Source organism: Carassius auratus, unplaced genomic scaffold (assembly GCF_003368295.1).
Source record: "Carassius auratus strain Wakin unplaced genomic scaffold, ASM336829v1 scaf_tig00216410, whole genome shotgun sequence".
Classification (NCBI taxonomy): domain Eukaryota; kingdom Metazoa; phylum Chordata; class Actinopteri; order Cypriniformes; family Cyprinidae; genus Carassius; species Carassius auratus.
The window spans coordinates 34,290-85,989 of record NW_020528557.1 but is presented as its reverse complement, the minus strand read 5'-3'; the positions used below and the strand labels follow the sequence as shown (position 1 = coordinate 85,989).

The following is a 51,700-nucleotide window of genomic DNA, read 5'->3' as shown; positions in this document are numbered from 1 at the left end:
GCAGGGCACTCATGTTTGAATAGAACAAACGTCTGAAGCCATAAAATAACATACAAAATGTGCCAAGCGGGGGGTGTGAGGACTGGAATTGAGAACCGTTGCTCTACACTGCTCAAAACTCGCGTTTGAATCATCAGTGGCAAATCTTTTACATATGTAAACGTACTTACAGACTGTGTCAGAGCAGCCGGCATTGTAGTCTTCTCTCCCAGGATCAGGAAACAGTCGTCCATAAAATGTGCTGCACACATCTGAATATTTGGGTTGAACTGTTCTGGAACAGTGTTGTAAATGCAATTTAACCACCGATTTCTAGTTGTGCCTTCTGGAAGGCCAAACAAAGTATTTTCGCTTTCACAACAAAACAGTGTCTCCACGACCTGACACCGGTGGCATCAGCGAGAATCAAAGGTTAGGCCTTCCTTCTTTGCGTGAACATTTGAGGGGCATTTGACTTAGACGTGGAGGCGTGTTTAAACGAGCCGTTTTTATCAAAAATATCTCTTTGGATTTGAGACTTTAGTCTTTGCAACTTCGGGGATCTTATCTATTCATGAACAGCTTGTAACGCTCCAAAGAGAAATTAAAACTTGAAATCGCATCATATGACCACAAGCTTTTAATCATTTTATAACATCTGTCAAAATAATTTGTAGAATTTAAGTAAGTGCTTGATCATAAGGAATTGAAAGTTTAATGACATTTGTAAACATTTTAACTTACAGGAAATAATTATTCATTTGAACATTATCTAATGTTAGTGTATTAGCAAATATTAACAAGAACATTATCTCACGTTTCTAACTCAACATATATTAACTAATGATCTATTAAGCATTATATAAAGTTTGTTAATGATTTATTAATGAAAGTTGTTATAAAGAGTTACTGTGACCCATGTTACCCATTGATAACTTTACCTTTGTCTTCATATTCCTTTATCATATTTGACTGTGTAAAAGTCAATTTTAAACTCTTTTCGATGTAAACATGCACCTCTTGGCACTTCTTATTCATGTTTTTGGCGTCTTGCACATGAGCGCCTTGTTTAACACAGTGTCAAGTGGAGTTAAGTGTTTTGTGTGAACAGCCTTAAGCCGTTGTTGATGTTAGAAATCGTTCATGCATTCTACAAAGTCCAAAAATTGTTTGGTTCAAGGGATAACAATAATGCCATCTTTACACTTTCTATACCTACAGGAATATGGAATTATATTATAAAATGAAAAAATACATTTAACAGGTTCTTCAGGCTTTTTATTTAATTTTCATTGTTTTTCTTCTTTTGTGATGCAATATTTTTGATAGTTTCTGAAAAAGTTACGTTCAATTTTATAAAGTTACGTTCATTTTTATTTAAGCATATATAATTCCATACACACAGATAAACACAGAAATTGGTATGATAAAGGAAAGGTTTCCATTTCTGATGCTGCAGATGGTGGCAGTATTTACACATTTAAAGAGAAGTTTACAGAGAGAATCTTTCCTTGTTTTGCCACTGGGATAAAGGAGAGGAGCACACTAAAAATCTATGCACTTTAATGTGTCCGTAATGAATGAAGGATGACCAAAAAGAGTACATCAATTAATAATAATAATAATAATAATAATAATACAAAGATGAAGCAAATTAGCATCTAGACTTTTGATTTACAATTATTTTTAAAGTTGATAATCATTATTTTTTATTGTGTCAGTATAAGCTATTATGTTTGAGTTTTGGAAGCTTACCTGATTTTTCCAGTATTTGAAACTGTTGAAACAGATTTGTTATACTAACTCACTTTTTTATACTATACTCATATTTGTTATTCTCACTCAGAACATAAAGTGATTTAAGTTTTGATGCTGTTTAAGCATCAATGCACAAAAATAAATAAATAGTTTTCAGTTTAGTTGAAATTTAGCTGAGCACTTCTTGATGAGAAAAACAATGTAAACCTAGAGCATGTTTCATATTCCTTTAAGGATATTTCCACTTTATAACTATCTACTTGAGCTAAATGGCTATTCCTGATTCAGAACATTGCAGAGCTATTTTTAGGGCTTAGCATTACAAGCCCAGAGTTTCAACTACCGGAGTCATCTGGAAGTCACACAGGACAGCCAAAGAAAACTACTACTACTGTACTTACAGTATTACAAATATTGCAATTCTATTAGTTCAAATGTTTCAATCAGACCATGCTCGTAAACTGACAAATTAAATTATCTTTAAATAGCGTTTTAAAATCCATTCTGTCACAACATTAAAATGTGCACTGTACAAGGAAAGCTGATCAAATCAGACCACAAACACACACAGGAAAAAGAAAAACATTTTATTTTTAATGTAGTATTCAGTGACACATTCTGCAAGAAAACACTTTTTTTAGCTCCAAGTAGCTTGAGGGGAAATTGAAAAGCATTTCACAAAGACCAAAAGCTGTTGCACATATATATTTTTTTGTCATAAGGCTGTTAGAAACATTGTCGTGTTAAGTAGCCTACTCCTAATGCGTGTCTTCATGCAAATCCTCCAATAACTGCATCCATGGAGCTCAGTCTCTTATTTCCTCTTGTGGACCAATATACCAAGCTACATGAGCACATGCTGTATGGAGACTAAATATATTAAATCCAAAATTAAATGGACCCAAGCCAAAGCTATGATCTATCTGCCCGTGCTCTTCTGAGCTTTAAGAGATAACTGGGAGATTACATATGACATCAATAATCAATGCATCAATCACTGAGACACAGAGGACCAATGATAATAAATAATAATTCTGAAAGACATAAATCATGTACAGGGATTTCAGACTAGCATTAGGGTTAGTAGGCTCAACCAAAGTCATTGAGAAACTCACTTTTCAGTCACAGTGGCAGACAGGAGAATTAAATATTGCTGGTCTTTGTGATTTGCTTTTCATTTAACCATGCCAGTGTAGATCTATAATAAATAGCAGCTGTTCTCGGCCTTTTTCAAGAAACTTTTAGCCAAATAATGATTGTGCTCATAGAAATATTTCTATACTTATTGTTCAAGTGAATTACCATCAGATTTAAATTAAACAGAATCAGATTGATCTAGTGTCTCCTTAAATGTCAGTTCTCTGCGTCTTTGGCTTTAGTTTTTCTTTGAGATGCCATATCTTTGAGTTTAGAGTCTAGTTTTCTCTGCAGATATGCTTTTTTATTTGGATCCACAGATTTGTCCTTCTTGCCACTTCCTGCGTAAAGCACCCCTTCTTTACTTATCCTCATTCTAGCTTGGGCTTTTGCTTTGTCTCCACATCCGTGCACCTAAAAAAAGGCAATACTTTATTTATATACACATCTCGCATCGAAATATATTTAGTATAAAGGTTTTAAAGATCATATCATACATTTTTTTTTTATCATTTCAGAGTATATTTTGATGACTATTTTCAACACTTTAAGACTGATGTCAACACCCTTTTCACACTTGATATTATTAGGACCATTGTTAAAAAGAATTTGAGCCACTGGTTTCTAACACTGGGTGTTGTGTGTTTATTAATAATAGCATCTAACCAGCTTACTCCATATTACATCATGACTGTAAAGGTCATGGTTCTGATTACCAAATACCCTGGATTCAATAAATGGTCAATTTAGACTGGGAACAAAGTAAAAGTCTGTTTACAAATTTCACGATTCAAAAGATAAAGCAAAATTTGGTTCTTCATGATATGACCCCTTTAAAATAAAATAAAAAAGCAATTACCTCAGGTATATGGTGACTCAGACAGTATTGTCTGTTACAGTAGAGGCAGAGCTGCCCGAGTGTCAGGACACTGGCTTTGCACTTCACGAAAGCGCAGACGCTGTCGGCTTTAACCACAGCATTGATGAGAGCATCAAAATCATCATCTGGCATGGCAGCTGCAGCTATATCAGTGACTCCTGCTTTTATCTTAGTGTTTCCTATGAAACAAACACATATTGACTATGACGTGTAACAATTCAGAAATTAGAAATAGATTACAAACCTTTGGAAGTTCCTTTGGGTTTCTTAACAGACTGGCTTTTACTCGTATTAGCATCCGGTTCCCGTCTCGAACTCTGTTGTTTTTGCTGCTCTTTCTCCTCTCGTTTCTCCTGCTCCCGGCGCATTCGCTCCAAATGTAGGCTCTTAAGATCAACAGCTGGCTGTGAGGGTCCTTCCTGCAACTCTTCTTGTAGCTTGGCTGCTGTACATGCAGTCACGTCTGGTTGTTCGGGCTCCACTGACTTTTCTAGTCCTGATGGAGGTCGGGACACAGTAATGTGACGGTTTTTCCCTTCTCCCTGGCTTTCGTGCCTCAGTCCCATTTCTTCAGAGAGCTCGTGGACTAGCAGACGCTCATGAGAGTTTAGCGTGGAAGGAAACTGTAGCTCTGTCTTGCTTGAGTCTTTCAGAAAGTTCAGAAGTTGCTCCTTTATCTCTTTTCTCCGATCAGCATCTTTGGCTTTCGGATGCTGGGAATTGGTGTGTTTATGTTGCTCAGGTTGAACACTGGACTGATTCACTCCTCTACTTTTGTTGTTCGCACTTTTCTTCGGTTCTTGTTCTGTTTTCTTGCCTTGGTTCTTGGGCTTCTGTTTCGCAGATGCAGCATCTTTGCTGTTGGTTTGTTTGTCCTTTTCATCACGGGTGTAATTCTGTGCCACACAGTCTTCCAGGTACTCAAAGGCAGTATGAACCTCTCCATGTTCAGACATATAGTCCACTAGGGTTTTGAGGAAGTCATGTTTTCGAACAGTCTGAGAATCACACACTACCACAAGCTGGCGTCTGGCACGAGTCACAGCCACATTGATCCTTCTGTCTTCAGCGAGAAATCCAACCTCACCTTGGGAGTATATGTTCGCATGTAGGTTTGAATTAACATGAGGATGAATGAATAAAGACAAAAATCATTTATATTTAAAGTCAGTCAAATTGAATCGTCTTAAAGCACAAACTCTGGCGTACCTTTCCTGTTGGATCTGACCAATGACAACACCACTGCCTCCTTTTCTCTGCCCTGGAAGCCATCAACGGACTTGATCTCCAGCTCTGCATATTTATGGGACAGTTTCTGTCTCAAAAGATCCACCTTAAACAGACAAAATCAAAAAAAATTTCAATGCACGAGTGCTATTCATATTGAAACAGCAGTGAAGGCATTGCTTTACAGGCATACAGTACATAAAACGTGCTCTTATACACATCGGTTCTTTGAAAAGTACCTCACCTGGAGATTATAGGGTGCTATAATCGCAATGTCTTTGACATGAACTCCAGCCTCGGTAAGTGCCTTTATATGAAGAGCCACAATGTCTACCTCTCCTGTGGAGAATTAAAACAATAAAAACAACATTCAGAAGGCATTTCATAGCTTGTGCACTAACATTGTGTTTGGAGCTGACATCAACCTTGATTTCCTTTGGACTGCTCATCTGTATCCTCCATCTCATTCAGGCCACAGCCTGCAGTGTCAATGAGCAGAAGGGGAATTCTGGTTTCCTCAACATCAGCAACACCAGCCAGGTCTCTGTTTAAGATGCAATCGTTATCTTTATATTCCTTATATATAGAAGTTTGCTAGCAAAATTAAAATATACACTACCATTAAAAATATGCTGATTTGCTGCTCAAGAAACATTTCTTATTACTATCAATGCTGAATATTTTTGTGAAAAAACAGGTCTCTCTGATGAATGGAAAGTAAAAAAAAAAAAACTTTTCTGTAACATTATGAAATTACTTTTTAAAGATTCTTGCTGAATAACTTGCAACTCATCCCAAACTGTGGACTGGTACTGTACATGGCTAATATTGCAAATTAAAACGTTTAACATATTTTACATGACACACCTAAGCAAGTGTTTCTCCACTGAAGGGTGTGCAATCAGTTTGCCCTCATACATCTGCTCTGAAGCCCACTGCATGATGGCACTGTTCATACGGTACTGAGTGGTCAACATTCGAACCACTGAGTCTCCATACTTCTTTATCAGCCTCTCCATTAAGCTGACAGACAGGCCTTTAGATGCAGCACTGTGAAAGATATAAATAACAATTATTACATGGATAACATTTTATAATTATGTGAGAACATTTGAACTAAACATTCATGTAAGAAAAACATTCATAATCTGAAATATTGGTGAAAATGTTTAGTATATATCATGAAAAGAAAATGTAAAGAGTTCATCAAGAATAGATCCCATAAACCAGATAATTCACAACTGTACTGACACACTCCCCTTTCCTTCATACCTCTGTGATTTGATGGTTGGTGGCAGCTGTTTGTAATCCCCAGCCAGTATGCACTTGCGTGCTTTGAGCAGAGCGATCCAACAGCTGCTCTCTAGAGCCTGGGCACACTCATCTATCACCACCAGGTCAAAATGATCAGCAGGAAGATGCTTGAGAGGTCCGTCATCAGAGGCTCCTATATTACACAAATCAATCATATCGGAGTTTTAATCAGGCATAAACAAACAAACAGAACTGTAATAAAATCGATGACTGTTAAGAAAGTTTTACTTACCAGTGTTAGTTGCTAGAATAACATCGGCCCTTTTCAGGATCTGAGTGATAGCAATTCCCTCCCTGGTCCTCAGCTCTCGGCGCAGTTCCTTGATTTCCTGTCTCAGATTGCTCCGTTGGCCTTTGTCTCGAGCCTTCTTCATTTCATTCTGTCAATGCACTTTATTTATTTATTTATTACTCATATGATATGCAAATTTATAAAGGTCTCTAAATTATAAAATATTCTTATATTCTATCAAATTATCTAAATTATTATTTTTTTTGTTCAAAACTCCTCATAAACCACTGTACTTTTAGTATACCATATTTTTCGGACTATAAGTCGCACCTGAGTATAAGTCGCATCAGTCCAAAAATATGCCATGATGAGGGAAAAAAACATATAAATCGCACTGGACTATAAGTCGCATTTATTTAGAACCAGGAGAAAACATGACCGTCTACAGCCGCGAGAGGGCGCTCTATGTCGTCAGTGTAGACTAGAGGAGAACTGAGCAACATAGAGCGCCCTCTCGCGGCTGTAGACGGTCATGTTTTCTCCTGGTTCATGTCTCTTAGTTCATTTCTCTTGGTTCACGTCAAATTAATTTAGATAAATAAGTCGCAGGACCAGCCAAACTATCAAAAAAAGTGTGACTTATAGTCCGGAAAATACGGTAATTGTAAAATGGTCCACTTCAGGAGTGGGACATATATTTTTCCATAAAATGACAGATTTTTACATTTATTTTATATTGTTTTTAATATTTTAAGATGCAACTAAGCAACTGTGCTTTACGTGATTATCCATTTATCACTTTTAGAAAAATCATGTTAAATGTGAGTAACAAATCACACATCTCTCGATCAATATTGTATTGCTCCCTACAATTAAAACTACAGAGCTTTGATCATAAAAGTAAGTGTTTACATATCATCTTACTAAGATGAATTACAAGCAGCTATAGAGAGACAAATTATATTTATGTTCATTTTACGTATGTAGTCCGTTTTATTTTTTATAAAGATAGCAATATGATACAAACTATCAATATTTTATCTTACTTTTTGGTCATTTAAATGTCAGCAACTGCACCAAATTGCATATTTTTGCCCAATTTGGGCTTCTGATGATAAAATATGAACTCCATATTCTCTTATATCATGCTATTTGAATCATAAAATCATATGCATCAAACAAATTTTGTCTGAAGGTTCAATAAACTGTTCCATAAAAACATTTTTTTTTTTTTGATATAAGTAAATTTTTACAGCGGCACATAAAAAAATGTGAAAAAAAAGTGACCTATAAAAAATTTGCTTGTGATATTGAAAATTTTTACAAATTGTTCAATGTAAATTGTGTAATTTTTAAATGTGGCTAAAACACTTTTTGTACCTAAATGTACCACTTGAACGGCCGGCTCAAAACAATTCCGATAAATAAAAAGAAATCTTACAAAAGCTTTGTCCATGTCCTTGCGGATATCAGAAATGATGTTGGTGTTGTCACTGTGTGCAAGGACCGCATCCAGCGAGTGCTTCTGAATCGACTCAAGCAGGCGGGCTGGGTGTCCCAGTCTTAAAACCTTGACTTTGCTCTTTGCCAGGCGCTCCACCAAGTTATCAACAGCCACATTGGAAGGAGCACAGCAAAGGACCTGTCAACATGGATGTTGGATGTTCACCACAATACTGCATCTATACCACCTCAAATAATTTAGACCTTAATTAACCAGATTAAAAGAGTTTATCTTGTTCACCTTTTGTTCCTGTTTTATTGCCTGCAGGATTACTTCCACCACTGTAGTGGTTTTGCCAGTTCCTGGTGGTCCATGTATGATTGCAACATCTTTTTGAGATATTGCAAAGCACACAGCCTCTTTCTGAGAATTATCTAACCCAGTGTTGCTAAACTCCAGTGCATCTGAAATAAAAGAAATAAAAACAGGCTAAGACCCCATTGTACTAGGTAAGGTGTTTTTCCCGTCTGTATTTTAGATCCCTTTCACATGTCACTCCATTTATGTGCTTACGCTGATGTGATAATATCCCTGGTTCTGAGTAACCAAAGAGGACACTGATCAGGTGAGACGCAGGACCACTGCTGTATCCATTTAAAGACTTTAAGGCACTGCAAGTATGAAATACAGCACAAATACAATTTAATGTGCAAATACATATTGCAAATGCAAAATCAATAAACCAGGGCATATAAAGCATTTTCGATAAAACTAATTTTAACTATTGAAACATCCTAAAATTTTGAGAAAAAACTAATATTTAATGATACAAGCTGTATGAACTGATAAACGTACATACCTTGACAGTCTCCTGTAGGTCACATCATTTGCCAGCTTCATTAGATTGTAAAGTCCATCTCTGTCCAAGTTCATACCATCTTGCGTGTCATCAAAAGCCACCGTCAGTGAAGCTTGAGCAACACGTGTCACCACACCTGAACCCAGCTGAGATGGCTGATCCTGACCTTCTGACTGATACAAACCTATAATATCACCTAGAAGCAGAGGACGATAGTAAATAATATTGGAGTTGAAAAGTGCAGTGGCTCATTGGCAGTGTTGGGAAAGTTCACTTTCTACATGAACTAGTTCAAAGTTTAATTCATAAATTTTCAAATGAACTAGTTTAGTTCATAGTTCAAACTACAAAATGTTGAACCAAGTTCACTAAGTTCCAAAAATGAACTAGTTCATAGTTCTTTTTTTCCATATGTTGCTGCGAGCTATTATTTTTCAAAATTATTGCAACAGCCCATATAGAATCACAGACAGCAATTATTTTATCAGTTTTAACAATGAAGCTATGCGTCAGATTTCATCTTCATAGCCAAATTTGAATCCTTATCCAACCAGGGTTTACATTAGCATTGAGGGGACAGCATTTCCCCATTGTTGCTTTAATGCTTTGTCTCCCATTCTCACCGACCTTGTCATAAACATCATAAAATTGTTTTAAATGATCATACGCCTTCTTGTTACATGCTGCTGTCGCCTCCATGTTTTTTGTTTTTTTTGATGACGCGGCGTCATGCATGCAGCTGACGGCGGTGCGACACTGGTGGCTGGTGTTGCCAGATTGGGTGTTTTTCCGCTACATATTAAGACCCGTTTACGGTGTGTTTAAGCCGGGTTTTCGCCTGGAAGGCTCTATAGAAATCTGGCACCCTATTGAACGAAGTTAACCTGAGAGAGCGTGACATTCACAGACACCAGAATGAACGAGTTGACAGTAACGTTCATCAGGCATTAATACAGCACGTTCAGTTCACGTTCGCCCAAAATATGAATGAGTTCATGAACTATCGTTCAGTGAACGCGTTCAGGCACAACACTGCTCATTGGTCAGGTGCTTCGTTAAGAGTACTATATGAAATCAAGTACTTCAATAGATAAGAATGTCTCACCAGGTCCGAAGGTGTTGCTGGGCAGAATGGAGGGTCCTATACTCTTCCTGGGTTCAAAAACTACCAGAAGTCTGCCATACATGCCAGTATGCTGGCTTGCGATCTGAAGTTTCAGCAGGTACACTCCTTTGTGCTGTAAATTCTTGAGAGATAAATTCTCCTGCCATGCTCTGACAATAAAAGAATTATTAAATCAGTAAGGTTTTCATAGCTGAACAGATTTGAATTATGGAAACAAATAGCTATCTAAATTCAAACTTAGAACAAGAACAAGTGTCTCATATATATATATATATATATATATATATATATGTGTGCGTGTGTGTGTGTGTGTGTGTGTGTGTGTGTGTGTGTGCCTACAGTCATAGCCAAAAGTTTTTGCAGTGAAATAAATGTTGTGTTTTGCAAAGTTTGCTGCTTTAGCTGTTGTGGTGTCCATTCACATTGCTTCTAGATTATTTTGTAGAGTGATCAGATGCATTTGAAATAATTGCTAAAAACTTAATTGCCATTTTTCACAAATTTCACTGTTTTTTTATCCTGAAACCAAATGGCCAGCTAACATGATTTGACTAATCATATCAGCAGCACATGTGAAAGTGTGAATGAGTACTAGTCAGGTAAAAACACTATCATACTAATTAGATTGTGAGAGCAGACTGATTGCTATAAAAGGAGGGAAGCAGCACTTCCAATCATTGTGTTCTTGTTAGCAATGGTTACCACCAAAGAAACACATGTAGACATCATCGCTTCGCATCAAAATGGTCTCACATGCAAGGAAATTGCTACAAAGAATATTGCACCTGAAAGAACCATTTACCAGACCATCAAGAACGTCAAGAAGAGAGGATCGACTGCAGTGAAGAAGTCTTCAGGATTTCCCAGAGTGTCCAGCAAGAGCCGGGACCATCTCCTCCTGAGGGGCCAGCTACAGAATCATGTCTCCAGCTGTGCAGAGCTTGCTCCTGAATGACAGCAGGTTGATGTGAGCGCATCTGCATGCACAGTGAACCCAAGACTTTTGATAACGGCCTGGTGTCAAGAAATGCAGCAAAGAAGCCACTTCTCTCCAAGAAAAACATCAAGGACAGACTGAAATTCTGCAGGAAGTACAAGGATTGGACAGCAGAAGACTGGTGCAAAGTTATTTTCTCTGATGAAGCTCCCTTCCGCCTGTTTGTGACATCTGAAAATCGATTGTTCGGAGAAGAAAACGTGAACGCTACCATGAGTCCCGTGATGTGCCAACAGTGAAGCTGCCCAAAAACACTGCCATGAATAAAGAAGGGTATCAAAACATCCTGCAAGAGTAACTTCTTTTAATGACCCATGAGCAATTTGGTGATGATCTGTGCATTTTCCAGCAGAAAGGAGCACCATGTCACAAAGCAAGAGTGCTAAAGAATTGGCTTGAAGATCATTACATTTAAATTTTGGATTAGGGCTGCAGGATAAATCGCATGCGATTTATCATGGAGCCCTATTTTGGATCCATGGCCAGACAACTCCCCGTGTCCCAATCCCATAGAGAACCTGGGGTCAGTCCTCAAAAGGCGAGAGGACAAGCAGAAGCCCACTAATTGTGATCAACTCTGAGAACTAATAATGCAAGAATAGATTGCCAACAGTCAGGATTTGGCCCAGAAGCTAATATACAGCAGAGGTTATGAAGAAAAAGGGTCAACGATGTAAATATTGACCAGTTATTAAAAACATATGGCCAAAAAAAGCCTTTAAAACTTATGATATTCCTATGATTGTTTTTCAATATACCATGGAAACGTGGAAAAATAATCTACAAATACCGAAGCAGCATACTCTGCGAAACACAAAATGTATGTCACAACCAAAATTTCCAGACATAACTGTACTTAACCATAATTTGGGGACAAATTTGTACCCAAAAGTGAGCAAAACCTGACAAAATATCCAAAAACCTCTTTTGGGAACGTCCTCATTTGCAAAACTATCAAAACAATAATGTAAACTTAAGCTTTTTGAAATTGTAAAAATGCAGAACATTTTCTGTGAGGGGTAGGATTAGGGCATGGTTTAGGTTAAAAAGTGTATAACTAGCTGTATATTAAAAACAACAGAAATCTATGTAATGTTCCCATTTCGATCGCTAAATCAACGCGCGTGTTTTATTTGTGTGTGTGTCATTTACCGTGTTTCTTCTAATTCAGCTTCTCTCTCTTCTTGCAGAAGCTCAAGCGTCTTGGAAACGAAGTTTTCAACCTCCATAGCTGTCAAATCAACTCGATGAATAACTAAAAGCGAGTATAATGTAATAAATAATAACCGTGCTTACTGACAAAAGTGTGTAAGTTACATCAGGCTGTCAGGTCTGTTTATATATTACAGCGCATGCACTGGAATCGGTCCGTCTCTAAATTCAATCCCACTCTGTACAGAAGATCCAGGCACAACAATATCGTTACGGACATAAATAGTGTTAAATTATAAAAAGAAAGAACCACTACAAAATGATTTATTTATATAAAACAACTTTTATTCCAATTGTAAAGTAGAAAATATTCACCTTTAAACGACAAAATTGACGCGGAACTTATATTCCTCTTGAGGAGGAACAATTGTTGCTGCACCGGTCATGCTTGAGAGAATGATGGACTGTGCTGTGCAAACAGTGTACCTACATTGAGATATTTAGAAAGACAGTTTATACAGGTGCATCTCAATAAATTAGAATGTCGTGGAAAAGTTTTTTTATTACAGTAATTAAACTTAAATATGTATTAAATAAATTCAGTGCACACAGACTGAAATAGTTTAAGTATTTGGTTCTTTTAATTGTGATGATTCACATTTAACAAAAACCCACCAATTCACTATTAGAACACTTCATAAGACCAATAATATTGTAATGCTTTATTGGGTGGTTGTTATGCAGTCTTAATAAACAAACTCCAGCTAGTCCAAAATGCAGCAGCTATGACCATATTCTATCTAGCGTATTACTTTAAAAAGCCCTGAATGATTTAGCACAATAATAAATAAATAAATTATAAAAATAAAAAAAATACTTGGTAGGGGCTCCTTTTGCTTTAATTGCTGCCTTAATTCGGCGTGGCATGGAGGTGATCAGTTTGTGGCACTGCTGAGGTGGAATGGAAGCCCAGGTTTCTTTGACAGTTACCTTCAGCTCATCTGCATTTTTTTTTATCTCGTTTCTCATCTTCCTCTTGCCAATAGCACATAGATTCTGTATGTGGTTCAGATCTGCTGAGTTTGCTGGCCAGTCAAGCACACCAACACCATGGTCATTTAACCAACTTTTGGTGCTTTTGGCAGTGTGGGCAGGTGCCAAATCCTGCTGGAAAATGAAATCAGCATCTTCAAAAAGTTGTTCATAAGAAGGAAGCATGAAGTGCTCCAAAATTTCTTGGTAAAGGTGTGCAGTGACAACCCCAGCAGATGACATTGCATCCCAGGTCATCACAGACTGTGGAAACTTAACACTGGACAACTTGGGCTAAGAGCTTCTCCACCCTTCCTCCAGACCTTGGTTTCCAAATGAAATACAAAACTTGCTTTCATCTGAAAAAAGGACTTTGGACCACTGGGCAACAGTCCAGTTCCTCTTCTCCTTAGCCCAGGTAAGACGCCTTAGGAGTGGCTTAACAAGAGGAATACGACAACTGTATCCAAAATCCTTGACACGTCTGTGTGTGGTGGCTCTTGATGCCTTGACCGCAGCCTCAGTCCATTCCTTGTGAAGTTCACTCAAATTCTTGAATCGATTTTGCTTAACAATCCTCATAAGGGTGCGGTTCTCTCCGTTGGTTGTGCATCTTTTTCTTCCACACTTTTTCCTTCCACTCAACTTTCTGTTAACATACTTGGATACAGCACTCTGTGGACAGCCAGCCTCTTTGGCAATGAATGATTGAATGATGTTCGACTTCGCCAGTCGGAGATCACTAAAAATAACTTTAAAGAGGTGTGTGAACTTGCAAGCACGATGTCAGACACTGTAATATGCTCTGGTCCCCTCCCTGCTTACCGTGGTGATGAGATGCATAGCAGATTGTCATCACTCAATGGCTGGATGTCTAAGTGGTGCCCACAGAATAACATAGGTTATATAGACAATTGGACGAGCTTTTGGGGCAGACCTGACCTGTTTAAAAGAGATGGTCTTCATCCCTCCTGGGGTGGCGCCACTCTTCTGTCTAGAAATATGGCAAATAGTCTTAGTGTTTATACTTGACTAACTGGGGCCCAGGTCAGGAAGCAGACAGACTGGCTAAACCGACCGTCTGCTAGCTGCCTCCCGTCACAGAGGTCAGTTAATTCTCAGCACATAGAGACTCTTTCACCTAGATATCACACTATAGAGACTGTGTCTGTTCCACGAACTAGAAAATACAAAAAACGTCCAAACCAAGTTAAGGTTAAGGTTATTTAATTGAGGTTCAACAAATAAAAAACAAATGCAATATGGATAAACAAATGATAAAGATTGGCTTATTGAATATCAGATCCATTTCTACGAAAACACTTTTTGTAAATAATATGATAACTGATCATAATATAGATGTGCTCTGCTTGACAGAAACCTGGCTAAAACCTGATGATTACATTATTTTAAATGAGTCCACCCCCCAAGATTATTGTTATAAACACGAGCCGCGTCTAAAAGGCAAAGGGGGAGGTGTTGCTTCAATTTATAATAACGTTTTCAGGATTTCTCAGAGGGCAGGCGTCAAGTATAACTCGTTTGAAGTAATGGTGCTTCATATAACATTATCCAGAGAAACCAATGTTAATGATAAATCCCCTGTTATGTTTGTACTGGCTACTGTATACAGGCCACCAGGGCACCATACAGACTTTATTAAAGAGTTTGGTGATTTTACATCCGAGTTAGTTCTGGCTGCAGATAAAGTCTTAATAGTTGGTGATTTTAATATCCATGTCGATAATGAAAAAGATGTATTGGGATCAGCATTTATAGACATTCTGAACTCTATTGGTGTTAGACAACACGTTTCAGGACCTACTCATTGTCGAAATCATACTCTAGATTTAATACTGTCACATGGAATTGATGTTGATAGTGTTGAAATTATTCAGCCAAGTGATGATATCTCAGATCATTATTTAGTTCTGTGTAAACTTCATATAGCCAAAATTGTAAATTCTACTTCTTGTTACAAGTATCGAAGAACCATCACTTCTACCACAAAAGACAGCTTTTTAAGTTATCTTCCTGATGTATCCGAATTCCTTAGCATATCCAAAACCTCAGAACAACTTGATGATGTAACAGAAACTATGGACTCTCTCTTTTCTAGCACTTTAAATACAGTTGCTCCTTTACGCTTAAGAAAGGTTAAGGAAAACAGTTTGACACCATGGTATAATGAGCATACTCGCACCCTAAAGAGAGCAGCCCGAAAAATGGAGCGCAGCTGGAGGAAAACAAAACTAGAGGTATTTCGTATTGCTTGGCGGGAAAGTAGCATATCCTACCGAAAAGCATTAAAAACTGCTAGATCTGATTACTTTTCTTCTCTTTTAGAAGAAAACAAACATAACCCCAGGTATTTATTCAATACAGTGGCTAAATTAACGAAAAATAAAGCCTCAACAAGTGTTGACATTTCCCAACACCACAGCAGTAATGACTTTATGAACTACTTTACTTCTAAAATCGATACTATTAGAGATAAAATTGCAACCATTCAGCCGTCAGCTACAGTTTCGCATCAGACAGTGCACTATAGACCCCCTGAGGAACAGTTCCACTCATTCTCTACTATAGGAGAGGAAGAATTGTATAAACTTGTTAAATCATCTAAACTTACAACATGTATGTTAGACCCTATACCATCTAAGCTCTTAAAAGAGGTGCTTCCAGAAGTCATAGGTCCTCTTCTGACTATTATTAATTCCTCTTTGTTATTAGGACATGTCCCCAAAACCTTCAAACTGGCTGTTATTAAGCCTCTCATAAAAAAGCCACAACTTGACCCCAGAGAACTAGTTAATTATAGACCAATCTCGAATCTCCCTTTTCTGTCCAAGATACTAGAAAAGGTGGTATCCTCACAATTATATTCCTTCTTAGAGAAAAATGGTATATGTGAGGATTTCCAGTCAGGATTTAGACCGTATCATAGTACTGAAACTGCTCTCCTTAGAGTTACAAATGATCTGCTCTTATCATCTGATCGTGGGTGTATCTCTCTATTAGTTTTATTGGATCTTAGTGCTGCGTTTGACACAATTGACCACAACATTCTTTTGCATAGACTTGAACACTTTGTTGGCATCAGTGGAAGTGCATTAGCATGGTTTAAATCGTACTTATATGACCGCCATCAGTTCGTAGCAGTGAATGAAGATGTATCATATCGATCACAAGTGCAGTATGGAGTACCTCAAGGCTCAGTTCTAGGGCCGCTACTCTTCACGCTTTATATGTTACCCTTGGGAGATATCATCAGGAAACATGGTGTTAGCTTTCACTGTTATGCTGATGATACGCAGCTCTATATTTCCTCGCAGCCCGGTGAAACACACCAATTTGAAAAACTAATGGAATGCATAGTCGATATAAAAAATTGGATGACGAGTAATTTCTTACTGCTAAATTCAGAAAAAACAGAGGTGTTAATCATAGGGCCTAAAAACTCTACTTGTAATAACCTAGAACACTGTCTAAGACTTGATGGTTGCTCTGTCAATTCTTCGTCATCAGTTAGGAACCTAGGTGTGCTACTTGATCGCAATCTTTCCTTAGAAAGCCACGTTTCTAGCATTTGTAAAACTGCATTTTTCCATCTCAAAAATATATCTAAATTACGGCCTATGCTCTCAATGTCAAATGCAGAAATGTTAATCCATGCATTTATGACTTCAAGGTTAGACTACTGTAATGCTTTATTGGGTGGTTGTTCTGCACGCTTGGTAAACAAACTACAGCTAGTCCAAAATGCAGCAGCAAGAGTTCTTACTAGAACCAGGAAGTATGACCATATTAGCCCGGTCCTGTCCACACTGCACTGGCTCCCTATCAAACATCGTATAGATTTTAAAATATTGCTTATTACTTATAAAGCCCTGAATGGTTTAGCACCTCAGTATTTGAATGAGCTCCTTTTACATTATACTCCTCTACGTCCGCTACGTTCTCAAAACTCAGGCAATTTGATAATACCTAGAATATCAAAATCAACTGCGGGCGGCAGATCCTTTTCCTATTTGGCGCCTAAACTCTGGAATAACCTACCTAACATTGTTCGGGAGGCAGACACACTCTTGCAGTTTAAATCTAGATTAAAGACCCATCTCTTTAACCTGGCATACACATAACATACTAATATGCTTTTAATATCCAAATCCGTTAAAGGATTTTTAGGCTGCATTAATTAGGTAAACTGGAACCGGAACACTTCACATAACACCGTACTTTCTACATCATTAGAAGAATGGCATCTACGCTAATATTTGTCTGTTTCTCTCTTGTTCCGAGGTCACCGTGGCCACCAGATCCAGTCTGTGTCCAGATCAGAGGGTCACTGCAGTCACCCGGATCCAGTACGTATCCAGACCAGATGGTGGATCAGCACCTAGAAAGGACCTCTACTGACCTGAAAGACAGCGGAGACCAGGACAACTAGAGCCCCAGATACAGATCCCCTGTAAAGACCTTGTCTCAGAGGAGCACCAGGACAAGACCACAGGAAACAGATGATTCTTCTGCACAATCTGACTTTGCTGCAGCCTGGAATTGAACTACTGGTTTCGTCTGGTCAGAGGAGAACTGGCCCCCCAACTGAGCCTGGTTTCTCCCAAGGTTTTTTTCTCCATTCTGTCACCGATGGAGTTTCGGTTCCTTGCCGCTGTCGCCTCTGGCTTGCTTAGTTGGGGTCACTTCATCTACAGCGATATCGTTGACTTGATTGCAAATTAAAACAGACACTATTTCAACTGAACAGAGATGACATCAATGAATTCAATGATGAACTGCCTTTAACTATCATTTTGCATTATTGAGACACTGTTTTCCAAATGAATGTTGTTCAGTGCTTTGGCGCAATGTATTTTGTTTAAAGCACTATATAAATAAAGGTGATTGATTGATTGATTGATTGAGGCTCCTTGTTAAGGGTGTCACTGATTGTCTTCTGGACAACTGTCGGATCAGCAGTCTTCCCAATGATTTGTAGACTAGTGAACCAAACTGGGAGACCATTCTGAAGGCTCAGGAAACCTTTGTGGTTGTTTTGAGTTGATTAGCTGATTGGCATGTCACCATATTCTAATTTGTTGAGAAAGTGAATTGGTGGGTTTTTGTTAAATGTGAGCCGAAATCATCACAATTAAAAGAAACAAAGACTTAAACTACTTTCCTGAATTTAGGTTACTACTTTCCTGAATTAAGGTTTCTGAATTTAATTTATTGTAACCCCAGGAGACCTTCAGTAAATAACAATCGGTTTTATTCCTCTGGGTTGCAGTAACTCTCTGTATTTTCAATAATTATTATTTTAATAAAATAATAAGAATGTATAAGCACTGTATAAGATAAAACAGTAGGGTGCAGACTTTATGACATTGACAATGTCTGTGGATGTGAAACTGTTGCCACGGAAACTGAGGTTCTTTTGCAGTGCAGAGAGCAGCTTGCACAGGCTCAGCGCTAACAGTGCCGGGATGATGGTTGTGTAAAAGTGTGGAGAGGAGCCTGACAAAACCAGAAAACATACCGGTCAAATGAACGTCGAGCTGTCATAAAGGTCACCATACTCCAACTGAACAATTTGTGTTCAGTATGGACCTTAATGAAAAGGCAGTTAAATTGTGTCATTTTGATGGTTTTTCAACCGCATGGATGAGGTTATTAACTTTTAAGGGTTTGTTGTTGTTTTTGTTTTCCAAAAACGTAATATTATCATGAAGATTGAAAAGATGGCTCAAGAACTTGCTATTTTGCTTATTTTTAAAGACTATCCCATGCATTTGTGTTAATCTTTAGGTAACCCAGTGTTTTGTTTTTCTCAAAACAATCCCCAATACTCCACAAACAAAGCATGTGATAGAAAAGAAGGAACCGTTTATTTCAAAATGGCAGTGAATAAGAATCACTGGCTTTAAAACAACAGACACAAGCTGTTAGTTTGTATTACTATGTAGGTAGTGTAAGAAAGAGGCATTAGATTAGTGCTTTGTGATACCAGTAAAGTACAACTCAACATTCCTGTAGCCTGTTATTATTACAAAGATTTGTATAACACTTAGATAACTCGCAAAAAACATTGCACACACACACACACACACACAATACCAGACAATTCAACCTGTACAATAATATACATTCTCAGTTCTTTTACAATAGGACACTACATAACCAACAGACATCCTACAAGAGGATGGTTTGAAAGATTTATAATACAGATCGTTCTCTGATAGATCAGAAATGTAAAAACAAAATTCACATTAATCAAATCTAGTTTATAAGCAACAGTATTATTTATTGTTCATTTAAATCTTTTAATTAATATAATTTAAAGAACTTCATCCATCAAACTGACAAACCTCTGAGTGCCAGCACTCATTCCCAAGTAATGAATTATCACTGTGCATTATTTTATTAGAAGGTTGAAAAGTAGATTAGATTAGAAACTGTAAACTCAAAAGGTCACATTTCCATTAAATTTCAAATAGATTAATGCAGCTTTATAAATAATTTGAATAATTACGTTTCCAGGTAGGGTTTTCACAGGATGAACATATAAATGCACACAAAACCACAATCAATTGGTCTTGTGAGGTTAGTTTGCTGCTGTTATCCAGATTTGATTGACCCAAGTACATTTAAATAAGAAACCCCAAGTATATACATATTCAAAGTCTTTAACAAGTACTAATCAGGAGCATTCACTGATGACCGACAGCAATAGAATCACATTCATTTTCTTTAGAGCAAATTAAGGACCTCAAAAAGCTGATTGTAACATTTCTGCATCTGTATAAATCATATGTGCATCAGACTGTGCATTAAATGTATAATGTACATTCAATACCAACAGTGATAGTGTTTAAAGGCCTGTTTTAGCACAATGATACCCGTTTAGTGGGTAATAACAGCGTAGACAGCATCGAAATGATAGTCACATTCATCAGCTTACATTTGGGTAATGAAATGAGAATGACTGAGAACCTTCTACACTATTGTTCATTCCCATTCATATATATGTCAATAAGCTCTGTTCCAAACTACAGCAGCTAAACTGATTGTGTCTATTTTTCCATGCACAATAGATCACAAATAACACAACAAACACAGTGAATGATGTCTGATTTTCCCAAATTGAAATGTTCACATGCACGTGATTAAGTTCAACAAATGTGCCATTGATTGTGAAAATCTTCACCATCATAGTACTGTGTGTAATATATTGCAACATCCATAAAAGTTTTAGAAATACAGATATGGCATTCAAAGCAGGCTTCACCAAACCGGTGTTTCCAGAAAAAAATATGTGGATCCAATGTGGAAGTGAGAGTTGCTCGGTTGATGGACTGGTTTTCCAATTCTCTGGTGTTCAAGGGAAGCAGATTTATATTCACATCAGTTCCCCCAGACAGCACTGGCTAGAAGGACAAAGTCACAACTGAAGACCACACAATAAAAAGCAGTAGAGAGAGGCACAGAGATCGTCGTGTTTTGGAAACAAGCTTGGGCAGAGTCGAGTAGAAATCCAAGATGGCTGGAAGGATACGAAGCACACAGATAAACAGACAAGCAGAAAGTCGTCAATGGATTGAATGGCTGCAGAGTGCACCTTTTGGTGTTGGCAGTGTCAGTGTGGTCCAGAAGGGTCAGGAATGGCTCCTGAGATAGCCAAGCCAGAGAAAGAGAGAAAAGAAAGCAGGTAATCAGTAGGCAGTGTGTTGTAGCCCTCAAAGAAAATGAGCTCCAGATAAAGCGGCAGAGAAAGAGTCTTACGGGCAGCAGGGGTTGTCAATAACCAGCATGACGTCAATGCCATAGATTTCCAGCAGGTCGATGAGAAAACCCCGGTCACTGTGAGGATCCAGCCCCATGGCTCTCATATGTTCAGCACTCAGGGTAGGATCGGCGCTCCCCGCCACCTCAGACAGGGTCTGGAAGATTCTGTTGTTTTGCTCCATGAAGAACCTGGATCACAAACGGGGAAATTCCATACATATTAATTACAGCAATATAAACAGTAATTTCTCTTTGGTTTGCATTACAAAAAACACACAAAAATAATAAAATAAAATAAAATGAACAGAAATGGCAGAAAAACTAAGTGCTTCATAGCTATATTTATATTATATTACACTTAAGAAATTTTGGATTTCATATTAGTAAGTTAGTAACATTTGTTTTAAGTGACAGTATAAAATAACATACTGTATGCAATAATATTATATAAAGTTGTATTTTTTTTGTTGTTTGTTAAGAATTTTTTCTTTTTTTCAGCAAGGATGCATTACAATAATCAAAACTGACAGTCAAACATTTACAACATATTTTACAAAAATGTATATTTTAAATAAATTATGTTCTTTTGTACTTTCTATTAACTGAAAAAAAGTATAATGGTTTTCATTTAAACTAACATAAGAAATGTAATATTACTGATAATACGTTTTCTGCAAATGATGATATTAGAATGATTTCTGAACGATTATGTGGCACTAAAAACTGGAGTAATGACTGTTGATTAAAATTCTGCTACATAAACTACATTTTAAAACATTAAAATAGAAAACAGTAATTTTACATTTTAATACTATTTCACAATCTTACTGTTTTTATTAAATAAATGCATCTTTAGTGCTCATGAGAGCTTAATCTTACTTACTGATCCTGAACTTTTGAACTGTAATGAAATTTATAATCCACAAAATAACTATTCACAATTCAAGTATTAAAATATAGTATCAATTTTCCAACTATATCTATATATCTATATATATATATATATAGATAGATAGATAGATAGATAGATAGATAGATAGATAGATAGATAGATAGATAGATAGATAGATAGATAGATAGATAGATAGATAGATAGATAGATAGATAGATAGATAGATAGATGGATGGATAGTTTAAGCAAGGTTAAAGAAGGTTTCACAAAAAGTGTATTGTGTTCTTCCAAACACTCTTTCTATCTCATTAAAATCTGCAGATGTGATAAACTTCTATCATTGTGCTGAGGTGTGTATTTCCATCACATACAAAATGAAGAGGTCTTCCTCATTAGATGTGCAGTCTCCATCCACCTCCTGAGAGTACAGCAGCAACTGCCTGCAATGATATCAACATCATCATATGTTTTTAGCTTTTCATTTTTTGATCTATTGTTCTCATAGGCCTTGATTTTAAAACGCCTAGGTACCTTTGCTCACAGAGCTTGCGATACTTCTCTCGGTCTGCACTGTTGAGTCGAAGCAGAGGCTGGAGGCTCTCTCTGTGTGTCTTTACATTCTGATTGTCAATATATACATCGTACAGCTCCTTCTTTTCCTCAAATATCTTCTCTGTTGTACCTGAGAACCCAAATAAAAATCCCTGATTTCTTTTTTTACAGTTTTACAGAGTTACATTCTTACTAATTTACCAGCTAATATTTATGGTGGAAGCAAAGGTTCTTATTTCCTAAACCCGCTACCAAGAGCAACGATAATTTTGGACATTTGTTTACAAAGGTTAAACCCTGTTGTGTCTGTGGAATTATGAATTTGCCTCCAACTTTAGTCCTCCTCTTGACTGAGAAACTTACAAGCTACATAAGACATTTCAGTCTCAAGAGCGGCAATGTCAGCAACATTGATGTAGAAGAAGGGGCGGAACTCCGGAACAGACACGCCCATCCCAGGAATGGACACATTAGCAAGGCAGCAGCAACAGTATACTAAAAGATGCAAAGCAAAAACACAGTAAATGCACAAATCAATGACAATGCCAAGACATGGACAAGATCTTTATCACTGGATTCTCAAGCTATCTTTAATTTGATAAGGAAAAATCTGCAGAGAGGTTAGTACAGCCATGTGCATGTAAATGGGTTTCTGCTCTCACCCCGATAGCAGACCACACCGACAGGGGGAGGAGAGAAAATGAGGATGCGTTTCCTGAGCAAAGCAAACTTCCACAGCACCATGATCTGCTCTCCAAAGAAGCGTATGAACTGGGACATGCAGCCAGCCGGGTGTGTGATCTGATTGGAGGTGGACAGAGAACAGAGAAGAGGCATGATTTGTGCTTATGATCTCTTATTAAATTACAGAGAGACAAATCACGTATATTATACAGGCTCTAAAAGTTTCTAAGAAAAACGTGGCAGCTTTTATATCATAAAGAAACTGTGTGAATAATAAATTAATTATTATCACAGCCGTTTAGCTGATTAACAGAAGATATCATGACATAAAACCATAATAAAAACCATAGACAAGGATTTAGAATGTGCATCTTCAAAACTGAACAAGGCTTTATTTAACTAACATCATATCCAAATCTAGTTGAGGGGTATCTCCTCATATGGAATTCTTCTTTAACAATAGAGGATCTTGTGGATTGTAGACAGAGGAATTTGTCTCACAATAGTTCTTTCTGAACTCTCCCATGCTTTAAATGCTGGTTAATCAGTAACGTGAAATTCCCAAAGTGGGCTGGCCTAGATTACTTCAGAATCTCAAAAAATGATCTTATTTGAATTAGTATTTGAATTATCAAATACTGCTGTCATTAAAACATATTTAATGGAACTCCTTCAAAAGGCTGAAGCTTTGATTAGTGGCAGATAATGTTGGGTTATATTTTCAAACCTTCATCTCTGGATGCATGCAGCGGTTGACTATGGGCCCAAGAACACTGGTCGGGCAGGCTGTGACCAAACCGTTTCCTCCCGAGGGCAACACTGCCTTTTTATCCTCGTAGAAAGCTTCCAGTGGAGAGTACTGACCTGGAGACTGCAACTGGTGCCTGGAAGAAAACGTGCTGGTTGTTGTTGTTGTCATAAAATGCATTGCACTTAACAGGAAGTTGCTTTATTTAGATGCAGACATTAAACATCAGACATTTTTAACACAGTTGATCATGATGTCCTTTATATTACAATTGTGCATGCTGCATATTACTACCTTAACTGATTGAAGAAGAGGTGATTCTAAATTAAACAAATTCCATGTCACATTGCATGCAACCCAGAGCTTATGTTAATACATAAAAACATCTTAAAATAGAAATGATGCATGCAAAAAAGTAAGAGAAAGAGACATAACAAGGTAAAATGTGAAGCAAGCATACACTTACCGAACTTGGTTTTCCAGAAAGTGCATGTAACGGTATAGCAGTGTGTAAGAAGGAGACAAAATCCCTACAGATTTCATCCGAGCTCCTCGTTCCAGCTCACTCTCCACAGGCATGTTGGCAAAGCACGCTAGTCCAAAGTAACTGCCTTTACGAAAATATCTACATAATCAGACAAGCACATTTAATCTGGAGTCATCTATATACATACACACGAACTGAACATGTTTGGATGACAACATGCAACTATTAATCAAACAGATATCTTGAATGAATTACTCTTTAGAAAACAAAACAATTGGTTGAATCTTATGAAACAGGATGGGGGGGGGGGGCACACAACTACAACACAAAATTATTTTTTGTCATGGTCAATATCCGGATTCAAAACATTTATTCTACCTCTAGATTGTTGATTAAAATGTAATGTGAATAACAGATAGATACTATAAAGGATTTTATAATGGCTGTATGGTCCAGGGCAAATGTAACATGTGATATGAAATACAAATTGACTAAATTTTAAAACTTGAAATGTTAAATGAATATTATTTCAGCTATCTAGTTGACTTTTCTAAAAAGGATTTGGATGGTTAAAATGGTCCAACTATATATGTGTGTGTGTGTGTGTGTGTGTGTGTGGTAGTAGTAATAGTGGTACTAAAGCTTTCTAATTTTAGGCTAATTAAACCAAAATGTTTATTTTTCCAAATAATGGAGGGTAGGTCTGTACAGATATGCATTATTAAGCAAAATGTTACAAATGCCCTGTCTCTTATATATCCAGTGGTATTTATAAAAGAGATTCCCACATGAAGTCACTTGAGATCCGATGAGAGCCGCTTGCCATAGACTTGAACTCTACTCCCTCCAGATTCACATCTTGAGGTAGGCACCATTCTATCATGTTGCCTGTAAAAGACACAGTGTGGGATTATGTAAGCAATTGTGAAGCTGTTGGACCAGGTTTTAATCAAACAGTGTTTGCAGAAGAACAAAAAACTCTCTAAATGCCTTTTCCCACAGAACTCCCTTTGAAAAAAAGAGGAAGTCTTAAAAACAGCTATATGACTTCATACAACTCTCACTTCATAGTGTATTCATTTTCAACATGTTTTGTTATGTTTTTAAATATTAATAGTCATTTAAAACTCTCAGTGTTAGTAACAAACAAGAAGCCATTAAGTTGCCATAAAGTAATAAAGCAGAGAAGACCCCCTTTTTTCAAGATCATTGGGAAGTTTATAATATGTATAGTATATATACTATATTTGTAGATAATAGCTATAATGTAATGTAATCCACACTTTATGACACCATCACGATTATAATTAGGGTATTTCTAAGAACTTAGCATGTTTTTAATTAGATTTCTCCTTTTCATCATCTATAATTTACAATTTTACCTCAATCAGACATTTTACAGTTTTTCACCTCACCCGATCTTGTGTCGAAAGTCACAACAAACACTGCAACTATTTGGTCTTTTTCTTCCCATCCAGTGATCCTCCGATCCCTGACTGACAGTCCATGAAAGGCGCAGTCTCCCTCCTCATCAGTGGCGGAAGCATCTCTTCCCGGGCCGCTGTATTTATGGGGAGAATGTGCACTTTCACTAGAAACAGCTGTTACGCTGTTCGCTCTCGCCGGGCTTGTGTTCAGGGAGATATCTGCCCGTGCACCACCCTCGATCGGGTAACTAGACAGTCCGGAATGTACTGAATCCTCAGTCTCCGGCGATGGAGACGTTGGGGCAAGTTCGGGTGGGGGAACCTCCTCCCAGTCCAGCAGCGGAGCGCGATCCGACTGCTCCACCATACTTACTTCGATATCGTCTATCGAGGAAAAAAAACAAAGTCCTCGCACTCGATACCGAGCGGTCAGTCTAACCGACAAACGCTACGCATGAAACGGAACATAGCGCTTGCGATTCAAATGATCCCTAAACGTAGTGATTTAGACAGGGTAACAGACGCTACCCAGGCGTACTCTGTTTTGATGATGTCACAGACTTCCGCTCACGTGATTGTTATTGGTGTCAAGTTCAAACTATGAGTTCAACCTCCTCCCACCCGAAAAATAAATACACAGTATGATGTTGTCTGTGTGCGCAGTAACGTAAACGTTACCCTAAAATAAATATGCTGACGACTATGATGACCATAATTTATTTTCCTTGACAGTCAGAATGCTTAGAAATCACAAATTTAGCTTTTTGGATGTTTAATAATAAATTAAATTGAAAGTTTACATAAATAAATAGTATATCTATAATGTATTTCTTTGTCTTTACAGGTTTGATTAGTGGTGTTTCAAGCTGGATCTTTTTTTGTTAATTGTGCATTCAAAGACTGTGAACTAGCATTTCATTGGCTGATACAATTAAACCTATACGCTAACTAAAGTGACATTTTTTCATTCGCATCTTCAGCAGTTACTAAGAGAGTAAAAACATGATTTTGTAAAGTTACTGAAGAAGACCACAAAATGGTGTAAGGGTGATATTGAAACTCTGAAGAAATGTTTTCAGTTAACAGATTTTAAAGATTGGCGTTATGAATCAAAATATTTAACAGTAGTTAGCGGAGTTAATTAAGGGTCGAGCCACTCCTCCCATCGTTAAAGTCAAAGGACCTCAGCAATGTTGACAGTGACAGGCCAGGTTCAGTGGCTGGTGGTCCATTAGCTCATTTCAGGGTAAGTTGGAATTGCTTTTATGTTGTTCAAAACAGCATAATAAAACAATGGAAGTAATATATATTTGAGAGAATCTGTAAATGTTTTGCTTTTCTCTCAACAATCATATGAGATCCTCAGAATTTGTCGTTGAGGCCTACCTAAGGAGAATATTATGTTTATATAATTTTGTGTCTAAATTTTAAGTACATATTATGTTTAAAAAATAATAAAATAAAACAGATTGGCATGTCACAGTAGATGCATTTTACATCCCACTCTTGAGTTATTGTTAGTTTAATTTACATGTTATTTGCCATACTAACCCCCTTTTCTTCAATCTGTGGAAATTTTCAGACTGCAGTGGTCTGAAATTACCTTTGTGAATGCAGCGCAGCAGCATCTGAACTTCTGCAGCAGTGGGGAGGAGGACAGCAGTGACAATAGCTTTGATGAATGGGCACACAGGAGTGTTCCAGTCAGAAGCCCGCGCCGGACAACCCGAGTACAGCGCCACCACACAAGGAGTATCACAGTTCCCCCTTCCATCCCTTCTCCCATACCGTATGCTGCTTGGGAAAAACTCTGGCTTTGTGACTCACCAAGTACACCAATGGTTCACAGTTTCATGTAAACGTTGATATGATGTCCATCTGCTGTATGATTTGCAGTAGCAATACATTTGACCCTTTAAAGAATTGTTTACTGATTATATCATAAGACTTCTTCTTCCTGCTGAGGTTGCAGTCTAAATCGACCCTCCCTTGCTCTATTAGCATGCCATGTCACTGTCAAAGATTCCTTCGTTTGTCTACTGCTTTTGATCCTGTGCCCTTAGTAAACATTAACCCTTTCACTCCAGAGACGGTGCGCAGGAACAGTGAACACCACAAGAAGAAGAGCCAAAGGAGTGATGATGATGATGACGATGCACAAAGGTAACAGATCTTGGCTTTAAGTGATTCATATAGAGGAACTAGATTTACATTGAGTTACCTTTACAGATCTAAAGAAACTCTGAACTCGTCAGAGGATGAAAATGTATTCCTTCCCTCAAAGGTATGGTTTCAAAGGCCATTGCTTTGCATTGTCTATTATGGAGTAGGTTAAGAAGTCTTCATAATCCCACCAAAAGCTTTGGCAAATCTCTGTGTTCTCTCACACGGTCTCCCATCTGTTGCCCTTCAGAGGCCAGCAGTGTCAGCCCATATGCCGTCGTGTTTTGAGAGTGAGTTTTTAGAGCTGGGCTGCATCTGCGTGGGTGAGTTTGGTTCCGTGTATAGATGTGTGAAGAGGTTGGATGGTTGCATGTACGCCATCAAGCTCTCGTGCAGGCCAATTGGAGGCTCTGCCAATGAGTGAGTCAGCGCTGCTAGCCACACTGGGCTTAATGTTCTAAGTTTTCCAAATGTAAAAACTCAAAGGACAATTATATACAGTATATGGTTAGGGTCTTTTTATGGTTTTTGTGGTTCCTCAATGAATCTTAGACTATTAGATTATTTTAGATTATTAATGTAAATTTTTTTCCCTCTTTAGGCAGTTGGCCTTGAAGGAAGTGTATACCCATGCAGAGTTTGGCTATCACCCTCATGTTGTCCGATACTACTCCGCATTGGCTGAGGATGACCATATGATTATACAAAATGAGTTATGTGATGGTAGGACAGAAGATCACAAAACTACATAGATGGTCATGTGTTTTTTTTACTTTGAGAACTTACTCGAAAGCTTTTTTGGTCTTATAGGTGGTAGCCTCCATGATGCTATAACTGAAAAGGGAGTTCCTCAGTGTTCCTAGGTTGAGGGATTTTCTCTTACGGGTCTCTTTGGGGCTCAGATACATTCACAGCACAGGCCTGGTGCACCTCGACATCAAACCCAGTGAGCTCCGTGTCTGACATTGTTACTCAGATGCATATAACACTCAGTGGAAGTGGACTTTTTGACTAGCACATGTTTAAATTTCCATCCTTTTCAGGTAATATTTTCATCTGGCGCCAACCCAGCTCGAGTGCTGGTGGAGAGGGAGAAAGTGAAGAAGATGGAAGCCCCTTCTCTGGAGTTGTATATACAATTGGTATGTACCTACCTGTCCATGTTTTTAACCATTGAATGCATAAGTGATTTGTAAGTCATTATTACATATTTGGGTCTTTAGTGACCTGGAATGTATTTTTAATATGGGTCTTAACTGCTCATGTTGCCCTGCAACTTCATATTTCGGAAAAAAATTGATTGTTTCAGTGAATGATTTCGGAACCCCAAAACCATTTTGACAGAAATATTTTTTTGTTGTTGTTGTTTTAATCAAATATTTTCAGTTGCCAAAAATTCTGTGCATCACTAGATCTAATATTATCAATTACAAAATATAAAAATAAAGCATATTTAATTATTGAATTTTATTTGTAATTTTAACTTGCATTGCTAAATTGATGGATATACAGCTGTATATATGTGATATCATGAATATCTTGTTCTTTAGGTGACTTGGGTCATGTTATATCCATTTCAAGCCCTCAGGTTGAGGAAGGGGATAGCCGATTCATGGCCTATGAGGTCCTGCTAGAGGTATGATATCTGTTTGAACTTTTTCCAGAGAGTTCAGTTTTTTGCAGAGTTTAATTCTAGCAAAACAAGCTAATGGTGGATGTAACCAGTTGCTGACTTTTTTCTTTGCAGGACTACATACTGTACATCTTCCTAAAGCAGATATTTTTGCACTGGGCCTTCTTTAAAGAATCTGTTTACTTAATGCTACACTCTCAGGTACAAAAGCTGATACTGGGGCAGTACCTTTTCAAAGAGGCACAGCTTTGTACCTTATTTACCCCCAAGTTATGCATATTTGTACCTTTTGAAACTGTACCACAGCTTTTGTATTATTTCTTTTTTGCAATGAGTATGTATCGTGTTTTTCAAAATAGTAGTCAGTTATTTTAAAAAATCCAGTACAATTTTTTAAAAATATATTTATCAAAGATTTCAGAATTCATATTTACCATATGTTAGTCAATTGTGCAGTGTTGCGAATAAAAACATAAATGTGCTTTCATTCCACCAGCAGAGGGCATAAAGCAGATAATGTTGATGAATGTGGTGTCTGAAGAATGCTCATGAATGTGGTTTCTGAAGATTTCTCATGAATATATTGGTGGTTTTGAAGTTGTTTACAATGGATTCATACATTCAGTCTCTGAGGTCAAGATTTAAAACCTAATTTTCATTTCAGTAGTATATTTGTTTATGACAGACGCTGTTAGATTCTGATCCTACTACAAGGCTATCTGCATCTGTGTTGTGTCGGCATGATGTACTGTGCAAGGAGAGGGCCGGCAAACTGGTTGCACAACTTCTCCAATTAAATGTGGAGAAGTTCAGAACAGCTATGCTGGAACGGTGAGGAGAACTGGGTATAGAAAATCACTCCGCTGTATTTCAGCTGTATTTACTCAGTGCAACTTATAACATCCAAGTGAAAGAAATAAAACCAACATGTCAGGGAAAAAAGGATCACCCCCTTCTAAAAAGGACTTGTAAACTATCAGATTTACTCAGATCACCTTCTCAGTGGCACACAAAGCCATCTGACTTTGAACTGTGATCAGTTGTAGTCATTTTGATTAGCTCAGCTCAGCATGAAAAGAGTTTTCCTGGAGCATTTTTGTAAGTCATTGGTAGTGCAACTAACGCGAACAATCAACTATGGGTGGCAAGGCACTATCAAAAGATAAAATTGGTGGACAGGCACAAGTCAGGAGATGGTTACAAAAAAAATTAAAAGGATTTATCAGTGCCTAGAAGCACAGTGAATCTATTATTAAGAATTGCAAGGCATTCGGTACAGCATAGACCCTCCCTGGATCAGGACGTCTCTCCAAACTGGATGAAAGAGTCAGGAGGAAACTGGTCCGAGTGGTGACCAAGAGACCTTTACAGCAACTCTGAAGCAGTTGCAGGAATTTATCAGAGTGTGGTCATTGTGTGCATGTGACAACAATATCACAAATCTACAGGTGAAACTTCAGGTCCTCTTTTTGACTTAACCCTGAACACCACCATTGCACTTAGTTTTCTTTGTGGCATGAATCGGTGCATATTTAAAGTTTATGGCACATTTATCTTGTCAAATAAAAAGGTAATGTTTTCATATGGACAATAAAGGGGTGATTCTAGCAGATAAATTTCCTTGTACACTGATTCTCAAACAAAGGACCTCAGCAAACTTCTAGGAGACTTTTGTACATTATCTAGAACAGAGGCCTTGGAATAACTGTGAGTCTGAACGCAAAAGTTTACTGCTCTGCTTCATCTTTCACAGTGCAGGTGCTGTAATGGAATCAGCTTTTCCTCAGTATTCCTTATCTTGCGCGTGCAGTCAAACAGAAGGGGAACTCCGTTTCCAAAAACCCCTCTCTCCTAAAGTGAAGCTCAGTTAAAAGAACAAGTATAAAGTCGCGTGTTCACATATTAAATTGAGTCTTTAAAATCGGTTCATCTTTACCTTCTGAGTCATTCTCGGCTATTGCTACGTTTAGAAAGGTCGCAAATATTTTTAAGCCTTTACACTTTTAGTAAACAGCGAGAATAACAATGTGGGTTTCTAGCATAGACAGTAAAAGAAACGCTTTCGCGTTTCCTTAGTCTTTGGCCACGCCTTCCTTTGTGCAGCCGTGTCATCTGACGCGCGGGAGCGTCGCAGAGCATTTGTGTGTGTTTTTTTTACTGGGTTACAAAGCTTCACTTTTACATGATGTTTTGACTTGAAGTTTAAGTAAGTAACGACTGTTTGTCATTTTACTGTAAAGTACAGTCGACACGTATATAGACAGGTTTTTAAACATTTGCTTCAAAGGAGAATAAATAACGTTAACTGGTATTTTTGCTAACGTTAGATCGTAGACTCGTAGCAAGTGTTTTATACTTTCTGTGGATAGTTACGACAGTGCTGTGTTTTTAAATATAAACATTCATATTCTGTTTACTGTTATATTTAACAAGATCGACTTAAGTTCCACGCTTTCTTCAGTTTGACTCAAGTTCCCTGTAAGTTAATGTAAATTTCCAGAAGTGCTCTGTAACGTTATATATGCTGGTATTTTTTATTTTAACTGAATCACCGTAATCACTGAGCAAGTGTCATTTGTGTTGTCCCTAGAAATTAATTTGGACTAACGTTACAGTGGAATATTTCTTTGTTTTCATCTGAGAATCGTTGTTTTTATTTTTTTACAACTGATTTCTGTTTTGCTTAAACTGGGGGAATGAGCCAAACGCGCTTTAAACGGCTCTTGTAAACGCCATTAAAACGTGTATAAAATCTACCGCAATCCTCAATGATCACCGAATGTTAGCTAGCCACTAATAAACAGTTAATATTATAAGCTGCTAGCTAGTTAGCTGGTTTTAGCTGGGATATTTCATGATGTTATTATTTAAGCCGACCGTCCCAACCTTGTTTATAGCATAGATATTATTTTATATACAGCTATAATACATTTATTTATTTATATATATATATATATATATATATATATATATTATAAATAACATACAGCTATGGTGTTCCTGTATGTTAGATTAAACAGTGGAGCATGGCGTTAGCTACGATGATGGCATGGGTTCGATTCCCACTGAATGCATAATCTGATAAAATGCATACCTGGAATACAGTGCAAATAGCTTTGGATTAAGAGTCTGCAAAATTCATAAATTTATACGACACCCTAACATAAAACTGTATGCATGTTATGCATCAGGCCATGCATAGTCTTGTAAATAATCTGAACAAGGGCATTCAAAACAGTTGCAGTGACTCGTGTTTGATCATAATTAAACGAAGTGCTTTTGTGTTTTTCTTGAACTGCAGAGCAGCTTGTTTGAGGCATTGTACGGGTTTGTGCAATGGACTCCAACAGAAACTTTGACAACTTTCCAGACACTTCCCTGGTGCTCCTTTCCTTCCTTAAGCAAAAAGGCTGCCAAAATAGCAAGCTTAAAAGAGAGCTTGATGATCTTGATGAACAGCTAAAGCTGCCTACAAATCACAATTACATTGAGGGTGATGGGGAGTTACAAACCGATGGACATAATGTCTCATTCAACTACAGAGAATTATTACATGAACTTCAGGATCAAGTTCAGCCTCAAGTACCAGGTATATTAGACACTGCAAAAAATGTTCTGACAATTTTGGATGCCTAATTATTAGTTGTATTAAAAGTACTATATTTTTGCCATTGTCTGTGTCTGTTAACACTGCTAATGTATCTTTCCTTCTCAGTCAATGCTGAAGAGGCTCAGGCAGCAAGGGAAATGGCTGCAGAGTTGATCAGAATTGCAGACCTGCTTGAGCACAGAGTACTGTCCCAAGCTGCTGACAGTTTGACCAAGAAACTGTACAGATCTCAGGAGCAGGTGAGACTAATTACTGTACTGCACTAATAAATTTAAACTAATCGTTGCTCTTTAAACCTGGAAACACCATTTCTCAATATTCCTTAAACGTTTGCAGTTGTGGGGCAGACATCTGTCTGATGGAGTGGAAGCCTTACTTCGCCAGGTGGCAGGTGCCACAGAGTTTAAGAAGGAACTTGTGGAGATGGCCTTCACTTTTGTGCTTATGAAGAGTGTTTGTGAGCATGTGCCTGAATTTTTGTTTGGTCTTTATGGCACAGTGGTACAGTATTTCTTACCAAACAGATCCCACTGATGAGCTCTGTATTTCAGTTCTACATTTATGAAATATAGAGTGTGAATATGTGTATAAATAACTGATATAGATTTGATACATTATTTTGCCTTAAAAGACAAATGCATATGCTTCATTTAAAGTGATTGTTGAGACTGAAACCTTAGCAGTACCTTATGGACTATATTTTTTTATTTTTATGAAAATGCTTCCTTTTTTGTTTATTCCCTTGTAATAGGATCTGAAACAATTGATATACTTCGTTGTTGATGTTTCGGCATTGTAGCCATTAAGTTTTATGGTCTTTCTTAAACTGCCATGGAAAAATAATATCCTGGTTAAACAGGAAATTGTACATTAACCCATATTTAAAATAAAATAAAATGTATTCTCTTCTCTGATAACTTTGCTTCGATTTCCTTCAAAAAAAAAGCATTGTTTATAAGGGATATCACATGATCATTTGTCCCTTTTATGTGCAACAAAGCTGACTCATATCATTACAAATAGAGGAAGCAAACTTAATTTTGGTCTTCCAGTTTGCATGTCGTCTTTATTTTTAAGCAATGTTATGATGATGATAAAATTCATGCTTAAATCAGGACACAAATCACCAGGTTCATCCTTGATGGAATACAGTTTTATTTCACAGCTTTTGTCCATCTATTGACATGAAGAAGAAAAAAAGAAACTTGCTTGCAAAAGCAAAAAGAAAAAAAAAATCACTTTTCACACTCTGATGTTGCAAACTACTGACAAAGCAGGTGGATCCTGCCAGTACATATGACTTCTGCTTTTGTTGTTTTTGAGCAAGGTCTCTTTTGGATAGGCACACAACAGGGAAAAGAGGGTGACAAGGCTGTGCTGTGCAGGCCTTTTTACCTTTCAAAGACAAACAGCAGCACAAGGTACAGACAATGTGTGAATCAGAGGCAGAAGACAGAAAATACTTTATGTGATAAGCCAAAGAAAATCAATAAAGGCCCGATGACTGGCCAAGAAGACATTTAAGAGACTTTCTGGTCCCACAACCCTGAAGTCAGCATTTGATTTGAGCAACAGACAGCAAATCACTTTTTACTCCAGAACTACAAAATCCATTTGGATGTTTCTGAATCATGGTGGATTAAGATTAAACAATAAGTTCTAAGGTTTAATCATTTTTATTTCAGTATTTCACAAGATTTTATTGAAATTGCTTTTGACCCAGAATAAGGAACATTTAACTACAAAATAGACGCTTAGAAACATTAGAAAACTAAATGACTTTTCATCTTGCATTATCTCCCACTTCCTGACATTGAGATAAATTTAGTCAATGGTGCCATGGCAACATCGACTCTGCTGGTGTAGTATTTTCACGAGTGCTAAACAAACCTTTTTTTGTACGTTAAACATTCACATTATAGTGAATTGCTGTACATTAAGAAATGCTATACAATCCTATAAACAAAACATATCAGCCATAGTGGAGGGGTTTCCCAGTTGAGGCTGTGACCTAGGCTTCTACTTTTAGTTTCTAGAAGGGGGAATTCAAACAAAGAATTCTTGCAAGCCTAATCAGGCCTAATTTATTCAAAATATACACTAAATATGGTTAATATGAATGTCTGGATGAATCAAGGATGTGCAGAGACTTTGCTTTTGGTTGTTGCGAGTAATTTTGTAGAAGTACTGACATATTCTGTGAGAATATCAGTCACATAATCCATCTGAAGGGCACAGCCCATAAAGTTTTGCTCTTTAATATTTCATTTCTGATAAGCTAGAATCATAATCATGCACTCACACAAGCTTGTGTTTTAAAATCAAACTATTTTATTAAATCAAATATTTCTATGTGAGAATAAACCTGATTCAGCTGAAGGTAATTTTTGTTAGTGAAGCATAAGTCTTGGGAACCTAGGTCACAGCCTAGTGAACAGATGGCTACCATGTTCACTAAAGGCCAAATCACACCGCACAGACAAACGCCAACAAACAAGTTAGTCGTTGGATTTAGAATTTTATGTAAAATAACTCATGTTTACACTCCCCTAACAGACTCTGACAAACACTGATTGTGAAAACAAACCCTGACCAATGGCAACAGATGCTGACAGGGGTAACACAATGATCAGACAAAACCCAACAAACGTGTTTGTAGGCGTCTGTCTATGCTTTGTGAATTGTCCTTAATACAGCCAAAAGAAACCCGACTTTGCACCTGCAAGTTCCTCTCCAGACATAAAGATGGTTTAGAGAACTAAGCCAACAAATAAAAGCAATGAGAATAAAATAAAATGGTATGACACATAAGAGGAGTACTTTTCCCATAAAGTGCTGCTTGTGGCGGCACTGTGACCCACAGGGCTTCCATTAGGGCAAGAGATACAGAGAGGTCCTGGACAGTCACAGACTCTCTACTTCTTCTTGTAGGCCAGTGCTCCAAAAGCCAACACTGCAGCGATGGCCACCAGGGCAGCACCACCGTATAGCAGCACGGGGAGGTCAGAGGTCTCGGGCTGTGGCACCTCAGGTGGGGTCGAGACTGGGAGGTCGTGGGCCAGGGAAGAGGCCTTAAGGTCAACCTCTGGGCATATCTCCTGCTCCAGGATTGCTTGGACCCCTTCCGGTTCTAGATCCGGTGGGGGTGATGACCGTGGCTCCACAGGAGCTGGAACATGCTCAGGCACGGGAAACGAGGCAGTATCAGCATCAGGGGCGGCTGGGTGCTCTAGCTCTACTGAGACTGGAGGTGGAGGGATCTCCATCACGGTTGGTTCCACAATCGGCTCAGGCACTTCTTCTCGGAGAGCAGCGAGTTCGCTCTCACTGCCCAGCACGCTAAGTACGCTACTCTGCAGCTCCCCTTCCTCCACCGTCTCCCCACCTTCTTCAAGCAGTTCGGCATCTTCGCGCTCCACATGGACAATGTCAGAGTTCGAGGAGTTGTTCTCACTTTGCTCCTCAGCTAACGCCACTCCCTCGGCGCTGTCCAGACTCTTGGCATCTTCTGGGTCCATCATGCCAACCTGCGCCCAAGATTCGTGTCCTGTCAGAGACACAGGAAGACTCTCTGTCTGCCAAGAGGCTGGTCCACTGCTATCTTCAAGTGTCAGTAGTGAAGCAGGAGGGCTTAGCTGATCCGAGGTCTGTTCACCTGACAGGATGTAGATGTCGTTACTGTCCTCGGCTATGATCACGCCAGGGTCTTCAGCTTCATCCAGGCTGAACACAGTGCCCTGTAAATGTAAAGAGTGGTAATATTAATCAGTTGGTCCATTAATCATTTTTTATTCCAAACATATATTCTAATCTTTCTATTCTTCTTTAAATGAGAAATAACAAAAACAATACTTTTAAGAAATCTATTATTAAAACATGAATATTGCTCAATATTCCAATTAATGGTATGTTACATAGAACCTGAGTCATAAGAACACATCCTTATGATTCATTTTTAGAACTGTGGTAAGGCAATGTACGCATTTCCTTTTGTGATGACTAAATGTCTAATCCCTTTACCATTCTTTACCACTGGAACAAAAACATGCAGTATGTTTGTTTTTGTTTTTAACGGTCTGCATTTCCTTATATGGTAAATCTGACTGTCTGCAAATCATTCTTAATGTATAGTCATTACATTACCAAAATTCATATGCACAATTTTCATTTTCTTTTTAAAAATGCGCACTAGCATTCAAAGGACTGTTTTTTTATTTTTATTTTTTTTATAAATTAACATTTATTCATTAAGGATGCAATAAATTGATCAAAAGTATCAGAGTAAAGTCATTTATAATGTCACAAAAGATTTCGATTTCAAATAAATGCTTTTTTTTTCTATTCATCAAAGAATCTTGGTTTCTAAAAACATTTAAGCACCCGTTTTCAACATTGATAATAATATTAATGTGTCCTGAGTCCCAATTAAAATATAAGAATGATTTCTGAAGAATCATGAAGTAACAGGAAAATGTATATTTGTCATTACAGGAATAAATTACACTTTCATATATATTAAAATAGAAATTAGTTATTTTAATTTGTAACAATATTTTACAAATCTACTAATTAAATTTTTTGTTTTTTTGTATTTAATCAAATTCAGCTTTGATAAGTGTGTGTGTGTGTGTGTGTGTGTGTGTATACATATATAAAATATCTAAAAAAAAAATCACACCACCCCAAACTTTATATGGTAGTATAGCATGTTAAAATAAAACATATTCATTAAACACACACACCAACTTTCAAACAATAAAATCAATGGATTGTCTTTTTTTAGCACCTGTAATTTACCATGAAAGGCATCATTTGTAACGGATTTTCTTGTGCCACCCAGTGGAGTGTAAGAATAATACAGCTCTAATAATAAATTCTCTCTACTTCATGGTTGACTGAACAAAATCGACTTTAAAATGCAAAGCAGCAATGATAGACACTTATTAACCGAATATGAGGTTAGTTTATAGTAGCTGCATTTTAGTGTATTTCACTGATAAAATCTTTTATTCAGTTCTAGTTCTTGTGCAAAAACAGTTTTTTTTTTTTTTTAAAGACTACATAAACCGATAAAGCAAATCAACTTGAAAAGTGTTGTTTGGTTCTTCATTATCTCATATAACTTGAATGAAGCATATTCTTTAAAAACACAAAGACAGACCTGAGGGCAACATTCACAAAAGAAAATACTTAAAATGCTCAGCAGGAAGTGTGTTAATACACTCTCCACCTCTATTCACTTTACTGTTAGCCAGGGTTCCTCCTATCTAGAGTCATGTGTTTATCTTCTTCTGTCCTAGCAGTGATAGACACTGGATTCTGCATGTCTATCACTGCTAGGTCAAGCATGCAAAATGAGCCTATCTGAATTTGAACTAATTGTCTGTAAATACATCAGTTTTTGCTCATTTGCATTAAACAAACTTAATATATTGTGCCCCTTATAAGACACCATTCTGCTCCCTGTGCTTTTTATGGTCTTTTAGATTTCAGTAATCCACCACTGTGCACGTGCATCTATGTAATCCTGTCTCACATTAATGTTTTCAAAAACACATTAGACCCCAGCATCTGGATTAACATCTGATGGCCAACAGAGGACCATAAGCACACAACCAGTAGAATGTGACAGTGTCTCATACATATCATATATAGATAAACATCACGTGTAACTTAAAAGATAACTAAATAGTCATATGGCTTTAGAGAGATTACAAATAAACCAGTGGACCATATACACTTATACACAATATTCATAAATTAAAGACAGAAAAAAAAAAAAATTATCTGCATGGTCAACACAACAAACAAACAACAGGTTATGTCAGTAAAGACAAAAAAGGTCTGTTATGGAAGTTTTCATCAAGGCTGCATTTATGTTTAGAAACATTTCTTATTATTAAGGAGGAAATAAGTTCTACAAATATTTTTGTGGAAACAATAGATTTTCCAGGATTCTTTAATGAATAGAAAGCTCAAAAGAACAGCATTTATTTGAAATAGTATATCTTTACTGTCTTTCTGTCATAGATTTAATGCAAAAAAAAGCATTAATTAAAAAAAAAATCATAATAATTGTACCAGCTCCAAACCTTTGAATGGTAGTGTATAATGAGCTATAGCACCGCACATATTATACTTACAGGTGATCATTTTGAATGAAAAGGACACACAAAATAATATGAATAATAAGTAAAGACACCTACTTAAATGCTTGTGAAGCGACCACAGAAAAATAGATTGGGATGGATTGAGTTGACCTTAATAACTGCATTTGCTCTCAGAATTTTTACCTATTTTTAAGCTGATTAAATAAACCCAAGAAAAAAAAAGTAACAAAAACCCTATTTACATAGTCAAAATTGACGATACCTTTTTGCACCGTGGAGTAAGATGGAGGTTTCCAGCGATATTAGGCTTTCTTTCCTATCCAGAGACTGTCTAAAAGTGAAATTATGCTGAGAGGTGTGTTCTCTTAGGTGAGCCTTAGGTGCCAATACACCACTCCACCCAAAGTACATGTACCCACCCTCGCCTAAAGACAAAAACTCAAGCATACCTGCCAAACTCAAATGCTCTCGCTTTCATACAAGAGAGAAAAATTGAAGATACAGTGGTGCTGTCCTGGTGGCCAAAACCTAACTATTCTACTTTTAATATATTTCAAGAACAGCATTTAATCGAAATATAAATCTTTTTTAACATTATGTCTTTATACTTGAATAATTAAATGCATTCTTGCAACATAAATAAATAAATAAATCTCTTACTAATGCCAAACCTTTGAATGGTAATTTCCATAAATGTGAATGCTCAACATTATGAATCACAATCACCGCTGACAGTATATACTACTTTTGACACACTTGTAAGGCAGTTTCTATTGTTAAGGCATCCACTCCAAAGATAAACATATCTTGTCTGTTGAGGGGGCACCACACTGTATACTGTACCATTTGACTGTGAACGCTGAACTGTGTCTGCTGATAAGAAGGCCAGTTTACCCACTGCATCCTGCAGCCTACTGGAGGAAACTCACTGCATAAGACTGCTCATTCATTAATAAACAGAGCATTAGCCTTTCACAGACTTGACCAATAATGGGTTAACACCGGCCCCTTTAAAACAACTAAACATATACTAAAATGTAAGCAAGCAAATACTTAATATTGTTCAACTAAATCCAAACCAAAATTGGATACTAGGTGAAAGATTCCTCTGAATCTCCCATAGGATGTCATGCATACAGGTCACATCTCAACTAACAGTGCGAGTAGTTTGGAGGCAGTCAAACTGGGACAGCCTTGCTCCTGCCGAATCATAGGAGGATTTATCAAATTTATTTCTGTTCTTCATCTCTGGAGTGTGTGGGGGTGGTGTATGGCCTCTGTTTGTGTAATGAGCGCAGCACATCGCCTGTATAATGCAGTTACGTAAGAGACCCGGCCGAGCGATGTGCCGGGTGATGCGATCTGATGTGACTTGAGCTCCGCTCTCAGCACCTACTGATATTCAGACAGGAGCACACTGCTTTGGTTGCGGTTTGGCTGTACCATCACAACAGGAGTCAAATTACATCACATCATGCCATCTCAAGAATCTTTGCTGTGCCATGTGACACAGACACCCTGAAGGTCAACTCTGTTAGGTACAGAGCACACAGAGGGACGGGAACGGGATAAAGGGGTGGAGTAACCCACAAGACAAAATGTCCCACACGTCCCACACACTGGGTATCCGTTACCCCTTTGATGATTCATTAGACACTTTCCCTTGACCTACAGGAGTTACCATGATCAGAGCAGACAGCGTGATTCAGCGGGAACATGTCATTGACTTCTGCTGTATTTTAGTTTTCAAAATGGCTTCTTGCTGCTTTGCCCTGGGTTTTGCAGAATAGATACGCACAAAGTTCCCTTTCCATTTATGTCACTGGCTTTGGGTCTCATTCATGAAACTTTTTTCTGCATAAATTGCATATTAAAACCATTCATACACTATATTGATCCAGAAATTAAGAATGTTTTAGCAAACAATTTACTCAAATTCACTCTCATGTTCGACTAACAAGGCTTATTTTATTGTTTTGTAATACTATAACAAGTAACGATTATATTAATCTAAAAGCAGAATTGAGCAAATCACTCCAAATGCATTCACTTCTACACTAAAACAGGTTAAACATCAAATTAAATATTTACAGACTGGCCCATTTAATAGACCTTGTGAGAGTGTCCTTGTGTTTGCTTTTTTATTATCCATTTATAATTTTGTCCCCATGGCCATTACGTAATGGAGAGCAAGAAAGCAGTCAAACAGACCTAAATCGATAACATTTATTTTTTGCACAAATGGACCACAAGAGAATAATCTCATCTGATCCAGACATCTAGAAGCAAGCAGCTGTCCTACCTGCCTGTGTTCGGCTCCTAAGTGCGCACAACTCCGGCAGTGACCGCAAGGAAGTGAATGAGAGAGAGAGAAAGTATAGACAGGATAAAGGTTGCTGTCAGAGTAATGGGGCTGGAAGTGCTGAGCAGGAGGTCGGGTTTGTTTGCACACGGTCTCCTCCTCGTCAGACTCCTCCCAGCTGCATTCAAACTCTCACAGATGCTTATCCCGTATCATCTATGCCAAAGCTCTCGCTCCATCACTGGAATGTGGTCCTATACTGAGCGGCAGTAAAAAACAATGGTCTCCCCTCCTCCCTGTGTCAGAGTCAACGGCACTCTGATTAAATTAATCCTTCTGACTGGGTTCTTCAGCTTGCACACAGAATGCATGAACCGAGTCTTTCATATAGACAGCCCTCATTTGAGATACAGTTTGACCTAAATAGGGTGTTATAAACAAACAAGGCTTTCATCATGCTTTATGACATCATCTGACGGATGAAAAGAGCTTTTCTCATGAAACATTTGCATGAGGGTGTGATAGCCTTCCAAAATGAACAATCTTGAGTTTGAACTACCAAATTACATACAATTACATTTTGATAAGATGAAATGGCAATTAGAGTGCACATTATACAAAACATCAAGTTAGGTTTTTTTTTTTATTATGACCTGACCTCATGAAGTAGAAAAGAGCTGTACCATAAACAAATATGCTCATGATCACCACAGCTTGACATAAGCACCCTTAAGTTATCATTGTCCATGAAGGTGAAAGACTAAACAGTTATCTCATCCATCAAATAGCCACATAATGAGTTTAAAAATACTGTATGGATAACATAGTCCTTAACACTTTGAGCGAGAAATTTAAACAAAGCATCATTTGTCAATAAACAATTTGTTGGTAAAGTTATTTTAGCATTATCCATCAGGCAGCTGAGTTAGGTAATGTGTTAAAAACATGATCACAGCTCTGGCTCCCTCTCCTGACAGGAGTCTTGAAAAAAAACAATGAATGAATTTCTAACCAAACTTCACCTCTTTAGAGCAGTGGTTCTCCACCGGGGGCCTCAGCAAACCCCAAAGATGAATTATTAAAATTCCTATATTATCAACAATAGAATACATAAAATAATTTAAAATAATTTAACTTTAAATGCTAAAAAAAAGAAAATATTATCCTTTCCTCTCAAAAACTAGAGTTCGCCAGTGTTTGTTCATAAAAAGAGATTAAAAACAAACCACATTGTCAAAATTGTAGTAGAAATTCTAGGGCAGATATCTTGTCTACAGTTTTGTGTTGGACAATGGGGACCTTTTAGTTAAAAAGTTAAGAACCATTGCTTCAAGGACACGCAGTTAAACTCCTACTGTATTATTTGTTTCATAAGTTTTTAATAGGTTGCGCAGGCTTTAATTTATAATTTAGTGCTGTGCATTTGTTTTGTGAACTCACATAATGCACAGCTGCACCAGGAAAATAGAGATAGATGTGTAATTATAAGTCACTCACCCATCCTCCCTGCTGAATGATGAAGTCTGATTGCGATTCCTCAAGGTAACGCAAACCATAATGTAGCAGTGTTTCCAGTGGCTGCCCCTCACTCTGTAGGGCTTGTAATAATACTAAGGGTACCAACACCTAAACAGTGTAACACAGTATTAAAAAATGAAGGACAAACACATTCACAATTCAGTGCAAACATCCCAATGGCCTTCAGGGTGCTTTGTGTGCACCTATGTAGTGAGTCTTGGATTACCTTGCTCCATCCTCCTTGAGCATGAGAGGACACCTCCTCCACCGCTGCTCTGAAGTGCTCAAAGTTCATATCCCTGCACGAGAGGCACATACGTAATGAACATTTCTTTGCATTCATTCGAATTTGCTTCTTCTTCAGAAAAACATCAGCATAACATATGTTGAAAGCTTTCGTCAATATTTAAGTTATATGTCACGAATAGTCATTTGAACTAATTTAAGGCCAACTTATAATAACTGTGTGTGCAGGCTGTTTACACAATGCATTTTTCTAGCATAGACCTCTGCCAAGTACGTTGATAGATCTTTTTTCCCCAACTACTTAAGTTGTCCATGCATTCTCCCTGGACGTTTAAAAGGACCTGCTCAGAAGCGTGTGAGTGGCAGAAGACAGGTGTGTGTCCAGGTCCCGTGAGACGCGGTCCCCCAGCACTGCCAGGCTGTCTTCTATGGAGTTTTCTGGATTGGCTGGACTGAACACTGGGGATATGAGCTGATCAAAACCAGTCCTGGAAAAAGCTGAGCAAAAAAAAAGGAGGCAGATGGCTTTAAACTATGATCCAGATGTCAGATTCATTTTATCATGAAATTACAATGTAATAACAAAAAACATCTTACAGGCCGCAATTTCCTCTTCCAGCTGCTTCATTTCATTCTCAATCTGTTTCTTCAGGCTGCTATTCCGCTCTCTTTCCACTTCCTGTGTAGAATGGCTCTCTCCTGCTCAAAATCATAAAATATCTATTTATCACCAAAAAAAAAAAAAAAAACACTGTGCCCTCAGAAATGCAGATCCTTCATAACTGTTATAAATAATTATAATCACTCTTATTTTAATGTTATCATTTACCTGGTTAAGTGTGACCGAAATTCCTTTTACCCATTTAGTTCTTTATTTTATTTTTAAGGAAAGAAGAGTTTACTGACTATTCATTTGTAAATCTATACAAAATATTAAGATACAAATTACAGATGGAATCCGAGGCTCTTTTTTTTTTAATTCAAACATTGGGTGTAAACAAAATGTGTTATTACATTTTCACCAGCTCCTTAAATATTTAATACTGAATTGAATATTTCAATCTTTATTATTTGAATTTGATGCAAATATATTAAGCCAAAACTAGTCAGAAAACTCCAGCTATTAAAATCCTCAGCTGAATAATTTTCTACATGACTGAAGAAGCAGAAAAAGGTGAAGTGGAAAAGAAACTAAAGGTGAAACTGACTGGACTCAAACCTAGATGCACTTATTTGATCTAAATACTAAGTGACTTGAATAACCCTAAAACAACTCAATAGATATATTTATTATCAAACTCATCATTTTTGGACAATGTCACACCATACCATGTGCTCCATATAATATATGTAGGCCTAAATACTAGCAAAAACAAAATTAAGCCTATGTCCATTTTCCCCCAAAAAAGTATCATGTGTCCAGGTTTTTTTTTATTATGCCACTTTTACTAGATTATATTCCAAATACATTATTAGAAACAATACTGTAATATAGTGGCTGTAATACAATTGGCATTTCTGTGGTGCTTTAAACCATTGCGTGGCTACTCATTCATACACTGGTGAATTATTTAGTGTTAGTACAGGCCCAGGCTTTCAGGTCTCTTAACCACAAAGACCCAGTGAATGACTACAGGAAAAGAGAAAGAAACTGATTTTGGGTTTATAAAATGACTATGAAGCACACAATAAAACCTTTTACAAAATTAAGTTGATGGGAGCTCACACTGACTTTTCCCAGGCCAGGTCTTTGGTCAGTTTTGTTCAGGCTGAGCTTTACTCTGAACAGTGGCATGTGAACAAGCCAACGCTGATCGCACATGACAGTCTGTCAGAGTGCAGAGCGGGTCGAGTGGAAAGAGGGATCAGAAGCTACTTTCAAAGCTGACTGAATGAAAACCAGTGCAGGACACAGGACATTCCTCATTGAACCGCTGATATGCCCAAGGCTCCAAAATCTCCGACAGGCAGCTTAAGCCCATAGCCCCATACCATCCTCAGTGTTAAAGTCAACCAGGCTAACTGTCAAACTGTCAATGACAAACTCTATGTGTGCTTTCGCTTCTGAATTACACAAGGCCTAAACAGAACAATGTAAAAGTCAATAGTCAATATTCACGAGAATCCGCCTCCTCTAAACAAACTGCCATGAACTCGGCAATTGGTCAAAAGACATCTAAATGATACCAACAGGACCAAATTTGCCAACCGTATATGGACTGCAACATAATTACAGACAACACATGCAATTTCTGAAGGATTTGTTAATGCATTACTTGCAATACCTACAGACGTTTTTCAATCAAATTACACTAGTTACGACACTCTGTATATAGCACTTTGAGTTATAGTCAATGTTCAAGGGCAAAATGGAGATCCCTGGAGCAGGAATGTGACCTCAGCAACTCTGGTCAAACCTTACTAGAACTGTAACTGTGCTGTTAGCAAGCCAGACTCTCAGCAAAACAGAAAAACAGATTTTCCTAAGAAATAGAAGGGAATGAACCTGGTGTCCTCGGTGTTTCCTATTCTTTCTGACAACATAGCACTTGAATGCATTATGATTATGATGATAATTAAGAAATTCCCAATAGCATGTAAAGGCAGCGTTTGTTCACTGTGGTATGTACATGACTTTTGTGGGAATGCAACTCATTAATTCACAAGTCTATTTGAAAGATTCTTTGTCTTTTTGTTCAAACAAGTTACAACGGAATATTTTTATTATTTGCACCATTACTTCTAGAGGAATTTTGTACTGCAAAAAGCGGTAGACTTTTTTTCCATGTATGTACATGCAAAATGTGATTACGTGGCGACTTACACTACAAAATACAACTGCTGTATGTTTTCTTGCATGGTTGAGATAAGCATACCATTGAAAGTTTTGGCATTGTTTTGAGATTAAATTAAACTCCTTATGATTCTTGCCAGGCAGGGAGTTTGTACTGATTTATGGATGTGAATTCTTACCCTCCGCTGTCTCTGAGGGTCTTGATCTTGATGGCGGGGGCAGGTTAAGGTAGCTGAGGATGACATACTTGGTCTCATAGTGAAATCCTTCAGGCACTGTGGTGGAGGAGCCAGAGGCAGCCATTGAAGAGAAACGTCAGCCTCTCAGGACATGCACGACCAAATGACGGTGTTCACAAGCCCTAGAACAGACAAACAATTTATAAGTTAATTGTATAATTTGGGGAACTTCTGGCATCTGTTCCACTAAGACAAACAAAAGCTTTTTTTGGTTAAGTATGTAAACACAAACTGATGTTATAACCTTAAGACAATGACTTTCACCTGTGGTGAACAAAGATGGTAGGCTGAACGTTAGTGACTGACAGCTTCAGTCACCATTCACATTTATTGCAACCTTTTTTTCCATACAATGAAAGCGATTGAGGTTGTCATTCAGCAAAACATTCCCAGTATAGGTAACTGGTGACATTCATTTTATAGGGGTGATCTGTTTCATGACAAATCAGCAGCTCGCGTGTAAGCTGTCAGTCTGAAACAGAAATACAGATGTAACTAAAACGGTTACATAAGATTATCTCACAAATCCCTTGACTGGTATGTGAATTCTTTCCATGCATGCGACACTACAAGACACACAACTTGAAAGTTGCTCATGTTTGCCTCTTGACCACTTCAAACCTGGACAGTTCCTGTAACACCACAACACACATTTCTGCTGCAAATGTCCCGACAGAGACGGGAGATATTTGCATTAACGAAGTCCGCCACAATGAATAGAACACGGTGTACAATGTAGCGCACGCGGACACCCACTGAACCTCTCTGCGTGCTCGCCACACCTACTCGCATGCCCGAGCAGCCAGCTAGCGGCTAAAGTTTAAACATAACCTGTTAGTGTCACTCATAACATAACATGCTATCCATTTAACGTGAACATGCTGCGTCTTAACCAGAATGTGTCGTACCTCTGCGCCAGTGATAATTTTGTTCGCTCAGAGGGTCTGACAAATGTGCTCACCCGGTTTCTTTCACAGTTAACTAACTACAAACTGCTTTGCCTGTGGGATGGCTAACAGTTTAGACGTGCGCGTGCGTCATGCCCATGTTGCGCGTGTGCGGGAGGACGAAGTCTGGCTCTCAGCTCCGCCTTGATTGTATTCCTGCTCCTATGACGCGGGACGTGGAAACTAGAAGGTAAAGGTTAGAGTGGGGAACAGAACGGAGTCTTATTCAGCACCCGTTCCATTTTAGCAAAACGTATTTTCGTTTAAGTTCAGTTCCGTAAACAGTTCTAGAACGCGCAAGAATGATTCACATGTGTCGGACTCGGCTCTTTTTAGTGAATCACGCATCGCCTTTAGTTCGATTCAAGAACAAATGACTCTTATGAATCTGTTCTTCTCGAATCAACACACGTCCGAGCGGTTATTGCTTTTTTGAAACTTACTTATTTTTTTTTTTGTAAACTATTAAAAATGACTTCCTACCATTTTTTAAGAGAACGTGGAAATATACACAATATCGTTTTGACAACAATAAAAAAAAATGTGATTTTTTTTTATGTCATTGCATTGGTTGGAGCATAAAAAAACAAATGTAGTAAAAAAAAAAAACATTTTTGAAAAAAATATATTTTATTTATTCACAAATCAGTTTTTAGGTTTCAGACTATTTTTAACCAAACTTTGGACAAAGATGACTTTCAGCTATTTTATGAAAGATTTGATATACTATTTTACTTGTAATATGTGTAAATTGATATCCCCGTGCATCTGCATATTAATGTGCTCTTAAGGGCAAACCAAACCATAATGACAAAATAACTGAAATCATGGGAGTAGACTTGGCAACATTTTAATAAGAATATTTTATAGGAATATTGATCTATAATTTATTTCCCTAATGACTTGTTGTGTCTCCCCAAATTGCCTGATTAACATTCCGTTGGTCCTGTTGTATGAAAAGTTTCGTAACAAAAAAGTCATATTCTGATTTGAAACTCTGTAACCTTTTTCTGAAATGTTTAAATTGAAATCATAATTGCAAAATATTATCATATTTGCCTAAAAGTGCTACATTTGGTGATTCTGTCAATATCAGTCATTTATAAAGACCAAGAAGGTGTTCTTATGGTCAAACATCTACACATTTGATATCCCTGAATGTGCTCTGTACTGGACATCCAGACATAAAACTGTGGCATGTGGTCTCAGAGAAATTCTCTAAAATATAATGTACTCTAAAGTGGACAAAAGTCTGCCTGGGTCCCAGGAGGACATGAGTTATACTGCAATCAGTGGTAGGCATATTTTATGAATGCACGCAACATGCAATGTTATCACATTTTTTGTTTCATATTTTTAAACTACTATGAAGTACTAATGTTGAACTGCACTCCCTGTAAAAAGTCATTAAAAGTCAGCCCAAGTACAACTTTTTGTTCTTTTGTAGATTTTAAAATATAATGGGTGTATTGAAGAATAAGAAATCATTGTTTTAAGTCAAAGGCTTTGCCTTATTGGCAAAAAACAAAACAATTTATTTAATAAAAACATCTGAGTCATATAAAAGCATATGAAATCTCATATGTGCCCCAGAAACAACCATAATGCAATCCAGGTGTGCACATGGCATTTAACTGTATTTGCTGCCCTCAAATGGTGCAAGACCTGAACATGTTTTTTCTAATGTTTTACTCAAAAGCAAACTGAAACACTTTTACATTCATGAAAATTAACCAGCATATCATGTTCACAAATACAAAATTAGACCATTCCATTTCAAAGAACATAAAAGTTAAATGGTTATATATTAGGTAAATATCTATACAAATATATATCATAATTAGATAACAATTTAAATGCAATAGTATACAATGTGATTATATATTATAAATCTTACGTTAGGGAATGTTTTATTTTTATAATACACATTTATGTACTGAAACAATATCCTTTGTTGAGGCGGAATACATTACCATTTTACCATTTACTATTTTCAAGCAATATTGTTAAAGTTTGAGAACAATGCTAAAATATGCATAAAAAGGCTATGGTCTTTACAAATTAAAAGAGTTTTCAAAATAAAAGTGTTTTTCTGTTTTCTGTTGTTCCTATTTCCATGTTTTCCATTTCTTTTCATGGTTCATTGTTTGATTATCAAAATTCACCACCACCTGTATAAATATTGCATAATAATAATAATATGTCTAATATAATCTGGGTCTTATTTGAAGCCACTAAAGAATTAATCGGATAGGGAAAGTTTTACTTGGCTTTATACTTACTAAATATCCTTCAGATTTCAAAAAGTGTTTTCCAAAATAATGATCTTTAATAAATGATCTATTTATTGTTTGTACAACAGAAATATGAAAAAAATATTAGTTAACATGTCAAACATCTAACAAATATAGTTTCTAAACTTTAGAACAACAAACATTTACAGACAACTATCAAACATAACATACAAGTGTGTTTTATTTTAAATTACACAGTTCGTATTTACATTTCAAAATATGAAATACATTAAAGATAAGCATTCCTATGCTCCAAAGCTGTAATAAATATGTGTGTTATGATGGGGAAAAACAGTAAGTAAAGATGGTAAAACTACTTAAGACTTCACAAAGTTGTGATACCACAAATCTGAATAGATTTGAAGTTGCTGAACAGACTTTTATCTTATTTGCCACAGAAAAGCAATGTGAAAAGCAAAGGTTTGAGATGGGATCTTTTCTCTGTGGGGTCATGACTGGGTTTTGCAGGTATGCACATCTACCTCCTCTTGGCAGTCCCTGCAGTGAACAGCACAACACCACTGGAACCTGCACTCACATTTGGTGGTGCGGCTCACGCGTGATGTGTCATAGCCCCGCCCACAACACATGACCTCACAGCTGTCAGCCCCACGGGACGTGCGGTTGCACACTCGCCCACCAGTACCTACCGAACCTGAAATAAAGCACAAATTTAAATTAGACAAAAATTTGTTGAAAACTACAGCCCGATCAACAATGTTTCACATCATATATCAATCATTTTCCAGCAAAAGTGTTTGAGTTTATAGTTGTATTATAGCATTATAGCTGTATGATTTCCAGCTTTTTGAAAAGTGTTCATTTGTAAAGCAAAAACACTTTTTATACAAACTAACAAAAAGCATGAAGGAAAAAAATACTGTTTTTCTCCCAGACTTTACAAACACGCGGTGGCAAAAAAAAAAAAAAAGGTAAAATTTTTGGTCTTTTTTTGTCAGCATTTTCATGCAGTATATGAAATATACACAAGACAAATTTACTTGAAAGGCAAAACTGTGTAACTTATTCAGAACTGTGCTTTTAAAAAATTAAATAAATAAATAAACATATTAAGACCATGTACACGACTTTGTGTAACATTATATATAAGTAATATGCAATATAAAATTGAATAAAATTTGATGTAAACATTAAAAACAATTATTTGTCAAATAATTTCAATGTAATACATTATTTTGTATTTTAAATCTAATTAAAATCTATCTATTTTCATATATTTGTTTTATTAAATAAAACGTTTTTTATTAAATTTTAATATCTATACACGCATATATAAAATAATTGAAAAATAATCATATTCATATCATACAAAAGAATCATAGAATTTGTTCATATATATATATATATATGAATGCATTGCTGCAAATATACATTTATAATTTTTTTTTTTTTTTTAATAAGTAAAAGGTAGAAATATTTGCAGGATGGGTACAAATTATTACTACTGGCCTCAAATAGCCAAGTCTAGGAATTAAAAGGAGTCGTACACATACTTTCATCTATTTATTTATACATTTTCACTGTTGCAATCTATTAATGTAGTGAATATTTGAACATATTCCTGAAACTAGCAGACCTGGACTGAATAGTCATGTGTAGTGCCTGGCAGATGTCTGATAGTGTCCAGACAGCGCTGTCTTGAAGAGTCTGGGTTTGTCGGCACTATGTAAAAGGATGACCGCTTGGTCCTTGGTCAGATGAGGGACTGATGATAGAAGCTATCAAGCATTGCTCTGGGTCTTCATCACATACTCATTTCATCGGCTCTAATCTCAACAACCCATCCCTCTATGAGGCTGACACGTCGCTGATTGTTGCTGATACAGAAATTGCTAAAGACCTTGTATAAACCCTTGCTTTGCTCCTTCCGAATGACAATCTGCAGCCTTTTTTATAAAGATCCCTTCAATGCCAATCAACACTACGCACTGTACAAACAACCACGTTTGTTTCTTAAGGTTTATCCTATATAAAGTTGTTTAGTCTAAGATTTTAAGGGAAGAGCAATCTTACAGAGAAGCCCAGGACTGCAAAACACTTCAGTCTACCAGTAGCGCCAGCATTGGTATGTCACCGCTGGTCTATTGAACTCAATTGCAAGTAGGCAGGCA

General features: G+C 37.2%; 4 protein-coding genes and 1 pseudogene across 10 annotated transcripts in view; 1 reads left to right on the top strand and 4 right to left on the bottom strand.

The window, feature by feature from the left end:
* Window positions 1–2,303: 2,303 nt before the first annotated feature.
* On the bottom strand, window positions 2,304–12,325 carry LOC113098067 (DNA-binding protein SMUBP-2). The gene is made up of 15 exons (XM_026263042.1): window positions 12,106–12,325; window positions 9,936–10,105; window positions 8,831–9,026; window positions 8,545–8,642; window positions 8,272–8,435; window positions 7,969–8,169; window positions 6,528–6,675; window positions 6,254–6,428; window positions 5,849–6,031; window positions 5,407–5,525; window positions 5,226–5,320; window positions 4,964–5,087; window positions 3,999–4,841; window positions 3,734–3,933; window positions 2,304–3,288 (listed from the first exon to the last, which is right to left on the bottom strand). Exons 1-15 carry the CDS (start codon window positions 12,180–12,182, stop codon window positions 3,091–3,093), a joined length of 2,991 nt encoding a protein of 996 aa, XP_026118827.1. The 5' UTR covers window positions 12,183–12,325; the 3' UTR covers window positions 2,304–3,090.
* Window positions 12,326–19,003: 6,678 nt separating this feature from the next.
* LOC113098068 (protein LCHN-like) lies at window positions 19,004–26,289 on the bottom strand. Of its 5 annotated transcripts, XM_026263046.1 has the most exons (11): window positions 25,701–26,289; window positions 25,074–25,173; window positions 24,265–24,423; window positions 23,778–23,934; window positions 23,029–23,167; window positions 22,730–22,861; window positions 22,346–22,496; window positions 22,186–22,254; window positions 20,920–21,111; window positions 20,756–20,805; window positions 19,004–20,680 (listed from the first exon to the last, which is right to left on the bottom strand). In XM_026263046.1, exons 1-10 carry the CDS (start codon window positions 26,077–26,079, stop codon window positions 20,793–20,795), a joined length of 1,491 nt encoding a protein of 496 aa, XP_026118831.1. In that variant the 5' UTR covers window positions 26,080–26,289; the 3' UTR covers window positions 19,004–20,680; window positions 20,756–20,792. The 5 variants fall into 5 exon arrangements, with proteins under 5 accessions (XP_026118831.1, XP_026118830.1, XP_026118828.1 ...); XM_026263045.1 differs by having other exon boundaries at window positions 19,004–20,805; XM_026263043.1 differs by lacking the exon at window positions 20,756–20,805 and having other exon boundaries at window positions 19,004–20,564.
* A 1,100-nt stretch (window positions 26,290–27,389) lies between these two features.
* LOC113098066 (wee1-like protein kinase 2) lies at window positions 27,390–29,883 on the top strand (annotated as a pseudogene).
* A 4,273-nt stretch (window positions 29,884–34,156) lies between these two features.
* On the bottom strand, window positions 34,157–47,562 carry LOC113098074 (bcl-2-like protein 13). Of its 3 annotated transcripts, XM_026263058.1 has the most exons (8): window positions 47,236–47,562; window positions 46,592–46,799; window positions 46,268–46,449; window positions 43,892–43,993; window positions 43,636–43,792; window positions 43,275–43,347; window positions 43,028–43,156; window positions 34,157–36,855 (listed from the first exon to the last, which is right to left on the bottom strand). In XM_026263058.1, exons 3-8 carry the CDS (start codon window positions 46,389–46,391, stop codon window positions 36,034–36,036), a joined length of 1,407 nt encoding a protein of 468 aa, XP_026118843.1. In that variant the 5' UTR covers window positions 46,392–46,449; window positions 46,592–46,799; window positions 47,236–47,562; the 3' UTR covers window positions 34,157–36,033. The 3 variants fall into 3 exon arrangements, with proteins under 3 accessions (XP_026118843.1, XP_026118844.1, XP_026118842.1); XM_026263059.1 differs by lacking the exon at window positions 46,592–46,799 and having other exon boundaries at window positions 47,289–47,562; XM_026263057.1 differs by lacking the exon at window positions 46,592–46,799 and having other exon boundaries at window positions 47,236–47,559.
* Window positions 47,563–49,447: 1,885 nt separating this feature from the next.
* The window catches only part of LOC113098075 (protein Wnt-2), a 7,541-nt gene continuing 5,288 nt past the window's right edge, over window positions 49,448–51,700 (bottom strand). The window contains exon 5 of the mRNA XM_026263061.1: window positions 49,448–50,223. Coding sequence (XP_026118846.1) covers window positions 50,018–50,223 — 206 coding nt within the window. The 3' untranslated portion in view covers window positions 49,448–50,017. The remainder of the gene's footprint in view (window positions 50,224–51,700) is intronic.

What these genes read in the sequence shown, in the direction of transcription:
- LOC113098067 (XM_026263042.1), bottom strand. Translation starts at nt 12,182, where the DNA reads ATGGAGGTTGAAAACTTCGTTTCCAAGACGCTTGAGCTTCTGCAAGAA. An exon ending in AGGGATATTATCACATCAGC is followed by an intron (nt 8,436 to 8,544) that starts GTAAGCACATAA and finishes CTTTTATTTCAG; the next exon opens with ATGCACTGGAGTTTAGCAAC. An exon ending in GGTCAGATCCAACAGGAAAG is followed by an intron (nt 4,842 to 4,963) that starts GTACGCCAGAGT and finishes TATACTCCCAAG; the next exon opens with GTGAGGTTGGATTTCTCGCT.
- LOC113098068 (XM_026263043.1), bottom strand. Translation starts at nt 26,079, where the DNA reads ATGGTGGAGCAGTCGGATCGCGCTCCGCTGCTGGACTGGGAGGAGGTT. An exon ending in GACTTTCGACACAAGATCGG is followed by an intron (nt 25,174 to 25,700) that starts GTGAGGTGAAAA and finishes TGTCTTTTACAG; the next exon opens with GCAACATGATAGAATGGTGC. An exon ending in GCATGCATCCAGAGATGAAG is followed by an intron (nt 23,168 to 23,777) that starts GTTTGAAAATAT and finishes ACCTCCAATCAG; the next exon opens with ATCACACACCCGGCTGGCTG.
- LOC113098074 (XM_026263058.1), bottom strand. Translation starts at nt 46,391, where the DNA reads ATGGCTGCCTCTGGCTCCTCCACCACAGTGCCTGAAGGATTTCACTAT. An exon ending in ACCCTCAGAGACAGCGGAGG is followed by an intron (nt 43,994 to 46,267) that starts GTAAGAATTCAC and finishes GATTTTGAGCAG; the next exon opens with GAGAGAGCCATTCTACACAG. An exon ending in ACTCACACGCTTCTGAGCAG is followed by an intron (nt 43,348 to 43,635) that starts GTCCTTTTAAAC and finishes CCTCTCGTGCAG; the next exon opens with GGATATGAACTTTGAGCACT.